Source organism: Terrapene carolina, unplaced genomic scaffold (assembly GCF_002925995.2).
Source record: "Terrapene carolina triunguis isolate 2854851 unplaced genomic scaffold, T_m_triunguis-2.0 Scaffold66, whole genome shotgun sequence".
Classification (NCBI taxonomy): domain Eukaryota; kingdom Metazoa; phylum Chordata; order Testudines; family Emydidae; genus Terrapene; species Terrapene triunguis.
Genome location: NW_020664417.1, coordinates 80,081,269 through 80,153,357, shown reverse-complemented (window position 1 = coordinate 80,153,357; position 72,089 = coordinate 80,081,269). Strand labels below are relative to the sequence as shown.

The 72,089-nt window shown below is 40.3% G+C and overlaps 1 protein-coding gene across 7 annotated transcripts; it reads right to left on the bottom strand.

The window, feature by feature from the left end:
* Positions 1–21,170: 21,170 nt before the first annotated feature.
* On the bottom strand, positions 21,171–51,397 carry LOC112109836 (SWI/SNF-related matrix-associated actin-dependent regulator of chromatin subfamily E member 1-related-like). 7 transcript variants are annotated; one of them, XM_024204517.3, is made up of 15 exons: positions 51,303–51,397; positions 50,534–50,598; positions 44,489–44,580; positions 42,355–42,488; positions 41,921–42,000; positions 41,263–41,386; positions 41,049–41,175; positions 39,644–39,702; positions 36,783–36,891; positions 34,401–34,592; positions 31,094–31,185; positions 29,887–30,016; positions 25,538–25,683; positions 22,986–23,048; positions 21,171–21,790 (listed from the first exon to the last, which is right to left on the bottom strand). In XM_024204517.3, exons 3-14 carry the CDS (start codon positions 44,511–44,513, stop codon positions 23,025–23,027), a joined length of 1,242 nt encoding a protein of 413 aa, XP_024060285.1. In that variant the 5' UTR covers positions 44,514–44,580; positions 50,534–50,598; positions 51,303–51,397; the 3' UTR covers positions 21,171–21,790; positions 22,986–23,024. The 7 variants fall into 7 exon arrangements, with proteins under 7 accessions (XP_024060285.1, XP_024060286.1, XP_024060287.1 ...); XM_024204518.3 differs by having other exon boundaries at positions 21,171–21,767; XM_024204519.2 differs by lacking the exon at positions 25,538–25,683.
* Between the last annotated feature and the right edge of the window lie 20,692 nt (positions 51,398–72,089).

The window sequence follows — 72,089 nt, the reverse complement described above, 5'->3', positions numbered from 1 at the left end:
CCCCAGCATAGGTGCTGGCTCACGGGGAAAAATTAGTGGATGCTCTGCACCCACTGGCTGCCAAGCTCCCTTCACCCTCCGCCCCCACCTCCTCCTCCTCCTCCTCCTCCCCTGAGCGTGCTGCATACCCGCTCCTCCGCCTACCTCCCAGCGCTTCCCGCCCGGCCGCCACCAAACAGCTGTTTGGCAGCATTAGTATGCTTTGGGAGGGGGGGAGGAGGCGGGGCTGGGGCGGGGATTTGGGGAAGGAGTTGGAATAGGGGCAGGGAGGGGGCGGAGTTGGGGCAGGGACTTTGGAGAAGGGGTTGGAATGGGGGCGAAGCAGGGGTGGGGCCTCATGGAAGGGGTGGAGTGGGGGTCGAGCAGCCACGGAAAGAGGGGAAGTCGGCGTATATGTGCCACAGTATGCTCCATCAAGGTGATACCTCTGTACCTTCTGTTCAGCATTAAAGAAAGGTGTCTGCATCTGCATAGTGCTGGAAACCAAGGAAGGGTGTCATCTCTTACTCCCTTCGCTAAGTCTTTAGTGTATTTTTTCTTCTCTGGTTGAAGAAGGCAGCATTCTATGAAGTGCTAATGTTCTATGCTGGCACTTCTAAGCTGAAAAAATCATTGAGTGGGAGAAAGTGTACAAAGTTAGAAAGTGAGTCAAATTCCACGTATGTATAGAAATAAGGCTCATACGATGGGATTGCAAAGTACTCAATCTGCACAGAGCAGAAGGTTTTTTTAGCCTAACTTAAAACTTTGAGACATGGCCATGCAGCAAGTGGATGCAATCCAGAGCAAACTGGTGAAGTTGTCTCACTAAGTGGCCAAAAATCAATCATAGAATCTAAGCTAGTGCAGAACATTTCATTGTTGATTTAGGCCAAAACACCCTTTTGTGCAAGACTCAAGAAGGGGAAAAAAGCCCTAGATTAGTTAAACAAGCACAGTAACATACACAGTGGAAATATTATACATGCACAGTGGAAACATATTGGTTGAAAGCTACAGTAAAGAACAGAACTATTAGACATAGATGAACAGGATATGTTGGGAAGAGTTAACACAGTTTTTGTAAATGGCAATCATGCCTTACCAATCTATTAGAATTCTTTGAGGGGGTCAACAAGCTGGTACACAAGGGTGATCCAGCTGATACAGTCTACTTGGACTTTCAGGAAGCCTTTGACACGGCCCTGTACCAAAGGCTCTTAAGCAAAGTAAGCAGTCATGGGATATGAGGGAATGTCTTTTCATGGATTATTACCTTGTTAAAAGATAGGAATAGGGCAGGAATAAATGGTCAGTTTTCCACTATGGAGAAAGGTAAACTGCAGGGTTCCTCAAGGATCTGTACTGGTCAACATAAATGATCTGGATAAATGGGAGAACAGTGAGGTGACAAAATTAGCAAATACTTAAATTACTCAGGATAGTAAAGTTGCAAAGGGATCTCACTAGACTTGGTAACAAAATGGCAGATGAAATTCAGTATTGATAAATGGAAAGTAATGAAGATTGCAAAAAAATAATCCCAACTATACATACAGTCTGAGGTGTCTAAATTAGCTGTTACCACTCAAGAAAAAGATCTTGGAGTCATTGTGGATAGTTCTCTGAAAACATCTGCTCAGTGTGCAATGGCAGTCAAAAAAGCTAACAATGTTAGGAACCATTAGGAAAGGGTTAGATAATAAGACAGATAATACCCTTATGCCACTATATAAATCCATAGTATACCCATACCTTGAGTACTGCATGTAGTTTTGGTCACCCCATCTCAGAAAAGATATAGTAGAATTGGAAAAGGTACAGAGAAGGCAATGAAAATCATTAGAGATATGGAACAGCTTCCAAATGAGGAGAGAGATTAAGACAACATGGTCTCTTCAGTTTAGAAAAGGGATGATTAAGGGGCGATATAGGAGGGCTATAAAATCAGGAATGATGTGGAGAGAATGAATAGGGAATTGTTATATATCCCTTCACATACCACAAGAACCAGGGGTCACCCAATGAAATTAATAGGTAGCAGGTTTAAACACAAACATAAGACATTCACACAATTCCTGTCAACTTGTGGAACTCATTGCCATGGGATGTTGTGAAGGCCAAAAGTATAACTGGGGTTAAAAAGAAGTACATAAGTTTATGGAGGATAGGTCCATCAATGGCTATTAGCCAAGATGGCCAGGGATACAGCCCCGTGCTCTGGGTCTCCCTAAACCTCTGACTGCCAGAAGCTGGGACTGGAACACAGTAGATGGATTACTCAGTAATTGCCCTGTTATGTTCATTTCTTCTGTAGCAGTTTTCACTGGCTACTGTAACTAGACAGGCTATTGGGGTAGATGGACCATTGGTCTGACCCAGTATGTCCATTCCTATGTTCTTATATGAATTGTTATTTTACAACATGAACAGATGCAATAAGTGTTAAATAAATGTCATCTAGTGAGAAGAAAATGTGATATATACTAAAAATGACATTCATAGTTACACATTTTGAAATATTAACATTTGTATATTTCCAAATGTATGGTTATGAATGTCATTTTCAGAAATAAAACAATTCACAGAAATGAAACTGTTCCTATCTCTATGTAAATCATATTTTCCATGATTTAATTTGATTAAATAATTTTAACTCTTAATGTAATGAACATACATAAACAATATATTTTTACAATATATTTGTCCTCTCTGAGTATATATCCCTGCTCTCTATATTTTTTCTGGACTGTGCTTCAGATCCCTACATTTCTTTGTAATTTATCTCTTTGCTTGGTTACATTTGTGATATTTTAAACACTTAATTTCTGTCGGTCTATGGGAATGATTCTGCTTGAATTGCTCCTAACCAAATATTTCTGACATTCAGCCTATCTTGGGTCCTTAGATTTTTTTTTTTTAGTGCAGTAGGAGGATTTAATCCTTGTTTTTTTGCACTGTTACTCACTCCTGACAGCAGCCATTAGTCAGAACTTGATAATAGATGGGATAAGACGGGCAGACAGAGCATAGAGAAGTTATCTCTAGAAACTAAAGCACTTTTATGAAGATCACAAACTCAATCCACTGTACCTGTGATTTTATTCTATGTATAGTGGAGGATCTGAAAAAGTATATATTACAATGATTCCCCTACAGCATCTATCAGATTCCAAGGGGAATCTTGTGAAGTCTGCATTACAGACTAATACCACTACTTTGCACTTGTATAGTAATATTTAGTCAGTGGTGAATCACAAAAAAGGTCAGTTATTTCCACATCATTGGGACTTTTAGATGGGTTTGAAATTTGATATAAATTAGAGTTCATTTCAGGAGCAACTGGCAATACAGTCTGAACAAATCTGAACTTTTTATTGAAAGCAATTGAATCCAGATAAACAGATTAACCCATTTCAGTTTTTTCCTCCTCTTCAGAGGAAACTAAACAATTTGAGACATTTTATGTGTTTTAATCTCTTGCCCTCTGGGCATACTCTACTGAAGGTCTCTTGGGTAAGATTAACAGCATGTTTGAAGAGCTCCTGTGGGAATAGGGGAAAAATATCTCCTAGCTGTGCATAGGATTTATGGTTAATAACATGGTGTCACACTATGATATAAAACTTCATGGAAACAGAAGACTATAGGGTTCAGAGTGTATTGAAAGGGGTATCTTTATAGTTGTGCCGTAGTGTTACTGCTATGTTGGTACTAAATTAAGTTTTATTGGAATAATATTTAGCATTTATACAATCACTTTTTATCTTCGAAGTGCTTTAAAAATAAATATTTACACAGCCATGTGACTATTTGCCAAGATTTTCAGAAATAGGAGCTTAAATGTAAGCTCCTAAATCCATATTTACACAGCTAAAGTAGCCGCCTGATTTTCAAAACTTCTGTGCACGCAACAGGTCAATCAGAGCTATAATAATTATGCCTTGAATTTGGGAGGCTAATTTTTGGCTCCAATTTTTGAAAATCTTGTCATTTATCTCCATTTTATACATATCCCTCGGTGTTTTGCCCAGAGATAAAGGTATGGTCCCTGTATTCCAATTTTTCCTGACCACTTGGAAGTCTTGTCAGTATTAATTCTTTCCTTACCTCAGAGGCAAATTGAAAAGTATACTGGCTGTAGCAGCCATGCAGTTAAAATTCTAATTGCTTTGAGTGAATGACATTTTAGTAAAACAAGGTTGTTTTTAAGAAAGTGAGTTTTTTGTAGTCTGAACCTAATATGGCTTTTATCAGGGACTTAAATATATGTATTGTGTTATTTGTTCAGTTGCTTCCTTAAGCTGGATGTCTGGTTTTATAGGCTACGTCTTCACTACCCGCCGATCCGGCGGGTAGCAATCGGTTTATCGGGGATCGACTTACCGCGTCTCGTGAGGACGCGGTAAAATCAATCCCTGATCGCTCTGCCGTCGACTCCGGAAATCCACCTCGACAAGAGGCGGCAGCGGAGTCGGCGGCAGCGCGGCAGCGGTCGGCTTTCCCCCGTCCTCACCACCAGGTAAGCCGACCTAAAATACGCAACTTCAGCTACGGTATTCACGTAGCTGAAGTTGCGTATCTTAGGTCGGAACCCCGCTGTAGTGTAGACCTAGCCTTAGATAGGACTCCTGCTACTGCAGTTTGCTTCCTCCACCCACCAATTTACACTTGCTTTAAGATATAATTCTATACAACTGATTTGGCATTCAGTGGGTATGCATAACAAGTGTAACCTACATGCTGAAGTGAGGGTGGTAGCAGGAAAAACAACTAGCACCAAGGTGTAAAATGAAAATGAAGCCTTCCTCTGCTTCTTATGCCCATACTATTCCGAAAGTTTTATTCACCCATGGTATAAGTCACTCCCACTGACTTCAAGGCTGAATATGGTCTCGGCAGCATGCAGTAACTCCCACTCATTGCACTAAACTATTCAGTGCAAAAGTTGGTGCAAAGTACACTCCATTGCCACTTATGACAAGCTTACATCTAATATGTAAATTTAGATGTAGTTTACATCACTGCTGAATTTGGCTCACTAACTTCTACAGAAATAACCAGCTAAAATACAATATAACATGCTGAAAATATACTTTGAAAATTAATCAAATTCACCCATGGTGTAAACTTCCATTGTCAACTCCAGTGGCTTCATTTTGGCCCAATGAGTTTCATCACGCATGATTGGTTTGCAGTTGCCATTGTCAGATTTTGCAGTAGCTTAGCTGCCAGTCACCGCATCTGAAGAGAAGACAAAAGTCAGAATATTGTAAGAATTTTGATTACAAGCCCATTTTAGACATTTACTGTGCTTATACAAAATGCCATGGCAACAAGAACAAAGGATCCCATAATTGAGCCCTCCATGTCGTTTTGTGCAGGAACAAAATAATCACTTTCACAAATACTGTATAAAGTTACAGAGTCAGTACTAGTTGCCTCTGGCCAATTCTTTTAAATACTTTACTCAATATATGATAGACAGTAATACAAGTAATTGCTTGACCATATATACCATGTACTTGGCATACAGGCAGAAATAAATTACTTTCTTAGTATACATTCAATATATCAGTGAACTCTAGGAACAGAGAAGAGAAGTTATTAGGTGAATCTGTTAGCCCCTTACATTGGGGGCCTCTGCTCAACCTCACTTTGGATGTAAAATGTGGTGCAGTCTTTGAAGTTCTGATTTTCTACTGGATTATCTATACCCCAAAGGGGACATCAAGTAACATTAGAGGTATGTTTTGCATACCATCACAAAGATAATTTGGCATGAGAAGGGATCACAGTGAACTATAATACTTCAGATTTATAAAGACATTTAATGATTAAAATAATAATAAAAAACCCCACTTCACTATTATCTACCTCCACCGCTGTTGAAATGCAGCCACCTCTGGGTCACATCATACCAGTACAGTGGAGAAAGTAACAACCCACAATTCCTATGAGAAAGAAATTCTTAGTGATAATTTCAACAGATTAGTCAAGAAAACAGTATTTACTCTGGTCTATTCCCCTTCTACTCTATGCAAATACACCATACATTTAAACAAAGATCTCTTCTATCATCCCATGTTACAATCAGAAATTGATTAGATTTTATTCATCTGGATATATACAAGCCTTGTGTACTTGACTGGTACTGTTTCTAGAAGCTGATAAGCAATTAAACATTTTCAGGCAGCATTAGTTAGAGGTCTGTTGCTGTGAAATTGGTAAGGATTCAGAAATACATGGCAATGTGGCATCTGCACATTCAGTGTACACAGTCAGATATATTACGAGAGGCGATGCACTGTAAGAAGTAAATCTTGTAATATCTGAATGATCTCAAATGATCTGTTCTCAAAGTTGTCTCAAAGATTATAATAGAGATTTTATATTTTGTCTCCCATTCAATCCAGACCTGGGCCTGACTGTCTACTCCATTAGACCAGTTTACACCAGTAAAATTCTATTGATTTCATTGGCATTACACCAGCATAAAACTGGTGTAGTGGGAAGAGGATCTAGAGTGTAGGCTCTAGCACATAACCTGAACAACTGAGGTTCTATATTATGGTAGTACCTAGGGGCCAACCAAGAATGGGACCAAAATGCGGTGCACTCACCTCTCACGAGCGCTGCCGGTCAAATATGTGTGTGCCTGCACTTTCTTTCCCTGTAGCCCTCCTTGGTCTTAGGTCCTTAATTAATCCCGCAGCCTATAAATGGCTCAATACCAGGGCTGAGACCATATTCCAAGGCTTCCTCTAGAGGAAATGTCCTTGCCCTCTCTGGGCCTTTCAGGCCCTAACTCTCCTGCTGGGCCATTAAAGAGTTCAGTTTCCCTTCTAGGGTGCATCAAAGTCTAGGCCACTTCCCCCATTGGCTCTTAGGGATTGGAGGGTGTGATGTATCCCCTCCCCGGTGCAACCTGGAACTGGGGTACCACTGAGCCCTCTAACTCACCAGTCTGGGTTCCCGCTCACACTGTGCTGCTGTGACAAACTGCAGACTGCTCCTGGTCCTACACTCAAACCAGCATTCACACGTGCAGGGACATACCCAACTGCAGTTACATTCAGGCTCTAGCCAGCCACTGCATGAACCAACAATAGAGAGGCCACAGACAAAATACCCCCAACTCTGCAGCCTAGGACCCTAGAGCTGTACTGTCCTGCCCTGGTCAAAAACCCAACCAGTATGAATTTATTACCCAGTTCGCATCTCCCACGACGTGCAGAAGAATATGCACACCAGCCCTTGTTAACTGAGCTGAGATTTTTCCAGACACTTCACTCAAAACAACTACAGAAAGATACATTTTAAGTGATAAGTGATAGCAAACAGATCAAAGTAGATTACCTAGCCAAAAACAAACAAACAAACAAACAAAAAAAGACAAAAAACTGCAAGATTCCACTATCTAGTATATTAGGGTCTGCTTGTATCATCAGTCAGGGTGAGAAATTACTACATCTTTACCCTGGGGAGGGTTAGCTCAGTGGTTTGAGCATTGGCCTGCTAAACCCAGGCTTGTGAGTTCAATCCTTAAGGGGGCCACTTAGGGATCTGAGGCAAAATCAGTACTTGGTCCTGCTAGTGAAGGCAGCGGGCTGGACTTGATGACCTTTCAAGGTCCCTTCCAGTTGTAGGAGATAGGATATCTCCATTTTTTTTTTACCCCGATATAATGTGGTCCGATATAACACGAATTCAGAGGATGGAGCTGCCTTACCTCGTTATATCTGAATTTGTGTTACTGCAAGCGGTTCCTCTGCGCCCACCCGTTACTTGCTGCGGCCCTCCCTGGGGCCCCCCCGCCCCAGCTCACCTCCGCTCCGCCTCCTCCCATGAGCACGCTGCAGCTCCACTTCTCCTCCCTCCCAGGCTTGCTGCGCCAGTCAGCTGTTCGGCACGGCAAGCCTGGGAGGGAGGAGAAGCGGAGCTGCAGCGTGCTTGTGGGAGGAGGCGGAGGCGGAGCAGAGGTGAGCTGGGGTGGGGGGGGGGCCCCAGCAAATAAGGGGGGGGTGCAGAGGAACCTCCCCCCGCCGCAGCTCACCTCCGCCTCCTCCCATGAGCACGCCGCTCAGCTCCGCTTCTCCCTCCCAGGCTTGCCGTGCCAAACAGCTGATTGGCGTGGCAAGCCTGGGAGGAAGGGGGGAGAAGCGGAGCTGCGGCGCGCTTGTGGGAGGAGGCAGAATGGAGGTGAGCTGGGGCGGGGGGTTCCTGGGGAGGGCCACAGCAAGTAACGGGGGTGCAGAGGAACCACTCCCCGCTCCAGCTCATCTCCGCCTCCTTCCCTGAGCGCGCCGCCGCCGCTCCACTTCTCCCCCCTCCCTTCCAGGCTTGCCGGGCCAAACAGCTGACTGGAAGGGAGGGAGAGAGAAGTGGAGCGGCAGTAGCGTGCTCAGGGAGGATGCGGAGGCAGAACGGAGGTGAGCTGGGGTGGGGAGCTGTTCCTCTCCCTACCCCAATATAACACAGTCTCACCTATAACACGGTGAGATTTTTTTGGCTCCTGACGACCGTGTTATATCGGGGTAGAGGTGTAATTCAAATCCTAAATTTCCATACATAGGCTAGAAATTCCTTTAGCCTGGGACTAGCACTTCCCCCAGTTCAGTCTTTGCTCCTCAGGTTTTTCCAGGAGTTCTCTTGTGTGGGGAGTGAGGCCCAGAAATTATGTCACTCCCCACCTTATATAGCTTTTCCATATGGTGGGAACCCTCTGTTCCAAACTCAGTTCCTAGTCCAGTTTGTGGAAAAATATAGGTACCAAAATAGAGTTCAGCATCATGTGGTCTGGTCAAACTTGTAATCTCATCAAAGAATGAAATCAGGTTTGTTTGACAAGACCTATTTTTAATAAAGCCCTGTTGACTGACATTACTTATATTCCAATCCTTTAATTCTTTATCAGCTGAAACCTGATTAAGCCTTTCCATAATTTTGCCCAGGGTTGATGACAGGATAACTGGCCTATAGTTTCTGGGTAAGCCTGCTGCCATTTTTAAATATGGAGGCACTCTCCTAGTCTTCTGAAATTTTCCTGGTATTTCAAGTATGGGAGGCAGGGGCTCCATAGTCAAGCCCTCTCCAGACACTGCTGCCAGTCATTTATACTGTCCTTCTCCCCACCTTGTAGCACATGAGGAGTTCTTGGAGTAAAACAAACAGACAAAAGAAAGGTCCTCTCTTTCTCTTATGAGAGAGGGGAATCTAAGTGAAAATAAAGAAAAATAAAGGTAGCCTGTCTCTCAAGCAGTCTTTCAGGATCCAGCTCTTTGAGCTTGGTCTATCAGGGTCTATTGTCCTTTAGTGGGGTCTACCTCTGGCTTCTTTTCCTGAGGTATACTGCTTTGCAACTAGTCCATGCAGCTTCAGGAGTGGTGAGGGCTTCTCACCACTACTAATGGACTGTGAAGTACTTCATTTGAGAGGATTACATTTTCCTTCTTTCCAAATACAGAACAGAAATATTTATTGAACCTTTATGCCTTTTCTGCATCATTATTAACAATTTTATCATCTCCACCTACCAATTGGTCTATATTACTGTTAGGCTTTCTTTTGTTCCTAATATGCTTAAATAAGTCCTTATTGTCCTTAGTTCTGCCAGCCATAGATTTTGCCCTGATATCTTTAGCTTCCCTTACCAATTTTCTACACTTCAGACCATCTACTTTATATTGATTGCTATCTATTTCCCTTCCCCCCATTCGTTATATATCGCTTTTTTATTTCTAATTGCTGCTTTCACTTTGCACTGAACCAAGATGGGCTTTTAGCCAAAGTTATCCTCTTTCTTGATTGTGGAATCATGGCCATCCAATAAACTCTCCTTAATGAACTCCCAATTTTCATTCACATTTTTCTGTCTATTTTTTCCCTCCCAACCAAGTTCTCCCCAGAGGTGCAACTCCCTTTCATCCCACTCCTCACCAGTGAAGAAACATATTTTATATCCAATAAATACTAAAAAAATGGATGTGTCAAATCCCTTAAAATATCTTTCTATTTTGCCCTGCCCAACGGGCTTTTATGTATCCTAGATCATGTTAATTGCCTATTTATTTCATCACTGGGAGGAACTCAGTCAGATACAATGATGATGAACCAAGTATAAGCTTCTACACTCAATATACAGTATGTCTCATTTAATTTAGATAAGTATATTGCCTCTGTGGCATCATTAAGTAATGATGTTATATTTGAACTGTTTTTGTTTTGATTAATAAGATGGAGAAATGCTGCATCTACTGCTCTAGCCAGAATTTGGTTCTGTCTAACTAGGAGCATACTGGAATTTTATAAGGGTGAAAGAGTTCCCCCCCCCCCCACATAACAACTTCACTAAGAGCCAAACACTGCTTCTACTGATATTGTTAACTTCAGTGGCATCAGCATTTGGTCCTATGAGAACTGCAGTGGCCTCTGCATCAAAATAGCTTTCACTCCACATGCTACTGTCTAAAATCCAATCTTTCCCAGCGTATCTGGATACTTGGATCAGAAACGATGGCTCAGATCATTATAAAAAAAGAGGCCACCAGTGACGTTTGGATTTGGATTTGAAATTTCCTAAAGTTAGGTAATGTTAGTAGGGATTTGGTTCTGGCTGAAACTAATTTGACACTCTTCAATATAAAATGTACATGGCTGAGCCAACTTCCCTTATTTTAGAATGAAATAATCTATGGCTTAATTGGGGCCCATAAAAAATGTCATGTCTTCAGTCAATTGGTACATTTCATGCAGCTGGGCCCCATTAACCTCTTGAATTGCAAAGTGTGCTACAAATTTTCTCATGTAAACCAATATTAAAATGAAGATGTAATCATTTGCACGTAGTGACCTCTAGTGGAAATGAATGCTATATCCATCAACAAATGATTCATCAAAGCCTAGAGTGTTCTATCCATGGAGATGGCTGCCAGCTTAAAAAGACATATATGCCACATGTTTTACACAATATATGCCTAACTGTCTTTTATGAATTACTAACTCCTACCTCTCCTTAAAAAAAGGGAAAAACCCCAAACCAGTAAGAGGAAAATAGAACTTACATATCTGGCAGGATTTCTAAAGAATTTGGTTTAGCTTTCCCTTCATGTGCCCATGAGATATTTTGGTAACTATGGGAATTTCCAACACCCTCCAAGAACCCCAGAATGTAAAATGTTTATTTTGCCTTGTGAACTGGTGTAGCTCTGCATCAGACTTATTGGCTTCTGAGCTACTGTTGTGACACTCACACAAGAGTGCTCTAAAATGCACAGACTCACCAAATACATTTTAAAATGATTAACCCCAACAGAATAAAACTTTAGCTAAGCACAACCTCTTGTCTAGTTGCTCAGTTTTAGCCCACACTGGTCTGACTTAAGCATTTCTGTCTAGCTGCAGAGTGAAAAACTTTTCTGCTGAGGCTCCCATCTGTGCTCTTCTAAACTGCACGACACAGGCACAAGCTAACTACTCTCCTCCTCCAAGAACACAAACTGTTTTGCTTGGCTCCAAACCCTCACTTGGTACACGCCAGCAAACTTATCCCCATATTTCTCTCTCTCTCTGTAAGGTCAGATATGATCCCTGCATAGGAAGCTTAATCAGCATGTCTTAATTTTGAATACCTTTACCATAAAGGATGTTGTAAGATATTTTTAGGGTACAATTAAGATTTTTTACAATGTGAAATTGCCATATTATAAAATAAGCTTCTGACCTGACTATAAAACAAGACAAAAAATATATTAGGTGACAGTCTGCTCTCACTTATTTTATCACAGGGCAATTCCTGTAACTTGACTGGGGTTTTGCTAGTATAGAGGAGAGCAGAATTTGGCCCATTATTTAAAACCTTAAAAGCATTACATTAGCAATGAAACATTCAAACTGAAACTGAGTTGGCTACCTTCAAACCTTTACTGTTTCCTGCCCGGAGAGCTGACCACTCTTATTTCTAAATGATCTTTGAATACAAATGTATAGACAGAGATGTGGAAGGAAAGGGAGAGTGGTAAATAATTAGAATATAGTTATATCACCAAGAAGTTCATGATTTGTAACAATCATAAAAGTTCCCTACATTTTTCCATTGTAGTTACACAAAATCATATTGCAATAGGGATCAGGTAAATTGAAATGGCCTCTCTGCCCATTCAATCCCTTACCTCCCAGAGAAAGAGTTTATAATTTAGCTGCTGTATGTAACACCTGTTCCCATGCAGATTTTGATTATACATTTCAGGAGTTAGAGTTCCACTCCTGCAACTGGCTACAAAATTAGTGGGACTCCATGGAGATTAGATCTCCACTAACACCATTTTATTGGATCAAATGTATTCTCACTGTCATCTGAAAAACTTGTATGGGACAAAACTATATTATGCATGAACAAGGGAATGGATTCGTTCCTCCCCCCACCCCGGATTACTATCATCTTTATTTACAATCATGATCCTGATTATTTGACTGACATTTATAAAGCTCCCACCAGATGGCGCCCGAAAACCTCATTCTTCTCTGCTAAAACATTCACTACAGTTAGAGGGAGAGGGTAAAAATGCATATTATTTGCCAAGTGATACTCATGGGAAAATTTGAGTCTTTATAGAAAAGTTAAAGTAATTAGAAAAAGCAGCTTCCCCAAACCCTCATATTACAAACATCAATTCAGCTATATTACAAAGAGGGATTTGTAAGCTCTTTGGGGGGCAGGTACTAACTTTTTGTTCTGTTTGTACAATGCTAGCACAATGGGGTCCTGGTGTCTGACTAGTGCTCCTAGATACTAACACAATATAAAGACTAACAATACATTCTCAAGGCAGAGTTTGCATTGGTTCATCTTGGTTCATCTGTCAAAGGTACTTATATGCCTCCACTGCCTAGTATCTGAGCCCCTCCCAGTCTTAAATGTATTTATCCTCACACTACCCTATTGAAGTAGAAAGGTGGTATTACACCCATTATACAGTTGAAGGAAGTAAGGCACAGAGGCCCAGATTTTTAAAAGTACTGAGGCACCTAGCTCCCATTGATTTTAACGGGAGTTAGGCTCACTGTTCAGTGCAAAATAAATTTGATATAGATATAGAAATAGCCCTAGCCCAACCTCTGGCTCCAAACACACCCACACTTTGGATGAAGTCTGGATCTGGATCTGGGTATTTGCCTGGGATTTGGGAAACCTTGGCTCAGTTTCCTTCTCTGCAACAAATTCCCTGTGTGATCTTGGGCAAGTTGATGTTACTTTTCAAATGAAATACTCCTGCTGTCTGTCAGCTCAGAGTGGTTTATGCTTGTTTATATTTAAAGAAACAATCTCTGAAGAGTAGAAGGGAGAGTACTGTTGCTGGGGTCTTCTTATATTTTCTCAGCAGCAGAGAAGCCAGCACTGGTAACATCCACACTGTGATTGGGGTCAGGACTATAGATCTGTAGTTAATAATAGATCCCACAGGCACAGCTAAGACCTGGATATCAATACTCAGTCCTGTACTTGGGTGTGTGTGTGTCTCTTGATATCAGTACCAGAGCTGAGAGGGAGCCCTTACTAGTGCTGGTCTTTGGTACTGGGGTTGACTTGGCTTCAGATGCGCTGGAGGAGTCAAAGAGCCTGTCAGACTAGCCTGATCAGGTCTTTCCATGAGATTTAGAAGAGTCAAATGGCCCATTAATCTTTTTTCCTCCTTAGGTTTCTCCTGATCTGGGGAAGAGGATGGGTGCTGTGAATCACCCTTGCTACAGTGCTCACTTGTGCCCTGCCTTAAGAAGGTAGAGGTGGTACCAAGCTTCAATGCCAAAGCCCCAGTTAGTACAGACTTCAGTTTGTGGGACTGATGGCTTGTCAAAGGAACAGAGGTTCCCTTCTCAATACTGGCCAAGGGAGCTTTTGGGGGAGAGTCTGTACTTACTGGGGCACTGAAGGAATGGGAGTTTTTGTGGGTTAATCCCTTTTTGGAGTCCACGGCACCATAGGCGCCAACTCCGTCGGTGCTCCAGGGCTGGAGCACCCATGGAAAAAAAACAGTGGGTGCTTAGCACCCACTGGCAGCCCCACAGATCAGCTCCTCCCGCTCCCCCCCAAGCCCTTCTGCCCGCCAGTGGGTCCCGCTGATCAGCTCCTTCTCCTCCCTCCCAGCACTTCCCGCCCGCTGTGATCAGCTGTTCAGTGGCGTGCAGGAGGCTCGGGATGGGAGGAGTGCAGGCAGGAAGAGGTGGGGGAAAGGGCAGAATGGGGCAGTGCAGGGGCAGGAAGAGAAGGGGGTTTGTGGGAAGGGGTGGAGTGGGGGCAGGGACTGGGGCAGAGTGGGGGTCAGGCATCCCCCGGGAACATGGCACCTCTGCGAGGTACATGTTTCTAAAGCTAATGCTCCCTCATTGATTGTTCCAACAGAAAAAAGTGCTAGCAGAGTGTCTCTGGAAAGGTGGGTTCTCTTGGAGGAGGACTGATATGCTGAGCAAAGGCCTGGAAGGGGGCCCTCACTCGAACAACAGAAATGGGTATGTCCAAAGGTTAAGGGGCTAAGACCACTGCATGATGGGGAGGGCTTGAAACCTGGTTTGGGCTCAGTCATTTGGCAGGAAGGCACTGAAGCACTAGAATGAACCACATTATTAAAATTAAACTGATTGAAATAAAAACAAGGATCTGCCAAAGTCCAGGAGAATGCTACAAAGAGAGGTTGCTATGAAGCAGTGGGCAGACTCGGCAGAGTTCTGTCTCACTGCCCCAGATGGCTAGAGGAATGGTGGTTGGGGATGCTCTGTTCTATAGACCTACAGGTGAGCAGGGCACGAGGACACGCAGAGCACAAGCATGGCCCCAATGGACACTGCCGCTCAAAGATTCAGTGCTTATGCACATGAGGAACATATGTATCTAGAATGGGCCACATACAAAGACTCAAAGAAGAATCACATTTTGCACTCCCCTCCAACCTAACCCCTTTCTGTGGTACTAATTGTATATTAGGGCTTGTCTACACTGGCAATTTACAGTGCTGCAACTTTCTCACTCAGGGATGTGAAAAAACACCTCCCTGAGCGCAGCAAGTTACAGCGCTCTAAAGCGCCAGTGTAGACAGTGCACCAGTGCTGGGAGCCGTGCTCCCAGCGCTGTTAGCTACGCCCCTTGTGGAGGTGGTTTTTGTAGAGTGCTGGAAGAGCTCTATCCCAGCACTCCGCCGCGACTACACAAGCCCTGTTAAAGCGGTGCCACGGCAGCGATTTAGTGTTGCCAGTGTAGACTAGCCCTAAGATTAGATTTAAAAATCTAACTTTATATAGATACACCATTTATGCCCTTTGTTTACTTTTTTGCTCTTCACACAGTTTTCACAGTGGAAATAGACTTGAGGTCTGATCCAGCTCCCACTGATCAGAAGAAGCCTTAGCTTACACAGAAACAGAACTAAGCCATCATACTGCAGTTTCACAGTCTGGCTGTCTCATCCATTAGTACAATGTTGCAACAATGAAGGTGAATGTTTGAAGGCAAATCTGTTTCAGCTGTATTAAAAAAAACATCAGGAGTACACTTCTATAAAATTTGTCCTTTAAAACATTTGTTTTAAAACAAAACTTGAGTAACTGAGATCCACAATTTAGGTTTCTTTTTAATTAGAATTAATAACTGTTTAATTAGAATGAATAATTGTTTGCTTGTAGAGGGAGTGCTGTCTGTATCATAGATGGAGAGATGCAAATTCTTATATTTCCCCCTCACTTGAACCAACTTGCCCTCACGTCATTGCAGCAAAACAATCATCTTTTAGGATGAGGACTTAGATGAAACTCCATTTGGAGACCATAATTGACTAAAGGGGGATCATGTTAAAAGATGGGCACTGGCTGTCCCAGGGGAGGAGTGGGCTTTCCCCAAAGAATGTCTGCTCCATTCAACACCTTGGCTTGTTCAGGACTTAATGTAAGCTTTGAAGTCCAAAGCCTAGTATGAGGAGGAGAGGGGAATATTACTTGAAGAAGAAAAATGGCTATTTGGTCAAGCCAACAAGTATTGAAAATCAATCCGTTTGCACAATGAAAGATGTGAAATGAATTACAATTGCTAGGCTAAAGTGAAGATAACTGTAAGAAGAATATAAATAGTTATCAAGAGATTTACTACTGAGTGATTTGATAAATATTACTAAAATATTCTTTCTTGGATACTTATCTGGCTCCTAATACTATAGTATCTGAACACCTCATGCTCTTTAGTGTATTTGTCCTCCTAGAACTCCTGTGAGGTAGGGAAGAGCTTATTATCTCCATTTTACAGGTGGGGAACTGTGGCACAGAGACACCTATTCATGCACTTGCATTCCATAACTATGTCATACTAAGTTTAAAATCTTATCTCACAAACAAGCAAATCTAAAGCAAAACTGCAGTCACTAGCAGTAGGACAGGGCACTTGGCAATGTGATTGTTCATTTATTTCATACCAAAGGTTAGAACTAATGAAACTGATAGTTCTTTTTAATTTTCTAATGTAAACATAACTCTTGAAGTCCTGTGGGCTCCGTGGGCATCAAAGTGCTCATGATGGAATCCTTTACTGTGGTAACAGAATCAGACATTAGACATTTCACACCTACCCTTTCTCATGGGAACAGTCTGACTCAGGACAGACCCATTGCCACACATGACAGTCAAGCTCTTGTAACTGATGGTAGGGGACTTCACAGTGCTTTCACGAAGTCCTCCAATGTCCTAAAGTGGGAGCACAATCTTCCTCGGCTGAGGTTCAGCCTTGCACACATTTAAAAATCTTTGTGCTTTTCCCTTGCTAAAATGCCATTCAGAAGAGTGGGTGGGGTGCAAGAGCTACTTTCATCCCCATCCAGTAGAGACAGGTGCTGCTGGTTAGATCCCTAACCACATTGGGTAGTGCTCACAAAAAAACAAATGTACATTTTTCATTTTGCTAGCCATTTAGCTAAAAAATAATAAAAAAGTCAATATGCTCAGATAGCCCAAAGATTAGGAAAAAGGATATTTTATATAGCCACAGTAAAAGATGCACCTAAATATTAACATGGGCTTAAGAAGTCAAACTCAAATTGTGGTCTAAGTAGCTACAATTCCATTGATCTGCACCAGGTGTATCAGAGTGTTTTCCTAGATTCCAACAGAAAGTTTCAGATCCCGAACTGAGCTAGGTATATCTTACAACAATCTAGCTTGTTACCAGAAATGCATAGTAAAGAGAGTTATGTATACAGATTATTTATACAGTTGCTTATACAGATTAAAGACAACATAGAAAAATAAGGCTAGGGATGTGGTGTTGTTTCAATTAACCTTCAAATCTCTTTATTGCCAGAATAGAAAGTTATTTGACTGAGTTTTTTTCAGTTTCTCTCTCTTCCATAAACCCCAAAGACAGCTCCCATTTTAAACACCACCCCCAGCTTATTCAGGAAGCATCTATTACAATGAAGTATAGTGGTCACTTGAAACAAAGGCTGAAAAGAAAGAAACAGAAAGTTCTGTGGGTTATTCAAATGATAGCAGCAGTGCATATTCCAGCTGGCAGCTCTGGGTCATCTTCTTTCTGTCTCTTCTTAACTGCCACGGAGTAGATGTTGCCAGCAGACCTCATTGGGACCCTATAAGAAAATTACACTAATGCAGCACAGATCAACAGATGAAAAGACTGGCCACTGTATCCACAGATAGATTACAAGTGCTGGCAGAGGTTGTTTTTCATTAATACTTTTACTAAGCATAGAGGTGCACACAAAAAGCGAGGAATTGCTATTCTCACTAGCTGAAGTATCTTCTACATTCTCCCCTTTATCTCATAGTAGGTATTTTTATTTGCTGGGATGATTTCCAAATTGTATCAGAGGAATTGTTCTGCTCCAGGCTTTATCTCCCTTTGACTCATTGTGTGACTTGGGCTAGTCCTTTAACCTCATTTTCCTCACATCTGGGTAGCTAAATGAATCTTCACTCCCCCCTCAGCTTTCAGGAAGCAGAGCAGGGAGTTACAGCACTGATCTGTGGCTCCCCCCACTCTCCATGCTCTAAAACTGCAACTGGGAGAGTGCAGGGAGCCCAGATTGAAGCTCTTATCCTGGAACCGCATCACTCAGTATCTTGCTGAGCATCAGAGGACTGTTATGTGCTGTGAGTAAGGCTACGATTTTGTCATGGAAGTCACGGAGTCCATGACTTCAGCCAGCGGTGGCTGAGAGCTGCGGGGTACTGGTGCCCCCTGAACTCCAAGCCGCTGCAGGCAGCAGGGGACCCCCGCTGCCCTCAGAGCTCCCGGCCACCACAGGTGGCTGGGGGGACTCCGCAGCTCGGCACCACAGGTGAAGGGGGACCCTGGAGCTCTGAGCCCCCATGGGTGGTGGGGAGCCCCAAAACTCCCAGCCGGGCTCCCAGCAGCTGCCCAGTGGCTCTCCATTTTGTCAAGGATATTTTTAGTAAAAATCATGGACAGGTCACAGGCTTCCATGAATTTTTCTTTATTGCCTGTGACCTGTCCGTGACTTTTACTAAAAATATCAATAACTAAATCTTAGCCTTAACTGTGAGCCAATAGGGTGCCTTGCTGCACAGGCACACATCTTCAAAAGAACCCCGCAAAATGCCTCATGTGCCCCTGAATTATCTGGTTCTACAGAATGGGAAACTGGGGCAGATCTGTCACTGAAGTGTCTGGGAGAGCATAACTCACTAAGAGGAGCGGCACAAATTGAACCCTTCCCAAATAAGTAACAGGACCAAAAAAAAAAAAATCAATCAATTTTTTATTGCATATTTACAAGTAATCTGACCCTGACAGAATAAATACCTACAGTATCTTATTTATATAAAGTATGGATAATTCACATCCCTTTTTCACCTGTATAATAAAGCTGTTTAATATTTACACACATACTATGAGTTAATGTTTACAATAGAGGGGACTTTTCCTCCATTAAATATATAAATCGCTCTCTTTAAAGTTATCAAATTAAAACAGCAGACTCCTTTATTCTAGAATAGAGGCAATACTTACATCAGAAACTTTATCTGATGATGCCACCATGCCATTTGAATGGATTATTGTTTTGGAGTGGGGTATCTTACAGAACAAACAGAAAGACATGGTCCTTGATCAAAGAAGAACAATCTAAATATCTGCAAAACATATGGAATACATCATCTGAACAATCAAAAACATGAGCAACAAATTTGTGCGATGCACTGAACTTTTACATCTTTTTTTATTTAAGAAATGAGGGGACGGCTTCAGAAGACAGGTGAGATGTGGAGGTTTGAGTGTAGGGTATTCTGTTATGGAGGAAAATTAAATAGTCCCCAAAGAAAAAACGACCAATCAGTGCACAAGTGTTTATTATGCAGAGAGAGAGAGAGAATGAGAGAGAGATACAAACTCACAAAATATTGCATCCTAAATCCCTCTACTTCCAGCATATTTAGTTCAGATTCTCAATAAAAGAGGGTTTTCCAGACACACAGGAACCCCCTCCTGGAAGATTTAACTGGGTTAACTCAACTTCTTCATTCCCTGCTCCAAAACCCCAACCTTTTTGGCCTGTCCCAAGGGAAAACCTCCTCCAGCATTAACCTTGGAGACAAAACTTTGCTTGAGAAAGCCTCTACTGGGAAGTAAAACCCATAATAGAGGAAAGACTGACAGTTCATTACACTGAACTGTCTAAACAATGAAAGCAAAGTACAAACAATTCACACATGGACTAACTCCTACTAGTACACCACCTCAATTAGGCCAAATAAAATCCCTTATGTATGAGTGAAGGTAGCTGCTCTCTTCTTTTAGGTCCTAGGCAGCTGCTCTGTCGCCCATACCATCATTCCCACCCCATGAACCCACTTTAATCTATGGTTATTTGCATGTGGAAGAGTCTACCAGAAAACACAGTGGGATTGTTTAAGAATAATTTAGCCATTCTGTAATTACATTTGAATGGATAATTATATTGTAGACACCTTGGGCAGGGAAAAGGTCCTTTTGCTTTTCTGTCAAAGACTATGTTATACCTACTGGTATAACTCCACAGGATGGAGTTATTGGGCAGGTTTCCTGTCCAAAGGGCAGGGGGGCAAAACTAAGATGAGGACTTGTCCTTTCTCATCTTAATCTTCTGCTTTTGTATCAGAGGAAGTATTGTATTTTGAACTCAAGGCAAATAATGTTGTCTAAGTATGTGATATTAAAGGTGCTTTGTTTCTAAAACAATATTTTAATAGGAAACAATCCCTGATGTCAATTTGAGATCTCAGTCCCCAATCCTGCAAGGTGCTGACTATCTCCCAATAGGTATTGACCACCTCCAGCTTGCACAGAAGTCAATGGGGTTTTAGACAGCTCAGCACCTTGCAGTAGTAATCTTACACATTAACCCTTTTTTATTGGTTGAGTATCATGCTACTTTTTAAATTCAATTAAAGTATATGGCACAGAATTAGAATTGAATGCCCAGAGCTATGCTGGAAGACTCTACACCCCCCCATTGCAATTAAATAAGGAGATAGTATCAGCCTCCAATATTATGTGTCTCACCCATCATACGTAGAAATGGTCAAACTTTTTCAAAATTCACCATTTCGATGAATTTTTTCAAAGAAATTCCAATGAAAAGCTGCAGGATGAATTTTTTGTCAATGTTATAAAAATTACATCTCACTTTTTGACCAGGTCTATCAGAAAAATAGACCTTTTATTACAGAAACATTTTAATATGCAGTATACTAGATTTCCCCCTAGTCTATAATGTTACTGCTAACACAATATCATTTTTTTGGTATAATTTAACAGTTTGCTCTCATACACAGGGCCAATACAGTAGCCCTTACTAAGCGGGAATACTCATGTGAGTAAGGGCTGAAATATCAGTCCCATAGTACATCCTCAGTGCTGCAGACCAGATCTATAAAAACGATTTTAATAAAGGGAAAGAGTATTATTACATTATAAAATTAATAAAAGTACTTCTACTCAGTGTTTATCCTGAAAACCCCTTCCTTGTATGATTAGCCATTACTCTTGTGAGTAATCACTTTGACATCAATGGTATTACTCACATGAGCAGGAATTTTGCAGCATTGGGTTCATTAATTAATCTTGGACATCCTTGAAACAGGTTAAGTATATTCATTTTACAGTTAAGAAAAAAAAATCTGACAGATGACTTGATTCATTAAAACCCATAATACAGATATCTATGGCTAGAAGTCATTTCTACAATAAGGTGCAATTGCAAAGTTCTGCCAGTAAAATGTCATCTAATGTAGATTTTAAAGAACATCCTTCATCTTTACAGCTGGGCTGAAAGCAAATCACAATTTTATGCTTCATATTTACATGTCATATCAAATGTTCTTGTGGGTTTTCAATGAGCAGAATCCATCCCAGAAGTTGTACCTTCAGTTTTCCATCATGTAGTAATTTCTACAAGTCCTATGAAAGTAGAACCTGACAGTGCACTCTCCTTCAACTCATGCTTCCCCCAAAAGGGTAGAGAGGAGCAAAGCTTCACAAATAATTTCTGCTGAATATAACATGAAAAAAGGGCCCAGAAGATGTACACTGTACATTCTGAGCCTTCCATCCATCAGGAACTCTGTGACTGTGACCAAACAAGCTTCCTGATTTATTCTTCCCTCAAATGCCTATATTCGCCATCCTGGTAAAGACTTTTGCAAGAACCTAGAAGACCATGTCATCACACTCATCTTTTCCATCCTAGCTATTTTTATTTTCAAACTTCAGAGCAGAGGAGTGTAATTTACAGCACTAGCTGAAAGGGCATATTGGTTTATGCTTCAGGGTTAAGGAGAATGTAAAGTGACTGCAATTTATGACTTTAATACAACAGCTTATGAAACACAACCACTAGTTTTAGATGACTGAGTTTACCATAAAACAGCCATAAACAAAAATAATGATATTCAGTAAATCATTTAATACCAGTCATATTTTGTGTGTTTCTGAAGAAAACCCTTTGAACACAGAAGGCTACCTAAAAATAATAAAGACTTGGGAAGATATTCATGGAAGAGGGATGATGTTTGTTAGAATTTTCCCATCTTTTCAAATCTTAAATTTCTTTGTAAAAAAAAAAAAAAATCCAAAACAAGCTTAGATTTGGAGAACTGCACATTGCAGTAAAAGCTGTATTTTTTTCTGTGTGTACACATACATACCTGTAGACATACAGATAAATGTACTCAGTACTTTTATTTGAATCTCATGTACATAGTGCATTTATATGAATTTGAGCAGTTATCAAAGCAAATGTTCAGTGTATTCTTTAGAACACTACACAAATGTTCTGAACATGCACTCATAGTTCTCCCATTGTGCTTTTCTTTAAAAACAACCAATACATTAAATTTAATCAAAACAATTCTAATAAAACATTGTAGTTAAGATCTGAATTGCTCAAAAGTAGGGAAATTCCAATCTAAGGATCCTGTTACATACTGCATACATCCATATGTCATACTGCATAGTTCCAATTCAGCAAGGTATTTAAAGCACATGCCTAGCTCCACGCATGATGAGTCCCATTGATCTTAATGGGAATACTCACATGTGTAGTTTGGCATATGCTTAAGTACAGTAATTCACTGAATTGGGGTGTGTGAATATGAATGCAGAAAACTTTACCACCATATATAATATCTTGTGTAGCTAACTGCATGTTCTCAATGGGACCCATACAAATTACAGTTGCTGTGGGAAACATAACTTGATATTTTAAATATACTGAAGAAAGAATATCCAAACTACAATGCTGAATTAACTTTGTTTTTGGAATTTAATATATGGGACATTCTCCTTCATTTTTCTGAAGCTCACATTTGGATTGCAAAGGCAAAACAACTGATGACAGGAGGTTGGGGGCGAAGGGGAGAATGTTAGTTTCTGGACCAAGGTTCCTTCAGCCCTTAAGACATCAGAGCCATTAAACAAGACGGTGTAAATGCCAGCTGCTGTTTGTTTGAAAGGATACAATGTTCTTCAATGACAAAACCACTCTTCTACAACAAGGTCAGATTGTTTTATGCATGTGTTGCTATGGTGAGAGAGAAAAGAGCTGATGAAAAACTGGATGACTACTTGTCTCATTGCAGAGAAAGCAACAGAAATTGAAGATTAACGTACTCTAGACCCATCATATCTTGTACCCTATGCACTTAATATGCAATACCCAAGCATACAAATTGATACTTTCAACATTCTGTAAGCCTTCAAGATGTAGAATTTAACCAATTACAAATTATTCTTTCATATCATTCAGCTACACACACCTGAATGAGTGCAGAAGGAGTTCTTGCCACCGCATTCCCTCGGAAATTTTGCCTAAAGTGCGAGGCAGCTTTAGCTAATAGCTGGAGCACCACTAGCCAAAGCTGCTGAGGAGGCGGTACTAAATCAGCACTTGCAGGAGATGACCCGTAATTCTCATAGTAATTTGAATTTCCGATACCTTTTAAAATATCTTGTTTTTCCTTCTGTCCATCTAGATATGAGGTTTTTTTTTATTGTGCTCTCTTAGCTGAGTCTAGTTGCTGTGGAGATTACAGACACTTACTACCTTTCTCCCACTGCCTGAAACTGTAGCCAGAACGGTTTCTTTAAAACTGTTTTTTATTTTCCAGCACTTCCCTGTGACAGTGTTGTCTCCCTTCAATACACATTTCCAAAAATGTGTTCTGCTGATCGTGAAGCAAGGACTGAGAAATTGCTTCCTGCCTCTATTATCTATTTCCACTTCCAACTGTCTCCTGACTCCATCCACATGCTCTTATGGCTCTTTCACTGCACTGCCTCTCTGCCCTCCCACATACAAGTGTCCTGGGTCATCCTTCTCACCTACCTCTCCAATGATCCTGATTCCGGACTATGCAGAGGTCCCCAAACCTCTTCCCGCAGATGCAGACTCCCTCCTGTCTTTTGAAAAGTCTCCCAGTTTCTCTCACATCTACTTTCATCACAAGATTGCCTCAAATTCCTCCCCAGCTGCCTCTGAAATTCAGGTTCCTCACTCCATCCTTATCCCAGTTGTAGATTCCCTCCCACAAAATCTCTTAAGCTCCCTCTCTAGTTGCCTCCCAGCTGCATTCCCTCCTCTCTCACACATCCTGGGGGAAGATCTGCAACTAGTATAAATTATCTTATCTCCATTTACACCAGCTGAGGATCTGCCATCTGATATTTGTATCATTTCTGGTCATCGGAGACAGGACTAGTGCAAAGGAACTTTTCACATTTTCATATCTGATACAACAAACACCTTACGCATGTTGGTGCTAAGTATTCTGAAGGAAGAAAAAATGCTAGACTTTCATCCCAGATAGGCAAGTGATGCAGATGGAATAGTTAAATCAAATAACCACAATTCCAGCTACATTTTAAAGTACAATCACACGTTTTATTTATGCCAGTGACAAGTACAATACTATTTGCAAAACAAACGATTGTAATTTAGTTTTATGCTAAACAAGCATGTTTAAAAAGCAGCTACTTTTTGTTATTAACAACCTGACAACTGGTACATTTTAGATGTTCACTTCTATGCAACTGCAGAGTATTAATATGGTGCCAGTTTAAAGTGAGGAGCTACTGCTGGATAATGAAAGGTAATGAAAATTTGGAATTATAGTACTGGTAAGCAAAGTAATTTGAATAAGTACTGGAGAAAAATTATTTTCATATGGAAATAATGCTCCCAACTGACAAAAAGGGTGAAAAATTGAGCTGTTCTTTGCAAATATAAAAAAGTGTAAAAGATTTAATAACTACAGATATTTCCATTCAAGGCTCTATTTGAATGTACTGTAACAAAAATAATAGTCTGTTATATATTACTGATCATCTCACTGCCTCAATTTTTTTGTCTTTGAAATTTTCATTTGTAATAAAGCAACTGTATTGTTTGACTCTTTCTGAAGTGTCAATGACTTCATATAGCCACTTAACATAGTACAGGGCTGCATAGTCTCACTTTATGCAAAACCCTTATTATAAGTATTTATTAAAAAAAAGAAAGGTGAGAAGATTCAGACATCAAGTTCAGTTGTGAGCAAAGGGAACCATACATCAAAATAGCTCGCAGGCCTTGGCTTTTAGCATATTGTAGTTTCTATCAGAACGTGTCCATAAGGCTAAATCCTGAAGGTAGGGCTCTTTTTTGGAGTCAAGGGTCATTTTGCCTGAGTTAAGGATTTCAGTATTTAACCCACAGAATTTAGAAATGGAGGAGGAGATCTATTAGGTTATCTTATCTAAGCCATGGAAGGCAAAACAGGATTGTTGCATAAAGAACATTAAGGGGCAGATCTTGTCCTGCTGAAGTCAATGAGAGTTTTGCCATTGATTTCAATGGGGCCTGGATCTCACCCTAAGTATTTTGTTCAGTCTAGTGCGAGGTCGACAACCTGAGCCGCTCAGCCCGCTGCTGGTCTGGGGTTCCGGTCGCCGGCCCCTTGCCGCCAGGGTCCCGGCCATCGGCCCAGCTCAGCCTGCTGCCAGCCTGGGATACCAGCTGCCGGCCCCGCTCACCTCGCTGCTGGTCTGGGGTTCCAGCCACCCGGCCCCTTGCCAGTTAGGGTCCGGGCCTCCAGCCCTGCTCAGCCCTCCTGCCAGCCTGGGGTACCGGCAGCCAGCCCAGGGCTCTGCTCCTGGCCTGGTCCCAGCGCTCTGCAGCCCTTATCAAAAATTACACTACAATTAGCTTAAAAACTTGAAAACTTTGTATATTACAGTAATCGTTAAAACATGTATAATGCTAATAAATACATAGGTTTGATTAAACAAAGTAGTTGTACTTATGTGCCTGTGCTTAATTTGTGTTTTCGATGATTTACCTTCTAAAAAAATCTCACATGTCTCGCACCCCCTGGGGGTGCATGCACCCCAGGTTAAGAACCACTGCACTAAACTGATAAGATCTGCATTTTAATTTAATTTTAAATGAAGCTTCTTAAACATTTTAAAAACCTTGTTTACTTTACATACAATAATTTAGTTATATAATATAGACTTATAGAGAGAGACTTTCTAAAAATGTTAAAATGTATTACTGGCACACCAAACCTTAAATTAGAGTGAATAAATGAAGATTCGGCACACCACTTCTGAAAGGTTGCCGACCCCTGGTCTAGTGTCAGGTGACAAGCAACAGGGGTTCTATCAATTTGTCTTTCCTTAAAAGTCCATTTCAAAGTCTAACAGATCTCATTACCAAAAGCTGTTAGTTGATATTCACCCTAATTTTTCCTTTCCTCAGTCTTATCCGATCAGCTCTAGTTATAACCATTGAGACTACCCTAAAACAATTCTTTCCTTACTTGCTTTTTATACTCTACAAACACTTGTACATAGTTATCATATACCTCTATTGTCTTAGAGTCATGCTATTCCTGTTTAGCTGTTTCATTCTTTCTTCATACAACAATCATTACAGTCTCAAGAATTTTTGTTAATCTTCTCTGGACTTCCTTCTAGTTTACCAGCATCTTGACCTACCTCCATATAACAGGAGTGGTCTCACCATTGGTGCAGAGAGAGGGACTATCATCTCCTTGATACAGGATACCACTGCGTATATGCAACCCAATACACAGACTGGCTGTTTTGCTGTTATATTGCATTGCTGTGCATTATCACCTTTAGATCTTTTTCTAGCATTACTGCTTTTCAAGGATCTGTCCCCCATTAAGCATACAATGGTTGGATAATTTTTTTCCAGGAGGATTAATTTTTCCAAGATGAACCTTGTTTCCTAACTTTCTATCCATACTTCTATGCTACTCAGTTTTGGGCACTTCTGTTCTCTCTAGGTCAATCTGCATTCTTTATTTGTCCTCAACGAAGACATCTCAAATTCTAGAATGCCAGATTTAAAGGATATTGCGCTCTATCACTGAAATAGTTAATGTACAGCTGTGGACCTCATTATTACATGAATACATTTATATAATTTTGCGTCTATATGGTGTCTATCTAGCAGTTTTCTAGGTGTTTCATAACACTCAGAAATAAACACCAAAATATTAAAATGTGCACAAAAGCCTTTGGAAAGGAAAAAAATCAAGACCCTTGTTCTTGAAAGGAGGAAAAGACTAATATTGTGATATTTGTGCAGGATATCAAGAGCCTCAGAGCAACAGAGGCAAAAATAAAGGCAGAAACTTTATATGCCAACATATCTTAAAGATGTGCACCTACTAATGTGAGCTGGTACACAGAACGTCAGTGTGATAGATGTGGATATGCAAAAATGTTATGAACACTGGTCAGTGAGGGGAAGTTACTGTACACTGAGGTTATAAAACTTTCCTATATGAATGCACTGATTTAGCTTAATAGGGGGCTGTGGGAAGAACAAGCAAGAAGGCAGTACACAATGGTCCCAGATAAGCAATCTTGCAGCAAACATCAGGGGCAATTATGAGACAAGGGCATACTTCAAGTCTCTAGGTTGAAATGACACAGCTGTTTTGCCAGGCTAGGAATCAAATGGGCTACAAACAGTTAAAAAGTTATTTGATTCCTGTGAAGGGGCCGTTGAGTTGCCAAGGCTCTCAAGAGAGTGTCAGTGAATTCTACAGGGAGACAAATTGACAGAGAGAGGCTCTGCGGAAGAGTCCCCAGTTAGAATATGGTTAAACACCTGGTAAGCTACATGTGTGTAGTGTGTCCTATTGTTTTTAAGATGGTCTTCTCTTCACTACTTTTGTTCTAAATAAATGATGCTTTGCTTTAAGGTGGCTTTTGGGTCACTGCTTACCACTGTCATTGTCTCAGAGGGAACAGAATTGCAGGGTGTTGACATAAGTCAGACATGTGGAGGGAAACCATGGTTGTGCAACCATCACATGATCCCACCCCAAGAGAGAGGTGATGGCTCGAGGCCTGGGACTTAGGGAGGGGGTATGCAAGAAGAAATCAGGAGGGGTCAGAGATGCAGTTGCCAGGTAACTGTGACAGTCAAAAGCTCAGTAAGATATGGTGGAATCCAGTCCAGAAGGGCTTTACATTTTCGTTTCCTTGTGGTAACTATTCCAGCTTTAATTCAGAACACTTGAGCATAGGAGCATGGGAAGCAAAAGGAGTATAACTAATCTGGCTAGCAACAGGGTGAAGTCAGAGAGAATGATGCTTGTCCAATAATGTAAGGAACCTGGACAACAAAATGGAGGAATTAGAACACCCAGTACAGGACGTGACACCAGATATTGAAAGAATAGAAACATGATGGAATAGCAATCGTGACTGTTATTCAGGTATTGAAGGGTATGTGCTGTTCAGGAGAGAAAGAAGTAAAAGTGAGGGTGGTGGAGTTGCATTGTGTATCAATAACATGGTAGACTGTAAAGAAATAAGAAGTGATTGCATGGGTAAAACAGAATTGTTTTGGATCAAAATAACTTTGGTGAAGGATTGTAGTAGTTCTATACCAGATTCTTAGGGCTTGATTTGCATATGGATAGAGATCTCTTTATTATTATTAGAGCTATAAATATTACTGGAAACTGTGTCATTACAGGAGACTAACTTCCCAGGTAAATGGGATGATCTGGGTAAATATAGGCCTGTCAGCCTGATATTGATCCTGGGTAAGATAAAGGAGCAGTTGATGCAGGACTCAGTTAATAAAAAATGGTAATTAATGCAAATCAACCTGGGTTTATGGAAAACAGATCTTGTCAAACTAGCTTGATAATCTTTTTGACGAGATTACACAATTGGTTGATAAAGGTAAGTGTTAACGTAATATACTTAGACTTCTATAACACGTTTGACTTGGCATTGCATAACATTTTGATTAAAATACAAGAATAATATAAAATTAACATGGCACACATTAAATGTATAAAAGCTGGAATATTATACAGGAGGAACTGAATGACCTGGAGGACTGGAGTTATAGAAGTAAGATGAAATTTTATAGTACAAAGTGCAAGGTCATGCACTTAGGAACGAATAAGAATTTCAGCTATGTGCTGGGGACTCATCAGTTGGAAATAGAGGAGGAGAAAGTCCTGGGTATATTAGTTGACCACAGGATGACTATGAGCCAGCAATATGATGCCAGCATGAAAGAGGCAAATGTGATCCTAGGATATATCAGGCGAGATATTTCCAGTAGAGATAGGAAAGTATTAATGTTATTGAGAAAGGCACTCGTAAGATCTCATTTGGAACACTATGTATAATTTTGGTCAACCATGTTCAAGAAAGTGAATTCAAACTGGAACAGGTGCAGAGAAGGGCTACTAGGATGATCAGGTGAATGAAAGCCCATCTTACGAGAGGAGACTAAAAGCGCTTGGCTTGTTCAGTCTAGCAAGATGAAGGCTGAGAGGGAATATGATTGCTCTCTATAAATAAATCAGGGGCGTAAACACCAGGGAGGGTATTTAATCTCAAGAACAATGTTGGCACAAGAACAAATAGTACTTGAGTAGTACATGTAGGCTGGAAATTAGAAGTTTTCTAACCATCAGAGCAGTGAAGTTCAGGTACAGACTTTCAACAGAAGTAATGGGGGAAAACAACCTAACTAAATATAAGATAAAACCTGACAAGCTTACGAATGGAATGTGGTTGCCTGTGACAGCAAGGGACTGGAGTCAGGGTATGTCTATACTGCAATTAAAAAACCTTCCCCCTCATGGGGTCCTAGAGCCCAAGCCCAAATATTTACACCACAATTAAACAGCCCTGTAGCCTAAGTCAGCTGATGTGGGCCAGCTGCGGGTGTTATACTGTAGTGTTGACATACTGTCGATGACCCAGAAGTCCCATGATCATATTCACAGAAACTATCTCAGAAGAAGATTTTAATGGTATCTGTTGAACAATAGTAAAAGAAAAGATCAAATACAGAAAAAAAATTGACTTACTAGTGTCCACTATTTGCAGATGAAACTGGAACAGCATTGGAACCATATTTAAATTTTCAAACTCTTTTTCTAAAGTACCGCTATATGCCTTTATGGATGCAAAATCCATTTCCAACTTCAACTGCTGATTCTAAAATTGCACAAAAGGTGTTTTAGCTTAAGAACACAACACAGTCACCTCGCAGTACATGAAAAAAAATGACAAAATAATTTCATTTTTATTCCCAGATTTGAGCATTTGGCCCACAGAACCTATTTGCCAAATGGAACTAATCAGATAAATTCAGCATGGTAATGAAAAAGTTATTTGACTTTGGGTTCTATTCACAAGTGTTATTCTGGTAATTTCATCATTTCTCATTTGTACAAAAGTGGAATCTGATAGGGGGAGGACAAATTATTTTTTCACTACAAAGGGGTTGAGATTTGCAAATGCAAGAACATGCATATGAATGAGAAAAACCAGACATCACACTGAGCCAGTTGATTAAAACTGAAGTACAAATTATTCGAAATTCAAGAAGTTGAGTAGTAATGAACATAGTGGTAAAAATGAGAGATAACTGGGTAAGAAGCGATAGAAAAAGAGCAGCAAAGAAAGACCTGAGAATTAAAGTGAAAGGAAAGGCCAAAAAGAGACCTGGTGTAAATGAGGAACTCCTTGCTTCAGTGGAGTTGACCTGCTGACAACAGGTCTGAATCTGGCTAAATTTAATGCTGGTCACAAACAATCAAATGCCATATTGGGCCTCAACACTCAAATTGACATGGATACACAAAGCCTTATTCTCAAGTGTCCCACTGAAATAAACAGGACTCCATGTAGGGGTAAAAGTCCATATGCCTGTCTGCAGGATCAGGCCCTTGGAATGCATTAACAGGAGTATTACCTGCAAGACAAATAGAGTGGTTATTCTGCTGTACTTGGGCCTCACCAGTTCAGTTCTGGACATTACATACCTCAAAGAATTCAGAGATGAATAACAAGAGTGATACAAAATAACAAGGGGACAGAGCCTCAGCTAGTTTAAACTGCTGTCGCTTCACTGAATTGAATGGAACTGTGCCAATTTACACCAGATCTCAAATGTTTTTAGAGTACAGAAAAACTCACCAGAAAATTCATATAAGTAGAGTAGGATTACAAAAGGAACAGAAACCTTAATGTCTGTGTGCACGCTTGGTGTTCAGACATCGGATTATTTACCTTTAGATCCTCCAACTGCTTTTTTAAACTTTCCTGTTCTTCATATGCCTTTGTCAAACTTCTTTTTAGTTCACAAAGTTCAAACTCTTTAACTGTTAAAAAATAATTTTCAATTCAGTTTGTAATATTTTCTACATACCTTGGAAAAGAAACAGAACTGAAATTACAGCTAACCCTACCTACAGCAAAGTTGCCCACTAAGGGTAAATTTCCAAGTTAGAGGTCGCTATATAGCAAAGATATATGACAGCAAAGGCGAACTACTATACAGTCACAGCATGCCAGATGACTATCAAGGTATTGAAATAAAGATAAAATATGGTTACTCATCTTTTTGTAACTTTTGTTCTTCGAGATGTGTTCCATTACGCTGTAGTGTGTGTGCGTTGCATGCACCGGTGCATGAGAGTTTTACCTAGCTGTATGCATAGGGGCGGCCCCACCCACTCTGTTCCTTGTGCACAAAGTGAGGGTATAAAGGGGCAAAGTTGCTCCTCCCCTACTTCAGTTCCTTTGCACCAGAACCAATGGTAGACTCTGATGCATCAGGGAAGGAGGGTGAGTTGTGTAATTGACGTATGCAACACATCTCAAAGAACAGTTACAAGGAGGCAACTGTTTGTTCTTCTTTGAGTGCCTGCATGTATCCACACTGTAGGTCACTGCCAAGCTGTTACCCTAGGGGGTGGGGCTCGGAGTCTCAGCGTAACAGGGACTGTAGGACTGCCCTCCCTATATCTGCATCCTCCTGGGATACAGCAGACATTGCATAATGCCTGGTGAATGTCTGAGTGTAACACTGTATCACTGCTCTACAGTGATCCATAATTGGGATGTTAGCCACAAATGCTGCTGAGGTCAAACATGCTCGGTCGAATGCATCGTAAGTTTGTCAGGAGGCATTACTCCTTTGACAGCATAACACTTTGTAATGCAGTTGGTGATCCATTATGAGAGACTCTCAGTTGTAACCAGATGACCTCTCAGACGTTCTGCATAAGAAATGCGGAGCAGGGCAGACGCCCAAAAGGGTTTTGTCCTATCCAGGAAAACAGCCAATGCTCTGTGGAAACTCTACTTGTCCTTATGCAGAGGATTATGGGTGGTGATAGAAAGGAACTGGAGGGTATATCTCAATTCCACCATGCTTAGCAGCCTCTTGTCTGAGGTGATGGCCTGCCAGGCATGTAGGAAAAAGGACAACCTGCCCCAGAAAGATGGGGACAGACCAATGAGATCCAGGTCAAATAGCATGCCGTCTGAGACATAAGAGTAAAAATGACTAATTTGGGGCCTGCGGCTGCCAAGCTGAAGAGTGCAAGGAAGTAGAAGGCATCATTTATCTTCTCTGTGATCTTGGTCAGCCTAACAATAAAGGACAGTATTACTGTTTGGGTTGGTATTGAAGACGATATCTTGTCTCCTCTGTCATCACCATATAGAGGCCCAAGGATTTCAACACTATTTGAGTCCACTAGTGTATGCAAAGCCTTATCTGTTTTAGATGAGAACAGAGCACATCCCTTGAAAGGAAAGTCATCAATTGTTTGTTGCATCTCCCCAGGAATCCTGGAGGACTGCAGCCAGGAGGATCTGTGCACAGTCACCACTGTTGCCATGGCCCTAGCTGTAAAATCTGATGCATTTAAAGAAGCCGTAGAACTGATCGAGAAATGAGGCGTCCCTCTGCAATGAGTGACTGGAGTCTTTCGGTAGTCTGCCAGCAACCTGAGATATTGCCTCCCATTTTGAAAAATTACACTGTGACAACACAGTGTCATGGCTGGTAATGTGAAATTATAAACTTGCTGTAGAATACATTTTTCTACCAAGCTTTTTGGCATCTTTGTCCTTGAGGGTAGCCTCATCTCTGCCCTGATGGCTCCTCTCACTCACCACAGCCACAACAAGTGAATCTGGTGTGGGATGTAAACAGAACTGTTCGAACCCCTGGAATGGAACCTGATATTTATGTTCTGTTCTTTTGACTACAACTGGAATGGAGGCAGGGATTTACCAGATGGTTTTGGACGGCTGCATAATGGCCTAACTTATGGGCAGTGCAACCTCCCTGGTGCGGTGGCATGGAGAATATCAAACAGTCTGAATGCCCAGGGAGGCTGCCATCTTCTTGAGGAGCTCCTGATGTACCTTAAAGTCATCCAGTACCTGGGAGGATCTTTCTGGTACCAGGACCTCATCAGGTGATGAGCAGGATGCCTGCATGACAGGCAAGGGTGAAAGCTTCCAAGGTTGCTCTTGTGGCCCAAAATGGGTTATACTGTTCTGGAATGGGCTGAAAGAAGTCTTGAGCTTCTTTCTTCTTTCTTTCTTTCTTGAGGTCCAAAGGCTCACTGATATGAACCGTGACTGGTCTCCCAGTACTGGCAGGAGAAGGCCCCCACCTGGAAGACCTACTTGTATTGGGAAGTGGTGAAGTAGATCTGGAACCTGGAGGCAGCCCCCTGGGCATCCAGTAGAGGCATTGAGGGCACTGTATAGGACTGGGCCCTAGGCACATCTGTCCCAAGCATCCCAATCCTGGCTAAGGTCCTCTCAGAACCCTGTCAGTAAGTGCAGGAATGGGAATGTGAGGAAGCTCTAGACTCTCAGTACCAGGATACCTGAGAGTCTACCTTGGAGTCTGATGAGGAATCAGAGTATTCCAGGAACCAGGAGGGGTCCATGGTGACCAAGGTCTGGATCCATGTCAAGGACGCAATACTGGAGGAAGAATGGATGGCTTCCTAGCCACCAGTAAAGTGTGGCATGGAGGAGCTGGTACCAGCCCAGAAGATGTAAAGAGTTGGTACCAGGCCCAAAGGTGATGGAGCCTGACTAGAGTGTTCCAGTGCCAATGGGGAACTGCATCTAGCCCAGATGAGGGTCCTCAGCCTGAAGCAAAGGTGAAGGTGGTACTGACAGCCACAGCATAGCCTCTGGCATAGTTGGAACAGATGTAGGCTGCTGACCTGCAGGAATCAGGGATAACCACTCTGTTGCAGCCAACGAGGTAGCAGTCTCAACAGTCACTGGGAGGGGACTGAATTGACAGCTCAGCTCTGTTTGTAAGAGCTAATACTAGGAAGCAGCGAGGCAAAGGTACAGGACTGACCTTCTGTAGAGGAGTTCCACACTCCAGACTTTGAAGAACTGGATACCGATTTCTTCTGAGGCTGTTCTGAGGTAATGGGCCTTGAATAATATTGTCCTAGTGATGGGGATCACCTCTGGCTCCAGTTTGATGACATTTAATATAAAAAAAAGACCTCTCTCTGCAACTTACTTTACAGAATATACAACTTACATTTCAGAAGTCTGAAGATAAACTCCTGCAAAAAACAAAAATCTGATGACGCAAAGTTCTTCTGGGAGGTCAGGTCCCCAAACTGAAACAGATCTGTAGAGTCAATTTCTTCTTCTGACTCATCTTTTTCCTCCTTTTCTTCTTGCAGTTTCTGATGTTTAGAGAACTCAGCAGTTTCTTTTTCAAACTCTCCTGGACAAAAAAATAAAATAAATAAAACAAACAAACATGTTTCAAAAATTAACTAATTCTTCTTAAATCAAAGATGTTGCAACACATTCCACATTTTTGGAATAACAAAGATTTGCCTGACTGTAGTTGAAGTTTTTATATGAAGTAAAACTTTTAGATGGTACAGTGGTGAGCACTAAACAGTCACCACATACCAACGGTTACCATGCGACAGCATTCGACATTTCCTTACACACAGAACAGGGAAAAATAGTGAACGATCCTAAATACAATGTTCTGGTAGCTGTTGATATTCTATTGGTGATGTATTCCCCTTGCTCCCTTTATTGGTGATTATACTTTTTTTTTTTTTTTTAAACACAGAAATAACCTGATATTATATAACATTTATTAGACTAGCAAAACTTTGATGTGTAAAAGGGACCTTATGAAGTCAAATTGAGCCAGTAATTTACATTTTGTTAAATCATGGAAAAAAGAGAAGATTCCAACATAAAGCTTCTGCAGAATAGCTGGCTTTTCAGCACATGTTATCATCAGACAACCCACCTAAACTATCTAATAGACTGGATTTCAGACCCCATACTCAAGAGCATGGCTGTACATGCTGCAGTCAGGTCTCTCCATGGTACCTCTGAAATCAGTGAGCTTTATAGGCACTGAAGTTCAAAACACTTTCAGAGGTCATCTTCTAGTATAAACTCGCAAGTATCAGTTAAATATATTTATCAATTGGCAGTAGAAATTTTTTTGTATAATAATTATAATTGGTCTGTTTTGGAAATACTGCTATACATGTATTTTAATAGTAAAAGAATACAATATTGTTGATTTTGTACAAATATACGTATCTGGACTTAGAACAGACTATCAGGGTTGGAAGGGACCTCAGGAGGTCATCTAGTCCAACCCCCTGCTCAAAGCAGGACCAATCTCCAGGCAGATTATTGCCCCAGATCCCTAAATGGTCCCCTCAAGGATTGAACTCACAACCCTGGGTTTAGCAGGCCAATGCTCAAACCACTGAGCTATCCCTCCCAACCACCAATATGTACATATGTCACTACTTATTTTTCCTTAGAGGGTTTTGTGATTTGTTTTTTTTTTTTTTTTTTAATTACTGTAGAACCAATAGCATTATTATCAGAGTTAAGGTTTTGTTGCGATGCCATATGCATTTCCTTTTCTCAATAAGAATAACGCATCATCATCATCATCATCAATAACGCCTTAAGATTTACAATGTGAAGCAAACAAACAAATAAAAGCAAATACATTAATAAGGAAATGCCTGGGTTTTGAAAGTGATATGATAGGCAAGTGTCCTGTTCACACTTAGCACCCTTATCCTTTTAAAATCAAAGTGGTTTTGGTTTTTTGGAACTGCCTACTCTCTTTTTTTTTTAATCTTTTATTTTATTTTCCCAATTTTTTAAAGGTGGAAAGACTAGGTCATATCAAACAGAAGGAGTGGACAGTACTTGCCAAGCTATCAATGGTAGGAAACCAAAATCCCAGTTCTCCGACTAGTACTGAAATCGTAAGAAAATTGTGTCAGAGAAAATGAAACAGATCACTTGGTACGTTTGAAAAGGTGGTGAAAATCCTGGATGAGTAAAGCACGCTCCATCACAAGCAAAAAATCAGGGTCTCCGTGCTTCTGCCACTGAAATAACTCATCTATGACAAGGGCCATCACAGAATGGAATTTTGTGCCTAGTTTTAGAAATAGCAATTTCTTGAACATTTTATTATTCCTTTCCTTGAAAGCTGCCTGATGCATAAGCTGAAGTTCCTATGAATTAGAATTTTGTGATGTCACTGGGCTGCTAGAGGGAAAACAGATGATACAAAATATTAACTCACAAAATTATTAAGAAAAATGAGTCACTAGGTTTTTAATTTCTAAATACACTTAATTATTAAAAAAAATAAAACAAATTACAGTCAATGAAAAATGTGAAAGCATGATTTTTCTTTTTCAGTTACAAAGTATATATTTGAGAAAAATCAGTCTTATAATGGGACACCGATTATATTAACTATGAAAACGCTATGTGCTCTAAGAGCCAGCTATTTAATACACTAGATTTGTGAACCATCTTATATTAGTACCATTACCAGTTGATAGTCTGTTTGAATTGCAAGCTAGCTTGATTAGCATACAATTGAAAATCATTTTAACACTACCTGTTAAATTCTGTAAGTGTTGCTTTCCCATAAGGTGTTCTTTCTTGTTATGAAAAGAACTGAAAAACTGGTTACACGTCCGACAATACAGGTCATTGCTTTCATCTCTCTGTTTTGATGAAAGAGGCAGAATAGGGAGAATTAGAAGGATCTGTCAATATCTGCTAAATAATGAGTAATTAAGAAACATTACCTACTACAAGCAAAAAAATCAAAACAAAAAAACCCCGAAACTGCCTTTGCTCCTAATACAAACCAAATCCCATCAAGGCATGGGTCACAAAGAGATTTCATAAGACAATGAGAATTATGTAGGTTTTTGTTGGTTTTTTTTTTTGGTTTTGGGGGCAAATCCTGACTCCATGGACACAGGCAAAACTCTCCATGGGGACAGTGATACTGGTTTAACTGGACTTCACCATGGGAGCTCCTTTGCCCTGTCACTCTGGGGATATTCGAGGCTGCAGTGGGTGAAAGTGGAGGATGGAGAATCCACTGCTATTCAAGTCTTTTGGTCCATCTTCTATGGACTTCCACCCCCAAAGCAGCTTTGTTGCCTGGGGTGCAGGATTCCATCCACTTTTTCTCACGGGAGATCATCAGTACTGAGATAAGTTACTTGGGCTGTGCAGAGGATTTGGGCTTCAGTGGTTTTATTTCTTCCTTTAAGGAAGTGCTGAAATGTGCAATAATGTCAAAGGAGAGCACTATTATTGTCTTCTGGTTTACTGGTCAAGGCCCTAAGCTGATAACAAATAAATGTGCTGTAATGAGGGTTAGAAGTCACTAAAACAGAAGGTGGGTCACTATAAAACACATAAACCAGGTGTAAAGTGCCACCATGGGAAAAAGATGCTTACAGTTATCCAGATATATGGTGCAGTATTAGTGCTGAGGCATGTACAGTGAATGAAATAAGAAAAATTAGGCTGCCACAATAGAGAAATGCAGCCAAGAGAGCTTGCTTTAAGTGTGACAGAATAACATGCACAGTAAAACAACTGAATAAGATAGTCCATGTAAAGAGTCACTTTGATCCTGTGGAGAGAGATTGGCACTATGAGTATGGAGAAATGGTTTCTACTCCCAGCTCTTCAGCTAGCTTGGTAGCCTGCCTCAGGTCACACACTTAAACATCCTCCGGCCCTGTTTCTTTATTGGCAAATATGTAGAGTAAAACAACTTACCCACCTCTGTAAAGTGACTTATAAGCCATTATTAGCAGTACATTTGAAAAATAATTGAGTATATTCAATAGAGCAATTACTTTCCATAAATTTTTGTCACAGCTTTATGTTCAAGTGAATGCAGATTTCAAGTTGCCACAATTCCAAGTAAAAGAATTTGCTTTTTTTAAAATCAGACAAGGGATTACATGCTACACTGATTCATGCACTGAGCATCGTCCATCCTGTGCACTGAATGAGGAAGACTCCTAATGGGAAAAGTAATATGTGATCATTTAGTTAAAGATTTATCATAGGGCTTCTGTTTTTCAGGGTTTAATAATTTTATTTTGGGGAGTTTATTTTTAGCAATTTTTGAGTTTTATGAAGATGTCCAAAAACTGCGTTTTTTTGGGGCTCTCTCTTTGTTTATACTGTATTGAATAATGTAAATTATATACGTTACATACTACACTAGAATATACTAGTATGAGTAATCCCTTTGTAAACGTTCCATAACGCCCTTTAATGTAGCACTATTTCAAACAGCACTACATTAAAGTGCACTAAGGAACATTTAGGCTATGTCTAGACTGCACATCACTTGCGGCAGCATGTTGTGAATGTGTTGCTACCTGCTGTACTGAAACGCAGGCTGCATCCACACTGTGGCATGTAGCTACAGATCAGTGAAAGGCTCTGGTGGGGGAAAGGCTCCAGCAGTGGGGGACACACTGCTAAAATAGCAGTGATGACGACGGAGGCAATGCTTGGGTAAGAGAGTGCCGTGTAGGGAACATAGCCACAGGGTTCAGGCATGCCTTCCCTTGCTTATGTAGTGCCTCACCATCTATACAGCTATTTATACCTGTGCCAGGGGAGCATGTAGTGGATGTACTCCACACACTGCCAAAAGAAGTGTGCAGTGTAGATGTACCTTCAGTGTGCACCAACAGGGTCTACACAGGACAATTAATGCACAACACATTAGTGCACTTTAGAAATTGCATCCATGTAATAAACAATTACTGGTCCACATAGACAAGTCATTACAGTAAAACCTCAGAGTTATGAACACCTTGGGAATGGAGGTTGTTCATAACTCTGAACAAAACATTATGGTCGTTCTTTCAAAAATTTACAACTGAACATTGACTTAATACAGCTTTGAAACTTTACTATGCATAAGAAAAATGCTGCTTTCCCTTTATTTTTTTAGTAGTTTATGTTTAACACAGTATTGTATTTGCTTTTTTTTTTTTGGTCTCTGCTGCCTGACTGTGTACTTCTGGTTCCCAATGAGGTGTCTGGTTGACTAGTCAGTTTGCAACTCTTGTGTTCATAACTCTGAGGTTCTACTGTAGACAAAAATAGCCATTTCTGCTGTTCATTGGATAAACACCAATTTAATTTTATTTTTTTATATTGGAAGTGTTAAAATCAAAATTCAGAAGTCCTAATCATAAGGCATGCACACAAGGAGGTAAAAATAGGGTTGCAAAGACAATCTTAATTCTGGCCTTTCCTAAATTTTGAGTACTTGACTTTGTGACGTTAACATTCTTTTAGAATAGTTTTTGTGTGAGTACAACACTGTATGTCATTATTAAAATAAGCTAGCTGACATTAACTAGTTAAAACCTATCAACTTCCTCCCTCCCACCCTCACCTCAAATACAGTTTCAATGTACTTACATCTATTGTTGACAAAGCAAGAGCTTCATTCTCAGATCTACTTCCTATAGATATTGTTCCTGAAGGAAAAACCAAGTTCTGTTATTTTAACTGTAATACAGAGAACAAGTTAAGCAACTTTGGGGAAAAAAAACACAAAAAACTTTCAACTAATAACTGGTCTAGTGGTCCCCAGGTTTTGCCACAATATATTAGTGGGAATCTTAAGGGGACCATCCGTTATATTTTATAATGTGATAAAAAATTCTGAATTTTTTTTCCAAAGGAAAAATACTTGTTTCCTTCAATGGGGTTAGATTTTTAAGCACATTAAAATGAAAAAGCACACCAAACTAGCATAAGATCTACACAAAAGTGTTTTTTTTAAAAGACACTTCTCTGAATCTTCATAAATAGCTACTTGCCCTCTCTATCATTTTCTTCCTCCAGAGGCTTTGAAAGGAAGTGTCCAAGATTCTCTCTCAACTCCCTAGCAAAATCTTAAACATAGCATGACATTCCTTTAACAAAGTTTTTTTTTTTTTTTTTTTTAATTGCTCAGGTCACATCACTGCCAAAATAGTGTACTGAACCGCTCCCAGCAGAAAGAAGCGTGCTGTGTTAACTGCAAAGATAGCTACCAAAATTACTGTACAATGCAATACAAGCAATAATGAAAATAAAGTGCCAGTCTCTTTCAAGAGCTCTTTGCACGGGCAATAGAAACTTAAAGTACGGTAATTCTATTTAGCAATGGGTATTTACTGCTATAATACCCACAATTCTAATCTGAATGACAGAATACAGTGTCAAGGAGTTGTAAACTTGAATTACAGGATCTGCTGTAAGCACTGCAATGCATAATTGAAAAAGAATAGGCACAAGCTGGGCAATTTAGGGTGTAAAAAAAGACCATCGCTGACAATTCAGCCTCTTTCCCCTCTCTTGTAAGAAGAGGCGCACTGTTTTAGCAATCCAATATTTATTTCCTTTCTTCACTTTATTCCATGGAGTGTCAGTTTCTAAAAGTACATTCAGCCTTAAAGGGCAAGCAAGGAGGCAGACAGTAAGCCTAAAGATGATGACAAATAATAATAATTGAAAGGCAAATCAGATAAAATGTAGACACTAAAGCACCTTTTTATTAATCTACAATATCACACATACTTGCGTGAACCATCACTGCCAAATATTTCTTCAACTGAGACCTTCAACACATCCACAATATAGCTCTGCTTTTCTTCAATTTTAAGGCTTAATTATGATACTATAATTAATAGTTTGACAAAATTAAACTCTAGTAACAGTGAGATGTTTTCAAAACCGGGGTCTCCCAGAATTCTTTTCCTAGCAATTTTAGTTAGGGTATGAATGGGATATTCCTTCATTTCTTTAAAATAACTGACATGGTTGTTCTCTAACTTACCACACAGGGTCTTCACTTTGTGAACTGCTCTTCTCTCTAAGAAAGCTTGATAGGCTTCAGAGTCTTGATAGGCTTTCAATTCTTTCATATATCTTTGCTTATCCTTTTCTGCTTCTTTAATATATTTCTGCAAGAGATACAATACTTGCTATAATATACCTTTTCTAGTTCGCTGCCTCTTTTAATGCTATAAGATGATAATGAAAAGGCTTACTTGCTTTCCTGCTTGAGAAAGTTGAGACCATTGAGCAGCCAGCATCTTGGTTATTTCAGTAAAAGGCAAATCTGGATGTCTGGCCTTCGTTTTAATTCTCCGCTCATTCAAGAATATTACATACCTAATACCAACAGTGGGCAAAATATCAGCAATTAACAATACATAAACTAGTAAGATTCATTTGTGCTTACATATATATTGAAATATATATGTGAAATATTGCCTGGTAGTTAATCCTTTATAAAGTTAGGGAACTGCTAGTTATACATCTCCCACATGGCTAAGTGAACCTTCCCTCAAATCATTTTAAAGAAAAATCCCCATGTGGGTACACAAATCTGCATTAACCTATAGATTGCAAGGACACGTGACTGCTCAACCTACAATACATTCCCTTTACCATTTCACTGTATCCCTGCACTTTTTTATTGGTGGGATTAATAAAAGGTGTCCATCAAAACGCAGTTTGAGGATTTCTAACATTTCCAAGCTATAAATATTTAATTGACTTCAGAGGCCATTCCCAAAGCCTTTAGCATTCTTTAAATCTCTACAATTCAGAGCCCCAAGTTGCTTTAATATACTGCATACAAGAGAGCATATTAAGAGAACAGTAAATTATCTGAATAACATAATGCTACTATAACACACTTACCCTGTTGTAGGGGCACGAGGAGCTGAAAATTCCTTTGGAGGTTTCCTTTTCTTCCCTTTAGGCCAGCCACCTTTTCTTTTCTGGGGAGGGAGGGGAGGTAAAATACTTGGGTCTACACTGCCTTTCATTTGCAAGTCTCAAAGCAAAGTCTCACTACGTGAACAGATAGGACTCCCATTTAGTGAACTATTATATATGCAGAGCAGTTACATGGGAACCTTCACTATACCGTCTTCACATTACTACTATTTAAAATTGTATGAAGTACAATTATGGTTAATTAGAATGCTACATATGCCCCCATATGAGGTCTCTTATGCTTAAAGTACAGCTTGATTCCCTTCCATTAGTAGTCACTTAAGAACATATACTAGTGGCTGTTACTAAATTATATGAAGTTTGTCCAGTCCTGTATTGTTACTCTGAACATGTACCTTTGGCTCACTGGAAGCTTGTTTCTTTATGTCCAGATGTCCTGTTAATACAATGTGTTGCAATGCGTGAGATGGGAGATTACGAGGATACACATGAAGTATCTGACTTCCTGAAGGTATTCCTCTGACTCCACCTGGAGGAAAAAAGGGCTGTGGTGTCATTAAAGTAAAAAAAAAACCAAAAATAACAGCCTTCAGATATTGATATTTGGAAAAACATTCTACTGACTCCTGTACTTTAATTAGGCTATCCACAGCTCAATCATGGGTTTGAGAAATGTGTGGGTTGTTTTTATTTTTAAGGGTGCCTCTGGCAAGCATGGACTAAAAATGCCCTAACTTTCTGACTGATCTTCTATAATGGTCTATTAAATCCTGTTCCCATAGGATGTAGGTGCAATGCTGCAATCACTGTAAAGAGGGTAGAACAATGCTGGCAGTCACATGGTATTTCACCAAGATATAACCTTTTATGTAAGATGAATTTCACTGTTAATCATGTTCTATGCTGTTATAATCTATTCTTAAATGTTTGCACTATAAATGGAAATAAAAAACATGAACATGACACTGAACAGTGCTTAATATGATGCTTTTTCCAAATATTAGGGCTGTCAAGCGATAAAAAAAATTAATCGCAATTAATTGCACGATTAAAAAAATTAATCGCAATTAATTGCATTGTTAAACAATAAAATACCATCTATTTAAATATTTTGGATGTTTTCTACATTTTCAAATATATTGATTTCAATTACAACACAGAATACAAAGTGTACAGTGCTCACTTTATATTTATTTTTGATTACAAATATCTGCACTGAAAAAAACAAAAGAAACAGTATTTTTCAATTCACCTAACACAAGTACTGTCGTGCAATCTCTTTATCACGAAAGTTGAACTTACAAATGTAGAATTATGTACAAATCCACTATCACTGACCAAGGGTACTAATAGGATACTTGTCTGACCTCTGACCAATTCCATCACTCTCCTCGCCACCTGGAGTGGAGGTGACCCAACCCAAGGGCTCCTTCTGGGGAAAGAGAAGTTCTCTTGCTGAAGAGTGGAAGCCAAAATAGCAAGTGGGTTGAATGTTGGAGAGGAGACCACAGTAGTCTATTATTCACCTCCCAGCTCCCCTTAATCCCCCAAAAGAACTGCTCCTGGTGAGGGACAGTGGGCCTGAAGCCTTCCCTCCCTCATTTCAACGTGGACTAAGTTTCCAGTGGTAGATCCAGTAGGGAATAGGGAAGGGCAACTTTTTTTGGGGGGTGCTCTCTCCTCTCCTATTTTTATGGGCAGCTTGATTCTTCCCTCCACCCCCTGCAGCTTTAAATAAGACTGATTCTACCAGACTCCCCCCACTACTCGTAAGACAAGGTGAGTCCTACAGGAGGCAACTCCCCAAACTTCCCCAAAATGACACACACCTTGATTGACTGTCAGGGCAACAGCAAGTTTTAAAAAAAATCCTTTTAATAAAATAGCTCCTTTCATTGTGCAAATTGGCTTAAATCTTCAGTCAATACACCACAAAACTGAACTATTTCTATTCTTGGGCACTATTTTACTGCTATGGCCTTTGGAGATGATCCATATTTGTATTATACACTGATTGTAAGTAAACTCAACTATCTAGCAATGTTATACTGTATTTCTAGAACATCTCCATGTTAGATGTAACTAACTAAAAATCCTGTGTTTATCACATACTTTCAAAATATGCATTCCCTTCATTTTTACTATGATCTATGCAACATGGGCATTACAGCACATAATCAAGACTCCAAAACATCTTATTTTAGACAATGACTCTAAGAAGCTCAGCTATTCAATTTATTGATGCAGACAAGGTCTCTTTTCAGTCTCCTCTGGGCATCAGATGCAGTTTCAAAAGCCATAAAGTTTATAAAATGCATCACTGAAAGGCTGTTCATCAACAGTAAACCTAAACCACACTGCAGTGTTAGTACTGCAGATAAAATATTGTAATCGTGAAAGTGAGTTGCCTTATACAAAGTCAGAAGCAATAGACAAAGATAAACTAAATTGTACTTTTATTGTCAATTGTATCACAAGCATTTAAGACAGACAAGTAGTGTAAACAATGTATCAAAAATCACACAGTACCTTCTGTTTGTTGTTCCAACTCCATAGCTAGTTTTATCTATCCTATATATGACAATGCATCTCTATTGGCATTTGCAGCAATACACAGAATTCTGTGGGGGAAAAGATATTTCTTATGCATTATAGCTTTAATACACAATTACTGTTACTGTACAAAAGCTGCCTGTTAGTGTTGAATTTTATAAAAATGCTCGCACTCCCCTTGAAGTCAGCAGAAACAAAACGAAGACAAAGCAGAGTGCTTTTAAAAATCCCACACATCAATTATTAGCCTGCTTGGACACTAAGAACTCACCTACATTATAAATCTTTTTTGTACTGGTGTATTTGGATGTAGCTGTTCAGTGGTTTGAGCATTGGCCTGCTAAACCCAGGGTTGTGAGTTCAATCCTTGAGGGGGCCACTTAGGGATCTGGGGCAAAATCAGTACTTGGTCCTGCTAGTGAAGGCAGGGGGCTGGACTTGATGACCTTTTGAGGTACCTTCCAGCTCTATGAGATAGGTATATCTCCATATATTATTTTTATTATTAGTGTAGACAAGCTCTGACCACAGAAATATATATCAATACAGCATATATTCAGAGATAGATACAGAAGACAAGGGGCACAAGCCAAATTCTCCTCTCATTTAATCCCGTGCAACTCCCACTGGCTTCAACAGAGTTTTTATGGGTGCAACAGAAGAGAATTTGACCCCAAACCCTTCATTCCAAGCCTGATCTTGCCACGTGTTAAACATGCACATCTCCCACTGATGTCAGTACTTCCTAGATCAAGACCTCAGTGATGTTTTTTGAACTGCAATCTTTAGCAGCTACTGAATGCTAGTAGCAAAAAATAAAAAGAGTGCTTGATGTGACAAGAAAGAAGACCTGATGGTAAAAATGTTGATTTCAGCCATCAGAACAAGCACATCTGACTGTTTAAACATCTTCAGCAGCAGTACCTAAGACGGTCATTAAACATTGGGATTAGTTAGATTTTTTTCAGGACATTAATTTTGTCTCTTTCTTTCTTGGCATCCAGAATTTTTATTTTATTTTTAAAAGGAGGGTGATTTTTCAAATTGCCCATATAAAGAAGAGCTCTATGCCTGAAATACCCCCGTCTTAGGACAAAGGTAGAGGTCCAGCCAACATAACAGTCCCTAAAAAGAGGGAATGGGGGAAAAACTGGTGTTTACTTTCTCCTGTTTTTGAGACCCAGTTCAGCAGCCTTTCTCTAGCAGAACTCTAAACAGCTGAGTGGTGCATTATGTATTAAAACAAGCTCGAGTGAGCCACAGATACAAGTCCTTGGGGATTTTCTTCTTAAGCAGCATAGTAGTCTCTATTTTTACCTCTGTAATCCTTGATCTCTTTTTATTACAGCTAATCATCTAAACATACAGATCTATGTTCAAGACAGCCATGTATGTGGCATTAGAAATCAATCGTCATAGAATGCTTAAAAGCTGTATCTTTGACGCAGATATTGCTCCGCCTAAGCAGTGGATTAATATAACTCTTCACTGGTTTCCCCTTCAGTTTACCGTGTATCATTTCCAAATGCTTTATTCCACTACTGGGCAGCCTGGCCACTAATTTTTTATATAGGTTAACATCACTATCAACTTTATGTGATTCAACAATGTACGAAGACGTGGTTTGTCAGACTTTGCTTAACTCAGCTGTTCTATGTATATAGCACATGAGAATTTTTAGGCACTGTATTTGCAAAGCACTCTTCTTCAATTAAAAAATGTGATTCCCCAGATATTGCTATCAGAAGTTCACATATCACGGATAACCAGGTTGCTTCAGAACAACTCCCTCCAGGCACTGACCTCAAACAAAAACAATGTGTACTCTAAATTGAGCAAAAGTCAGGGTAGAAAAGGCTGGTGACAACACAACTAAGCAGGACCTGAGGAAGGACCCAAATGTGAATGTGGAAAGCCTAGCCAAATCTTTGAACGGTGCCTGATGCAGTGCCCCCTGTCAACATCCTGTACTCCTGAAGAACTATACGAGCTCAGTGATAACACCAAGTCGTGGCCATGTTTTTGGAGCAACAAGGTGTAATGATGATGGGAAATTATATACATATATATTTATAAACACAGGGAAGGTAGAATTGTATAGCTTTGTTAATATTGACTTCAACCTACAATGATTAAAGCTACATTTGGGAAACATTTTAGTTCTTAACTGTATTTAGATTGCTTTGATCATTTAGTACTTTGTAAATGTTCTTTATTTGAAATGAATACTCAGTAACATGCTATTTTTAATACAGCACACATATACTGACCTATGGCACATTAAGTCAGTGGACTGAGTGAAAAGGAAGTGCATATTTATAGCTGTACATCCTAGATAGAGAGTATAATTTCACCCATAAAATAGTATTTTTACTATTAAAACAAAGATTTGGTTCCAACAAATTATGCATTCACTCCACCCACACAAAGCACAAGCATTTAGGTTCCAAGTGAAATGTGAGGTAGAAACACAGCCTCCAACGCAAGAGTGCAGAGCTCTCACAGTTACTACTCCATTCTACGAGCTGCTGCCCCTCTGCACCAGTTGCATGGGGTGCTTGGTGCAGCTGTGCCCTAAGGTGACCTCCCACACCTGCCTAGGCAGAATTGGTACAGAGAATCTTCTCTTGCAGCCCATATTTGCACCCCATGTGCAAATATGCAGCTGGTCATTTGCCTGGGCAATCCCTATTCTATCCCTGGGTCAGCCAGCCCCAGCGGGGCTGTCACTCTGTGTTATTACTTTGTAATTAATAATTCTCTGACTATATTTTAAAAAAGTGAATACATAAAAATATACTGCAGGTTTCAGGACCCTCTAGCAACTACTAGTTGAGCTACTGTGAACCTCCCAGGCTGAAATAAAGGTCTTGCAATCAGCCTTCACCAAAAAAAAAAAAAAAAAATAAATAAAAAAAAAGTCATTCACATATGTGAATTACTCAAATGACCAACTCTTAAAGTGGATAATTATATTCTGCCTCCCTTAAGTTTCCCCTCGGAATAGCTTGTTCTTCATTTCCTGTCCTGAAGTTATGATATTCATTGTCAAGCTGTGAGAAGTTTTAAATATGGCAATATATTATATACATAATTGTTGCAGTGTTGCTGTGCACTATTAAACAGGTGGCTGAATTTCAGTGGTGGCTGAAAACTATACAGTATAAAACTAAAGTCTGTTTTTGAACCTGTGCATCTGACTTACAATTAACAACAACAAAAAAATCAGTGAGCGCCTTCTAAATTCACACGTTGAGGATTTGGTCCATTTTTTATAAATCAGTTTGGAAACATCTTTGGGATCCTTCTTCATGAAGGACAGTATGTAAGTTTAAGTTGTAATTTTTCAGAGCTGAACTTTTAAGAACTTCTTACAACTTGACTTTCACTAGAGAGTGAGGGATGGTAGATTTTAAAAAATGTTTTCGTGATAGATCAGTTTTCAATTGTAGCAGTTCATTTAGAGTCAGGACAACTCATAATGAAGACATTGCTATGCTGCGAGTGAGCTCCAGACTTAAGTGCAGGTTCTTTAAGATCAGAGCATCAGTATTTTTAAAAAAATCACAAGAGAAGAATTAAAGAGTTTATTTCCTTACTACTGCAATACCTTTTCTTTAGGAATATGGATATAAGGAAATCAAAGTGCCTTTGTAATTCCAAACCATTTAGTTCTGAAGATAGTAAAAGACTTTTTAATTATTTTATTTCAAAAGTTGCTCTTTATAGTCCCCCCAGCCCTGCTGCCATTGAACTAAATGGCAAAATTCCCATTGGCTTCAATGGAAGCAAGGCAGGGCCTAACATTTTCTTGTATAGGTCTTATATAGCAGTGGTTCTCAAGCAGGGTACATCAACTCATTTAGATATTTGCCTAGTTTTACAACAGGCTACATAAAAAGCATTACTCAAGTCAGTACAAACTAAAATTTTGTAAAATGACTTGTTTATACTGCTCTATATACTATACACTGAAATGTAAGTACAATATTTATATTCCAATTGATTTATTTTATAATTATATGGTAAAAATGAGAAAGGAAGCAATTTTTCAGTAATAGTGTGCTGAGACACTTCTGAATTTTTAGGTCTGATCTTGTAAGCAAGTAGTTTTTAAGTGAGGTGTTAGTAGTCTCGAAAGGTTGAGAACCCCTGTTATATAGCACCCTTCATATACAAGGTGTTCTCTGTCATATGCTTCACTAAGTATTGAAAAATTAGTTAAAATCTGGTAGCACAGTGCCTGTGGAGGCAGCAACAATATATCAACCACTGATCTTGACAAAGCAGTATTAGTCCTATGCATTTTTGTGACTGAGTGCAGGAAGTGAACACCTAAGTCTGTTTTACTTTATTTTACTGAGCAACAGACTGCTGGCCAGGCTACTAGTTTTATATGAAGCAGCATGAGATGTGTAACCTTTACTAAGACAAATATCAAAGAGGAGCAAAAAGGACCTGATTTTAATATGGTAGCCATGTGCAGCATTGAAACTCGACATCTTATTTGAGTCAGAACAATAGCTGTATTGCACTATAATGCAAGTGCTGCAATGGAAGTACTAGTTATGAGCCCAAGTTCTGATACAGAACATGATTATTACCCTATAGGTTCTTCCCCCTGGATCACAGCAGCACCCTCTCTCTTTGATGACATGAGCCAACACCTGGTACAAAAATTCTCATAAAGGACATTGGAACTAGCTCACGTTGAATCCTCTGTATACTTCACATTTATTTACATTTCCTATAAAACTAATATCTGGCATTTATGTAACATCTTGAAACAATGGGAAGTATATAAGACGAGTTATGCTAATCAAGCCCTTTATTTTCATAGATTTAAGGCCAGAAGGGACCACAGTAATCATCTAGACTGACCTTCTGTATAACACAGACCACAGGACTTCCTTGAATTCCTTCCTGTTTTGGATGTTTCTAAAAGAAATGCTAAAATTCAATCCTGATTTAAAAATTGCCAAAAATTTAACGTACGTTAAAGGAGGAGGGTTCCAGACCCTGGCCTCTAGCTTGAGTCTGAAGATCTACATTGTGGTTAAAAATCCCCATAGCCTGAGGCTTCTGAATCTAAATCAGATGACATGGACCAGCTGTGGGTATTTAATTGCAGTGCAGACATACCCTCTGACTCTGGCATAGAGCACTGACTCTCAGGCTATTTTCTTGGAGTCCTTCCACAAGAGCCCAATTTGCTCCTTATTATTTCTCTCAAACTGAGTTCTCTCAGACCTGTTAAAAACATCACCCAGCTGATCAGGACTAGCTGCTGCTGATCAGGTAGCTAATCTGGACAGGTGTGGCTGAGCTCAGCTACTCTTAAAGGGCCATCCAATTTATGACAATCACATTATGACCACAGTGTACTTGCTGGGGGTTCATGTGACTTGACTCCTCAGTCCTAAATCTTTTTCAGAGTTATTTCCCATGACAGATTCTTTCATGCTCTAAACTTAGTCTCCATTCTTTGTTCCTAGATGGATGACTCTACATGTGGCTGAACTGAAAAATTGTTTGCTTTCACTCATTTTACCAACTGCTCCAGAGTGCTCTGTAGCAATGATCAGCAGAGGATGACAATTCTGGAAAGCAGATATTCAAAAAGAAAAGCTGTGCTCAAAGCCAATTTACAGCAGTAGATAAAAGTCACAGTCTGTCTAGGTCACAACAGAGCAGGCAAAAGTCTAGGCCTGGGAGCCTCCAGCAGATACTATATTTAACAGTAGCTTCTAAATATAACAAGACTTTAGAGGGGATTAGAAACTACAACTGTCTGGCCTTGCGGAAAAACGCTAGCAATTGTATTCAATTGACAATTGTGCCAAATATCTGTGGATAGTGCAAAAAATAATAAAAGGAGACCTATAAATAGCATCTTCTTAGAATCTTAATATTTAAGAATCTAGCTTTCTGAAAGCCATAAGCAGGCTTTCTTGAGCCAGCAGTATACACCTATATACGATGTAAGTGGTGCTAATTACTGCTGTGCACACCACCACCTACCTGTTTTATGGCAGTAAGCAGCTATGGTGAAAAAGAGGTGGGACACACCCTTTGCGGGAAGATGCCTATTGGACAAAGCACGCCAACAAAGGGAAATTACAGTGAAAAGTCTAATTCATTGAGCCTTATGTTTGAGTTTAGCGTTAAAGGCCCGCTTTATCTGCGATGCTGACTGTGCCGCGGGGTTTAATCAGCGAGTAGTTAATACAACGCCTGGCAGGTAGTGGGGCGCTCTAGGAATGCCAACAGCATGGCCCCCCCACAAGCGATCAGGCCGTACCGCTTCCCGGGGAGCAGGACAGGAGATGCTCGGAGTGTCCCGTGAGCGCTCTGGCAGCCCCGCTCCCAGGGCAGCCTGGTTCTGTGCAGACGAGCTGGCCCAGGCAGGCTCCGCGCAGCAGGCGCTGTGCACCGCAGTGGGTGGGGAGGTTGCGCGAACCGACTCCCAAGGGAGAACCAGGATTCCCTCCGCCGGGGCTGGGCCCCGGGGGCACCACTAAGCCCCTCGCCCGTAGTGCTCCCTACGCCGCCCTGCCGAGTCCCCGCCCTGGCGCAGCCAGGCACCTGCTCCGAGCCAGCGCTACCCAAGCCCCTTCCCAGCGCGTGCAGTCCCGCCCTGGGGCGGCCGCCACCCCCTCCTGCACCGCGGGGCTAACTCTGCACCCCACGCGTCTGGCCCCATGAGCTAGGCCAGCCCCGGCGGGCCGCCGCAGCTCGCCCGCCCACTGCAGCAGCCGCTGCTCTCCCCGCCCCGGCCTCGCCTCCTCACCCGCCCGCTGGAGCCGCCGCGGCCGTTCCCCCGGGCCCAGGCGGGCAAAGCCCAGCAGCCAGGCGGCCGGCGTTGTACAGGGAGCCGGTGGGCTGCGAAGGGACTGGAGGGGCCGCGGCAGGGGCGGGCACCGCCTCCCGGAGGCGGGTCGGCAGTGACAGCTGGAGAGCATGGGCGGGGCCCGAGCCGGCCTCTAGGTACAGACACTGGGCGGTGCGGCGCCGCCTGCTCCCCGGCTGCATCCAGACGGCGCTGTAGCCGCAGCGGCAGGTTCCTCCGGGGGTAGCGTCCCAGGGAGCGCGTAGGAATCCCGGCGGGCAGCTGGCTCCGCTGCGGCGCTGGTGAGCACCTCGGGGCGGGGTGAGTGAGCCGGGGAGGTAGGGGGGGAAGGATGCTGCTGCTGGGCACGGAGCCTTTGATGGCGTGGGGCGAGTGGGTACCAAGTACCGCCCTGGAGGGTGGGCACGACTGGGCTCTGTGCCAGGCTGCTCCTTTCTACCCCCCCCGTCTGTAGCCCATTGCGAGTGGGGCCCCCCTTCCCCGCCCACCCTTCTGCCCACTGCGAGCTGGACCCGGCGCCGGGACCCCCGGCCCTGCTGGGTGGGGTGCAGTAAGTTGCGCTGTCACCGCCAGCACCGCCGTGAACAGAGCTGGAGGGATCCACCCTGCTGCATTCATCTCCCGGGCTGCTGCTCGCTGCGGAAAACTGCCTCCTAACTCCCCCAGCCTCCCACACCCAGGAGGCTGTGTGGGGTGGCCGCCGGTGCTAGCCCTTCAGATGCTCATCCTGATGCAGGATGGTCTCACTGTACAGCGGAATGTGGTCTCCACCCCTCTGCAACTCTGGAGCAGCCATCAGAAGAGCTGGGGTGGGGCTGGGGAGCGGCTTGGTTAAAAGGGATTTCATCGCTCCTTAGGTGCCATTGTCCACCTGTTTAAAGTGGTGGTGGGGATCCCCCCCCCAACAAACTCTCTGGGTGAGATCGCGTAAAGCCCCTCTGCTCCCCTCACTGCTCTGTTCTGGAGAGGGAGCTGGCATGAATGAGCCTGAGCTATTCCTCTAGCTCTATCCATCTCATACCTCAGAGTGGGGGTGGGACAATTGTACTGTGTATGTCTGTCTAGATATCCATTCCTCTGAATTTTTAGGGTTTCTGTTTTGTTTATTTCCTTTTTTTATTTGTATTACTTGACACCAAATCTTGCTTTCCTTGATTTCAATGGGGACTGTTCATTTGAGAGAGGCCAACAGGATTTGGACCCAAAACTGCAAGCCCTACAAGCATGGAATTCCCCCTGAAGTAGATAAGAGGCCTGCACTTAGAGGATTTGCAGGATAAGGCCTTCATTTATGAAAGGTGTCCAAAGGGTGATGGGGCTCCTAATAAGCATTATTTATATAATGTACTTGCTTAAAAGCACACAATTGGTTGTCTTCAATTTCCTTTTCTGTGTCAACATTTAAAAAACAAACCGTGCTGGAAATTTGGATGAGTAGTCTGGACATCTATTTTCAATGTAATTCCTGTTTGTTGGCCTGTCTATATATCTTTAATGACTGACTGAGATTTGAGAACTGTTTTCTTTCCCCCCACACCCCTTCACGTTGGCATCACAAGCAGCCTTCAGATTTTAGGCCTCTGCAACTGCATGGAGCTCAGTGGAGAAGAAGGGGTTAATTTTTGATTAAAAAGGGAAGTGAAGGAGGGTATAGTTCTCAAGCAGCAAACATGCAATGTTTTTCTGATTATTATGCTGTTAAATATTTACAATTTGTCACAGTTATCATCCAACCATAGATCATTAGTCCCTTAAATGATTCAAATCGATTCAAATGTAACTTGTTGCCTGCAAATAAAAAAATGCCATCAATGTAAAACAAACAACCCTTCCCCCACCCAACCCCCTTCCAACCTCCTAATAAAACTGATTTTCAAAATGAGTAATTGTGTAAAATGCATCTAGTGAACTTTATGGCTGGGAAGAAAATTAATTCCACTTCCTTTCAGAATTCCTTCTCTTTTGTGACTTTCCCTCACAGAGATCATTATCACGTTCTTAGGCCTTGCTCCTGCAAATATGCATATATGGTATCTCTTTTTACAAGATATTGAGACTACTGATCTACTGATAGCAGACTACTGATCTACTGATACTATATACATGTATGTTTTCAGGAGTGGTGTTTCTGCTCTGACTTCCGTACATCTCAGGTGGCAGAGGCAGAAACTGCACTTCATGGTTTGCCCAAGTGTAGTGGTGCAGTTGAGGAGCTAAAGGGGACAAATGTATGCAGGGATGTTGGACACTGGCACTCTGCAAGGGGGCATATGGAGTATATAATACATACATTTATTGATTGCTACCCATGTGAATATATATCAGTGTTGATTATATAATTTAATGGGGCCTTGGCACAAAAAAATCTTTAACTTTGAGGTAAGGTTGCTACACTGCACAACTTTCCGATGCATACTCTAAAAACCAAGGAAATAAGCAAAGTTATTCAATGCCCAACCTATGCTTTACTCATCATTTCCCCTTCTTATCTTCTATTATCTCTATCCACCCACAACCCACCATCATTCTGAACGACTAACAGCAGCCTTAATTCCAGCCATACATAACATACGCCAGGGGTTCTCAAACTGGGGGTCAGGACCCCTCAGGGGGTCCCGAGGTTATTACATGGGGGGTTGCGAGCTGTCAGCCTCCACCCCAAACCTTGCTTTGCCTCCGGCATTTATAATGGTGTTAAATATATTAAAAAAGTGTTTTTAATGTATTAGGAGGGTGACACTCAAAGGCTTGCTATGTGAAAGGGGTCACCAATACAAAAGTTTGAGAACCACTGACATACACCAACAGACACAAATATGCAGATTTCAACTCTAATTTTTACATTAAAATTAATACCAAATATAGGACAATCATTAACATACATCACCCACTCATATAAGTTTTCCTAAACAATACAGAAAAACATATCTCACAGCCATCATTACCTAACTCACTTTCCCACCCCAGTAAAACAATCTCAGAGCTATGCATGAAGTAAGTTAGGGAAGTGATACCAACCCAATATTTTTCCAAGGTAGAGCTGATTTTTTGTAAGAGAAATTTTTTCTTTGGAAAATGACCTCTTTTCAGAAATGAAATGAAAAATTTAGCAAAAAAAAAAAAAAAAAAAGGGGTGCTCTCTTTCAATTTTTTAAAAAATTTCACAACTTTTTATTTTGAAAAACTATTCTGAAAACCTAGTTCCGGATAAATGGAGAATTTCTTTAATGGTTTAAACTAAAAATGCCATGGGGGAAAAATGAAGAATACATTCTGAATTCTGAAAAACAGAAACAATGTAATATTTTGTGTTTATGTGAATGTGTGTATTTTGGAGTTTTTAACCCACTGTATTCTAGGAACAGTTATGTCCTCAGTCACTGGAGGCTTTGTGTGAATTGTGAATTTTGGAAAAAATTTTAGCATGAATATCTTAATTCAAGACTTTTGAAGGCTTCGGTAGCTCAGTTTCTCATCTAAAGTCCTATATCATCTCCCTTTACTCCATTGGGACCTACGGTTTAAGTGAAGGGGAAGCACACCGAATTCTTTTACCCCTGTTGCTGTGTTCAGGGACAGTTCTGAAAATCCATTCTCTTAATCTTCTGGAGCATGGGGTTCACTTTTCCCTTTACGAGATGAGATGGGAAAATTTTGGCACAGAACTCTTCTTATGCCTGGGTCCCCTATCTCTCCCCCAATCTAGAGGTAATGTATTTCTCTCCACAACCTTCTCTGAGTTTGACATACTCTTTCATTAATATGGTATATGTGTAATTTTTATATATATATTTTGGGAGGCACCTGCCTGCAGGTGAATTTGGAGGGTGGAGCGGCTGGGAGAAGGCTCTTTGCGAAGTCAGGAATACAGAGTGAAAGGTTATCTTCCCTGCTGTTTGATGCTTGGTTTTGCTACTTTTGGGCATATCACTATATAGTTACAGTGCATTTTGTTAATTGTTCACAATGTCTCCATAATATGATAAAAGAGACTTTGTAGGGGGGAATTTGTTTGAAATTAAGGGAAAAAAACACAGTTGGGCCTCATGGCAACCCCTAATTTATCTACCTCCCCATCCTTTGGCTTTGTGGAGGGATTTTGTTAAATATATGTAGATTTTTTTTAAATGTTCCACTATATTTACTTGGGTTTCTCCTGATTCTGAGGTCGGGAGCCTGGAAAGATCAGCAAAGGACACGTGACCTAAAGGAATATGTAAGGGGCCTTTAGAAACTATGAATAAACAAATTACTAGTTTGGTGAGCTTCATTTCCTCCAGGTAGTATAGTTCAGTGTCTTTGTTTTTTAATTCAGTCTAATGAATGGGAATGGTTGAAAATGAAGGAAGTTCTCTGGCATTACAGGCTTACTTTTTATTTTTATTTTTTGGAGGTGCTGGGGTGACTGGTGTGAAATGCTAGCAGCAAAGATAATTTGATCTTTTTTCTTATTAAGATCTGGTACTATCGATTTAATTTTTTTTTTCTGGAGGTGAAACTGATAAATTAATCAATGTAAAGGTTAAAAAAGACGAGCTATCTGCTTGGTCATCTCTGTGTGAACCTCTTTCAGGTGTTGCTAACTGCAGCCCCAGTTAACTGCACAGATGCAGGCTCTGTTAGTGCAGCTCATTGCAGGATCAACTCAGCAACTCTCTTGTTTACTTTGTCAAGTTTTCTCCTGTCTCACTCCTTTTTACTTTCTTTCAGACTGTTTTAGCAATCTTTTGCCTAAGCTACAGTTTCCCAAGTTGAAACTCATGTATGTGTCATATTTCCTCATGTATGTGCCATATTTCAAAGTGCCATTTTAATTCAGCTATAGTCCCCCTTTACCTCTTGAGTATCTTGGAGCCACTCTAAAAAGGTATTGGCTGTCAAATATTTCCAGTCACCCTTGTTTTATTTTAACTGTCACCTCTTTGTTCTGTACGGAAGTGTCATTGGCAGTGTGACACTGCTGCATGTTGTAGTTTCACTTTTGCTTTAGTTTGAAGTTTCAGAATGTGCTGAAGAGGAAATACATTGTCTTCTGGGAATATCCTCTACAGGATGCACATATGTTACTTCTGTTAAAGCTAATGGGAATTACATGTATACATTTTGAGCTTTACCTACTCCCCTCCTTGCTTTGATTTAGCTATTCAGGTAAGAACGAGGAACAATTTTTTCCCCCTCTCTGTGAAATTTTGTTCTAGTATCTTGTCATCATCTTGTTTTAAGACAAAGCGACCTAGGTGGCAGCTTGCTGGCCCTGGAGACTGAAGTCCTTTCCTTTATCCATATAACGGGAGCAAGAACAGGCAGCTATAGTGCAATCTTCTTTACACTTTTCTGCCAGTGTTGCCTTAGCTGTGTTCTGTAGTGACCACATGTAGATTGAGGGGCGTTTCATTCTGTTGAGACTTCCCAAGATGGTGACAATTGCAATGATTTTTTTTATGTGGATTCCTATTGTGAGGTTACAGTAACACTTCATATATGCTGTCAGATGCTATTTAAATCCCTACCTATCTGGGCTGAATTTGAACTGATGAGCTAAAGGTGCAAGGTTCCCTATTCCATTACCAATCCCCTATACCATCTTGTCCCTCTCCTCACTATCTCCTTTTTTTTTTCCAACCGACAATTGCAGGGGAGTGGGAAATAATCTCCCTTGCACCTTGAATCTAAGCAGATACATATAGGTGGGTGGGGGGGGGTCTATTATTTTTCTGATACTGTGATTTTATATTTGGCTTTGGTCATTAGTTCTGAATAGCCTTGAAATTCAGAATACTTTCTTCATTTAATCCTTTCTGCCCTCCCTGTGTCTGAAACTGTACTTCAAAGTCCATTCCATAGAGTGGAGAGAACTATCTGTGATGGTGATATTGCTGCAGGTCAGCTTCCTTAAACTGATTGATGAAGTGTTGGAAGATGATGCTGTGAGTATGAGGCAAACCCTCCTCTAGAGGTGAAAAGCGTCACTCTTGCAGTGCTTCCAGCCTGCACAAATGCAACCTAACAGATGCACATTGGAAAACATAATCCCAACTATACATATAAAATGTTGGGGTCTAAATTAGCTGTTACCACTCAAGAAACAGATCTTGGAGTCACTGTGGATAGTTCTCGGTAAACATCCACTCAATGTGCAGCGGCAGTCAAAAAGGCAAACAGAATGTTGTGAATCATTAAGAAAGGGACAGATAATAAGGCAGATAATATAATTTTGCCTCTATATAAATCCATGGTATGCCCACATCTTGAATACTGCGTGCAGATGTGATTTCCCCATCTCAAAAAAGATATATTGGAATTGAAAAGGTTCAGAAAAGGGCAACAAAAATGGTTAGGGGTATGGAACGGCTTCTGTATGAGGAGAGATTAATAAGACTGGGACTTTTCAGCTTGGAAAAGAGACGACTAAGGGTGGATATGATTGAGGTCTATAAAATCATGTCTGGTGTGGAGAAAGTAAATAAGGAAATGTTATTTACTCCTTCTGATAACACAAAAACTAGGGGTCAGCAAATGAAATTAATAGGCAGCAGGTTTAAAACAAAGAAAAGGAAGTATTTTTTTACACAACGCATAGTCAACCTGTGGAACTCTTTAACAGAGGATGTTGTGAAGGCCAAGTCTGATGTTTCAAAAAAGAACTAGATAAATTCATGGAGGATAGGTCCATCAATGGCAATTAGCCACGATGAGCAGGGATGGTGTCCCTAGCTTCTGTTTGCCAGAAGCTGGGAATGAGCAACAGGGTATGGGTCACTTGATGATTACCTATTCATTCCCTTTGGGGCACCTGGCATTAGCCACTGTCGGAAGACAGGATATTGGGCTAGATGGACCTTTGGTCTGACCCAGTATGGCTGTTCTTATGTTCTTAACTGCATCTTGACATTTCCATTGGAACAGATCCTGTCTTCATCTTTCATTAACAGCTGGGTGGCACTGGCTTGATGTAGGCTTTGATGTAACTGTTTTCTTCTTGACTGGATTCCATCCAAATACATTGCAGATCTTTCTTTCTTAAAGAAGAATCCATTCACATGCAATCTCTCTCCCATTCCTTGACTTTTTATTTAAATCAGAAGTGCATTCTGTCCTACTTGTACATATTAGCTCTCATGAGAATTGTTTTAAGAAAGATGAGTGCAAACTGAATTTCACTATGGGAAACTAAGAGCATTCAGTGGACCAACATGAATGATAGACTTAGAGAAGCTCATTTGCTGCATCTATTCAACATAATCCCTTAACTTTTGCTTGATACTTTGGCTACTACTGTATCAGAGTTTATAATGTCTGGGGTTCTTTCAGGGTAAAGAGTAAACTTTATTTTTTATTTTTTTTCTTACATTAAATAGTGTAAACGTTGTCCAGTGTTTTAGTCCTCCAGATCTTGACCTACATATTTATTATTTATTATTAATAATAATTCATTCATATGAATGTGTTTTGTCTTTCTCCACTTAACACACATTTTATTTGTCTCTTTTTGCAAGTGAGGAAATATTTTTGTAGGTTTTATTTTTATATTCTTTTTGTCTGTTAAGAATATGACTTTCAGGGCTGTCATGAAGAATCTTAACAGCTTTGGGAACTTCAGTTTTACACTGGAATGTCAGAATTGGAGGGGGGGGGGAGGGTGAAGGGGGATTGTTCCAACTGGACTTCTGTAGTCCTGACTCTCTTGGTGCAGGTAGTATGTGACTGGCTGAGAGGTGAATGTGCCAAACTGAGTGGAATTTTGAAGAATCTGGCTCTTAGACAGCAATGACTTACAATGTTTTTTTCCCTGTAGTAAGTTATCTTATAGTTGTAGAGCAGTGGTTCTCAAAATTTTGTACTGGTGACCCCTTTCACATAGCAAGCCTCTGAGTGTCACCCCCCCCTTATAAATTAAAAACACTTTTAAATATATTTAACACTATTATAAATGCTGGAGGCAAAGCGGGATTTGGGGTGGAGGCTGACAGTTCACAACCTCCCATGTAATAACCTTGCGACCCCCTATGGGGTCCCGATCCCCAGTTTGAGAACCCCCTAGGGTATTATGCATGTTACTTTGTCTTTTTCCTTTACTTCTTATGCAGTCCCATTTTTTATTTTTGTGGAATTTCTGCATGGCAGCATTTCTCAATTGTTATTTGTTATGGCATCGTACTAAATAGGAAGCTTTGACAGTCTCTGGTTTTTGTAGTAAGCTTGTAGGATTTCTCACTCACTCAGTAGCATGCTATCTGAGGACTGTGTTGCCAATAGTCTTGCCTTTACATTAATAACAACAAAGAAAAAATACACTGGGAAAATTTCCTGGCATAACTATAGCAAGAAAATAATTTTCTTCTCTAGCTATTCCAAAATAACTCCCTCTTTGGACACTCTGCTCCTAAATAAAAACATCTTTAAGACAGAATTTCAGAATAGTATCAGTATGCCCACATGAGGGAGTTATTCCAGAATAGCTATAGTGGAACAGCTATCCCACTATAGCTATGCCAGTTAATGTCCTTGAGTTGACAAGCCTGAAGAGGTTCTGTCGGAAATGGATATGTTGATGAGTGTGAGAGAAACACAGACTGGATGAGTGGTAAAAGAATGTGAGTGAAAAAGTAGGAAGGAGTGGGTGTCTGAGTGTAGGTAACTTTGTTGATGAGATGGGAAAATTTTGGCACATAACTCTTCCTATCCCCGGGTCCCCTTCCCTGCATAGACACGCCCTAGGATAAGAATCTAGCTCCAATTTCTATTACTTATCCATGCTGAAGGTAATTTTCAATTGGTGAAATTCATCCTGGGCAGAGGACCTTATGTCCCACTTCAGCCTTTAAAGGGCAGATACTATTAGGGCCCTGATCCAAAGCCCACTAAAATTAATTGGAGCCTAAGGGTCCCAAGGTTTTCATCCAACTTGAGCCTAAGGGGTGAGTAAAGTGGTGCACAGAGCCTTCTTCCCAGAGTACATTTTATCCAATATGTTAAAACGTTAGATTGTGGAATACTTCTAACAGGGCTGCTAGCTATATCAATGTATATATCAGTCAGAACAACTGCTGTATGCCCAACTCACCAAAGGAAAAAGGAAACGGGGAGGCCAAAAGAAAAGCTTTAAAGACACCCTCAAGATAAACATCAAAAGATGTGGCATCGACACCACACACTGGGAGACAGCAGCTCAGGACAGGGATAACTGGTGAAGACTTGTCAAAAGTGGACGTTCCCTCTCTGAGGAAAATTGCCTTGCCCTGGTCACAGAAAAACGCCAGAAAAGAAAGAAAAGACAACTGTCATGCAGCAATCGCGGCCCAACCCTGTCTTCCACCTGCAATGTCTGCCAACGAGCCTGTGGCTCAAGGATCGGACTCCTCGGCCACCAAAGGACCCATAAAATAAAGATGATCTCTTCTGTGAAAGAGATCATCCTCGACCTCGAGGGATTGTCAATGATATATCCGTCATCAATGCTGGTATTAGAGGGGCCCTGTCAAGTTAAAATTTGCATGTTCTTTAAACAAACAAACAAACAAACACAACCAGCACTTTGTATTTCTAACAACTGCTTAGATTGTTAAAAGTGAATGAATTTAAAGAATTCAAGTCTTCACTTATGCATTTCATTCTCTGATTCTCCAGTGCTAGAACAGTGTCACAGGCAATGTTTAGATCCAAACAAACAGTTTGCTTTGAATTAAAAAATGAAAATCGTGATAACGTTTCTAACAATATTGGGCTGTTCAAGGCCCTTATTCTGCAGTTTGTTGTGGCTGGATTTTTTTCATTTGTGTGGAGCCCCATTGATTTTAGTCCTGTCATATACAATGAATTGCAGGATCAGGACCTGAATCATTACTTTTAATAAATGGAGAAACACAATCCTGTAATTTGAGTTTAAACACTCTGTTCCTCTCTTGAATCAGGCTGATGGGAATAGTAAGCTGTGTGCAGATACATTATTTCATTCTCTGATGTCAGAAGAGTTTGATCTGCTTGGAATAATCACTATAGAAGTATGTCAAGGAGACAAACCTGTCAGCCTGTTCCCCATAATACAGAAAGCACAGTTCTGAAAACTGGTGCTCATTTCACGTATTGGCATGGCAGGAAGAAAAACAAATTGTTTTGTCAGCTTTCATATGAGACGTTGGTCTAGCAGGAGAATGCCTTGTGCCTCATGTAGATACTATAGGTATGTACAGTAGGAGCTCTTTCTTGTCTTTGCATTTTATAACCATCACTTATAAAGCTCTCCTTTTGAGAAAAAAAACTTGTTCAGATGCTTTCCCCCTCGCCCCCAGGGTAATCTGCTTTTATTTTCACAGTAGCTTTAGTAAAAAAAATTTCCTCCTACGTAACCTGCTTTTTCATTCACTGCAGTTCTCCTCCTCTTCACTCATGATAAATATCAGCCTTCTGTGTCAAATGCAGTTAAGCCTTTTCCAGTATGTAGTGCATTTGGAGTTTTCTCTGTTATATAATGTACACTTTCTCCACTTCTCCTCCAATGAGATTGTCCTTATAAGACTGAGTTAGTGACATAGATGTTTGGGGATAGGGTGGGGAATTATAATGATTATAAGAATTTATGTGATGTGATTATTATAATCTTATACGGATTTATATATGTATGTATTCAGATTATACTACATGTCCATAACTTCATATTTATTTAAATGTTTAGCTTTTATTACTGTTAACAAACATGCTTTTTTTGTCTTTCTGAATTCAATATAATCTTTGTATATGAGGATATCAGGTTGTATATTATATAATTAACAGATACCATGCAATGTCTTTGTTTAATGGAATTTCTCTAAGTGTGGTTACAACTAGAAAAGTGACCCTAGAAACTGTATCACTTTTCTCAGGGTATCTGCTCTGTGTGTGTCCAAGTAATAACAGTTTTCTTTAATAACAAACCTCTAATGTGCACACTAGCAAGGCTTTCAGCTGTGCTCTTAGCATCAGGCCTCCATCACCCTTCTACCTTTCATTCCATGGAAAAACGCTCCATGGATAGACCCCTTCTGGGTTCTAAATGTATTGTGGTTCTTCTGTCCAGGGACCTGGGGTGCAAAAGCCACGTAGGGGGATTAGAACATTTGTGCACACTGTGGATCTATGTAGCAGCACCCAGGAAGTGGGACTCATACATCCCTGGCAGTGTGGCTCCATTGTCTTGGATTGGGTGAGAAGAGAGATGGCACATGCCAGTGCAGGCTAAAGTCTGCAGTAATGGCCATGTTGGTACCTATAAAGGTGGGGAGGAGTCTGTCCTCCACACCTATGGAGATGCTGCATACAAAACGCCAAGTGAAGGGCTCTTGCCAGGCGATTGAGAATTTGGTCCTTGTTGAATTATTTTCACTGGCTGGGTATAGGAGACAGAATTTATTTGTGTGTGACCACTCTCCTCTACTCCCGCATGAATTTGCATTGTTGGTACTTAAAAAATCATCTCCTCACTTCCCAACTGACCAACTCTGATATAGAAGTTGGAAACAAAATAGACATGGAACTTGATGTCTTTTGTTTTTAGTTATTTTTGTGACTAACCAAACTGTTAGCTAATCTGGCTGATATTTCAGAAAAATGAAAATAATATAGTGTTGCCACATTTAATGGAGAAAAGAGTGTAGTAGTTAAAGTAAGAGATAAGCCAAGTTGATGAGTTTAGGGTAATTAAAATACTAATCCTTCAAGCTCTGTGCTGCTTGGTCATTTGTAACCACTGGAAAGATATTCATGGGTTCTTTAACAAAAAAGATGTTGGATTTAGTTTTCCCCTTGCTTTGTGTGTTGCTGTTACACATTCCCTTGTACACTCTCTGTCACTTTCCAGGTGCTTATGATATGCCTGAAATATAATTCAGGAAATCTTGGTATGGTAATCTTAACAAAAACAGTCTTTGTGCTGAGACACATCCCAGACTATTGTCCTGATAGAAGTGTTTGGACTGCATATTCATGATTAAAAAGCAGTACCTTAATTGATTGATTGACCACGTGGTAGAAGAGATAATGGGATTCACAGGCTGTCTGATTCCCATCACAGAACAAATCTCTGATTTGTTTGTATGTAATAGTTAAACAAGCTTAGGGCTCAGGCTGCCAGTCACCAAATATATTCTTTTCCTCCCCTCCTCCATACCCCTTTTGCCCTAATTATTTTTTCAAAATGAAGCCATTTATTTCTTCAGTCACTACTCTTTCTGATTAAAAAATCTTAGTAAAATAAATGTAAAATATCTATCCTCTGAAGCAGTTTTGTATTTGGTTTGTAGAGGGATACATTGGTGGAAGAATTTTTCACTGAATGATAGCCTTAGCTTTGCTGAGAAATAATTACCATCTGAAGCCAAGATTCCATGTTTATGGTCTGCTGGCCTTGTTTGGCTTTTAGAATTCCATGTCTCCGTTTCATCCCTGTCATAGCTGATGTTCTCCTTTTCTTGAAATCTGCTGACCTGATGCAGCAGCAGAGACTTGAATCAGAAGACCCAAGAGAAGATGTGGAAATTTAAAATCCTGGGTCTCTGAACATACCGCTTTTCTGACTGCTTTTTGTGAAGCACATCTCCAGTATAAAATAGCACCCATTGTGCTGATGCAAAGTAGCAATTTATCACTAGAAACAGTGTTGAGAAAAATAGCCACTGTTACTGAGAAACTTCTAAGGTAAACGAAGATGGTCCATATAACACATACCCTTCAAGTCTGTTGAATCATGTCCTATTTAGAGTGCAGCATATAAAGTACTTAAAAAAATTGATATAATATCTTAAGAACATAAGAATGGCCATACTGGGTCAGACCAATGGTCCAGCTAGTCCAGTCTTCTGACAGTGGCCAATGCCAGGTGCTTCAGAGTGAATGAACAGAACAGGCAATCATTGAGTGATCCATCCCCTGTCGTCCACTCCCAGCTTCGGGCAATCTTGGCTGTAACCAAACACAGAAACATTAGATATGGATCTTCATGTACGAAACTGATAAACCAATCATCATGTCACATTCTTAATTTTTTTTTGTTAGAGGTGTTCTTCCTTTTCCCATCCCAAGCTGTGATATCACTATCTCCTGCATTCTGCCTTGTCTTTCCAATCCCACAAACTGTGTGTCTTCAAGGGGTCTGGAAGGGGTTCTGTGGCAAGTGGCCTGGGTCTGAAATGCATGTTTATGAGCGTTTTACTCTCATTTTCCTCCCACTACCCTTTTATTACCTTTTCTATTTTACATATGCCTCTTGTCACTACAGCTGTCCTTCTGCACAAAGGAGTGAACTGAGCTCCCTTTAGTGTTTCATTAATGTCAGTCCTGATCATCTGGCAGATGTTGTTGAATGACACAAGGCTGACCTCCTCCCTCAGGTGATCTGTAATGCCCTGTGCATCTGCCATGTTGGTGGGTGAATGACAGAGCCTGAAACTGGAAAGAATGTTTCCCACTGGGTGCTTCCTTTAGGAAACTAAGCTGTTCATATGAAAGAATGTTCGTGTTCTAAGGTTTTAAGGCCAGAAGGGACCATTACAATAATTATTCTGATTTTCTACAAAACACAGGCTGTAGAACTTCACACAGTAATTCCTCCATCAAGTCCAATAACTTGTAATTGAACATGTAGAAAGGCACCCACTCTCAATTTAAACACCCCCAAGTGGTGGAGAATCTACTACTTCCCTTGGTAAACTAATTCAGATGGTTAGTTATTCTCATTGTTAAACAGTTCAGAAAGTCTCTTCTTTTAGTTGTGATAGGCAATATGGCCTCCTGGATAGAGCACTAGACTAGTACTCTTGGCACCTTGTTTCTGTTCCTGGTCCTGCAATCAGTTTGTTGGGTGACCTTGGGCAATTCATGTCACCTCCCTGTGCCTTGATTTCCCCATCTGTATAATAGGGAAAATGATACTGACCTCCTTTGTAAAGTGCTTTGGGCTTCACTGATGAAAAGTGCTATGGATAAGCTATGTGGTATTATTAGTAGCAGTAGTCTGGCTAATTTACTGCAAAGAAAAATAAACCTCCCATGTTGCAAATGTGAGTTAATGGAGAAAGAAATTATCATGCATGTATTGAATATATTGATGATCAAAATCTTTAACTGGAGAGCGCTTTACATTGTGCAGCAATTTTTGACAAATAAATTGTTCTCACTGTTGTTTAGAAAGAAGAAAAACCAGTGGTCTTGCTGCCTGGCATATCTGGTTTAGGCTGCGGTAACTCATTAGAATATTCTAAAGTATGCAGGATTACATAGATGGGACCCTATCTTGTCAAGTTAAATATGGTGCACTGTGGTTCTACTGTTAAACTAATATGTGGACAATCCAAAGACACCCTACTCTAGCTGGACAAACAAATTATCTGACTTGTTTACCTTTATGGCAATTTAAAAACATAGCAATTTTTAAAAAAATGAAGTGCAGAGAAAATTGCTCCTGGCTTCTTTATTCATTATATGTTTTTTCCAATTTCTGTGGATTCAAAATTAAACATTATTTATTTATTTTGTAATTTAAATATTCATTAGCTATTCAGATACAGTGCAACTATTTGACCAGAGATATATGGTCACTCCAGACTTGTCACTGGACACTTTCTCTTCATTTCAATATACCTAATAATAAAAATACAATTGGCACGATCAAGAAGTGGATCTGACAATTCATTTCTCATGATCTTTCATTGATATAGTCAGCATCCCTTGCTATGTCGTAGGGTCTGATTCTGAGAGTTGCTGCTAACAAGTGCATAGATAAGACTAATTATGAAAATTCATCAGTACAAATACGTTATTTTGTTCCATTTTATTTCCATTATGTAGCACCCCATGAGACAAAAGAAAAGAAGTTTCTGACTCACGGAATTTATATGGGCATGATCCTGAGAGTTGCTGAGCTCCCATTGAAATCATGTGTCCGATCCTTCACTCTTTGTAATTGACAAAAGCAGGATTGGACCCATAGATGGTAAGTTGACAGATATCTGACCTGCATATTTCATACAGTATCACGCACACCTAAATGCTATATAAATAATGTGGAACAAAATAGCTTGTTAATTATTTATATTGCCAGATATTTATAAGCAGTGTTATCTATGCACTTATCAGTTTTATGTTTCAAGTTAGAATATCTTTTTACAGTGTAGGAGACTGATGATACTAATTACAGTCAGAGCACAATCCAGGCAGGTATTAAACAAGTTCTTCATCTCCGAAAGCTGTTCAGTCTTGACCTACAGCCAAAAAAAAAAGGTAATGGCTTTTCGTTTAACTGCAGTATGCATCATTGTCAAATGAGAAGTTAATACATTTGGTGTATATAAGAACAACCCATGGGTCAGAACAATGGTTCATCCAGCCTAGTATCCCATCTTCCTATGGTGGCCAGTGCCAGATATTTCAGAGGGAATGAACAGAACAGGGAAGTTTGTTGAGCGATCCAACTCTTGTTGTCCAGTCCCAGCTTCTGGCAGTCAGAGGCTTAGGGAAACCCAGAGTATGGGGTTGCATCCCTGGCCATCTTGGCTAATAGCCATTAATGGATTTATCCCCATGAACTTATCTAAATCTTTTTTGAACCTAGTTATTCTTTTGGCCTTTGCAACATCCCCTGGCAACAAGTTCCACAGGTTGACTATGCATTGTGTGAAGAAGTAATTCTTTGTTTGTTTTAAACCTGCTGCTTATTAATTTCATTGGGAGACCCTTGGGTCATGTGTTTATGTGAAGGGGTAAATAACACTTTCTTAATAACTTTCTCCATACCATCCATGATTTTATAGACCTCTGTCATACCCCCGCCTCCCTTAGTTAACTTTTTTCTAAACTGAACAGTCCCAGTCTTTTTAATCTCTCCTAATTTGGAAGTTGTTTCATGCCCCTAATCAATTTTCATCACCTTCTCTGCATCTTTTACAATTCTAATACGTCTTTTCTGAGATGGAGCAACTAGAACTGCATGCAGTATTCAAGATGTGGGTGTACCATGGATTTATATAGTGGCATTATGTTTTATTATCAATCCCTTTCCTTAAGGTTTCTGACATTCTGTTAGCTTTTTTGACAGCCACTGTATGTTGAGCAGATGTTTTCAGAGAACTACCCACAATGACTTCAAGATCTCTTTCTTGAGTAGTAACAGCTAATTTAGACCCCATCATTTTGTATATATAGTTGGGTTTATGTTTTCCAATGTGCATTACTTTCATTTATCAACATTGAATTTCATCTGTCATTTTATTGTCCAGTCACCCAGTTTTGTGAGATCCCTTTGTAATTCTTGACAGTCAGCTTTGGATTTATCGATCTTGTGTAATTTTGTAGTGTCTGCAAATTTGCCGCCTCACTGTTTACCCCTTTTTCCAGATAATTTATGAATATGTTGATCAGCACAGGTCCCCATACAGATCCTTGAGGGACCCCCGCTATTTACCTCTCTCCATTCTGAAAACTGACCATTTATTCCTACCCCTTGTTTCCTGTCTTTTAATCAGTTACTGATCCACAAGAGGACCTATTCTCTTATCCCATGACTGCCTACTTTGTTGAAGAGCCTTTGGTGGGGCATCTTGACACAGGTTTGCTGAAAGTCCAAGTACACTATATCCACTGGATCTATAGTCTATATGTTTTTGACCCTCTCAAAGAATTCTTATAGATTGTTGAGGCATGATTTCCCTTTACAAAAGCTGTATTGACTTGATCCCAACATATCGTGTGCATCCATGTGTCTGATAATTCTATTCTATACTGTAGTTTCAATCAGTATGCCTGGTACTGAAGTTAAGCTTACCAGCCTGTAATTGCTGGGAGTCTTTTTCTAAAAATCAGCATTACTTTAGCTGTCCGCCAGTCATCTGGTATAGAGGCTGGATTTAAGTGATAAGGTACATATCATACCACAGTTAGTAATTCTACAATTTCATATTTGAGTTCTTTCAGGACTCTTGGTTGAATACCATCTGGTCCTGGTAACTTATTACTGTTTAATTTATCAATTTGTTCCAAAACCTCCTTTATTGACACCTGTAATTGGGCCTTGTAGGTTATGATTATGCACATTAGTCAGATAAACTTAGTGCACTCTTGTCAATGTCTTTGTTTTTAGAAGGTTTCAGTTTGGCATGAGGTTGCGGGGAATCTTCTTCTACATAACTAGCTGAAGAAGAAAAACATGTGGCTGCAGACAGTAGAAGAGTCTTGGTGGATCCTGGGGCCTGACTGAGAGCCCATTGAGGTCAAATCAAAGACTCCCTTTAACTTCATTAGGTTTTGGACTGGGGTAGTCTAATAGATATAATCCTTTCTTTGGTTAAACAGCATCTCTTTTAATAGAGTTTAAAGGGTTCAACTTAGTTCTGTTACGTCAGGAATCAGATTTCCCTGATATGGTGTCAGTTTCCAGCAGAGAATGCATGAAGACCACAAGCATCAAAGATTTGAAATTCCTCTCTCTTTCACCTTTGGTGATAGTGATGTCATCCTAGTTACTAGTGGATATTTGTCCACATCTAAAAATCAACACACAATTAATCATGACTGAAAGCCTCAGCTGAAGACTAGAATAGCAGAGATGATGTATAGTGAGGTCAGAATTCATAATACAAAGCGAAGCTTGTGTGGAGAAGCTTGCACACTCCCTAGCTCCATCCAGAGCAATCAGACCATAAAGTCAATCAAGCACTAGATTAATCCAAAATCTTAAATTAACTGATAAAAAAGAAATTATTTACTAATTTTTAAAAAAAGTTAGGTTTTAAATTTATGGAATACAATAACCTAGAATTGTGGAAACCCTATTTACTATGTGTATAACAAAATATTTGCTCATTGGGATACTTTCATTAGAAACACATCACATTTTTGTGACAGTCCTTGGGAGACTATAGTAAAATTATTCCTAGAGCACTCATTAGGACAATACAAACTATGTAATGCAAAATCATGTAGCAGTTCTCAGTTCCTTAAAGGTTAAGTAAAGGGATTAAAATCTATCAATGTGACTCTTTCTTTCAAGGGAACAGGCATCTGATTCTATTTCACATATTATGAAATGTTTTCAATTCTCAAAATTGTGTGTAAAGGTGCTATTATTGTAATACCCGTTGAATGGCAAGACACTCAGTCTTTTCTAAGCATTCTAATAGTTTGAGGACTTGTCCTAGTTTTCTTCCATTCACCATCTGTCAGCTTTCCTTAAGCCATGCTGTCTAATAATTAAGGGTATGGTTGGCACTGGATAGAATTTATTAACCTTGGCTTTATCTGTAGCTTGGCTAAAGTTAGATTTTTTTTTTATGTCCTTGATTAGCTTGCTATGTAGAGCTTGTGTTTACAAAAAAACAGGATATAAAATTGCATTGCACTAATACTATGCTGGGTGTTAAGATGAGAGTCTAAATTCAGTTATCATGCTTCACAACTACCTGCAGATGTTTCAGAAACATATCTAAGTTGTTCCCTTAAAAATAAATATGTAGGTTTTTTTTAATGTACTTGCAGGTTTCATTTTTACATGGTTAAATTCCTGCTGGACACGATATAATCAGGAAACACACAAAAAAGTTAGGTTGATCAAAGGCTTTGAGGCTACATAGATCCAGACCCTCTTTGGAATTAGGTATATGTTTCCACATCATATATTTTCTTCCAAATATTTAAAGCTAATAAACAGTGTATAATCTAAACCTTTGTTGTTAGCAGTTAGTCTCACTTCTGTATAAAGAAATTGCATCTCTCCTAGTTCCTAAATTCTTCTTTCATACAATATTTTAATGCCACCTTGAAATTAACTAGTATCATTTTTCCTAGTCCATTTATAAGATTGTATATAATGATTAGGGCACTACAGTTGTTTAACACTGTAGTATTTCATGATTAGTGCTACACACTCTGTTGAAGTTCTGAGGAGCATTGGTCTTAGGGTTAAGGTACTGGATAGGGGCACGAGAGACCTGGGTTCTGTTCCTTGCTCTGCCACGTTCTTCCTGTGTAATCCTGGGCAAGTCACTTAGGGCAAGAGTTTCCAAAGTGATTTTAGGGTGTTTCAGTTTTTGGTTTCCCAACTTGTGATACTGTAACGAAAGCCTTATTTTTCAGAGGGATGAGTGTTTAGCACTTACTTTAAAGGAGCATGCTTTTCAGACTCTTCTGCAGAGCACCCAAAAATAAAGGTACCTAAGGTACACAGATTGCCCGTCTTAAAATAAAAGTGTCCAGAATAACTAGTCGCTTTTGAAAATCTTGACTTTGTAATCTTTCTGTACCTCAATTTCCCATCTGTTAAAAGTGGGTAATACTTCCTTTCATAGAATGATAGGACTGGAAGGGACCTTGAGAGGTCATCTAGTCCAGTCATCTTTGTCTTGCCTATTTAAATAGTCCCTGCCTTGAAGAAATAATCTCATACAGTAGAAGGGAAAACCTCTCTTAGAGATGCTTAAAATGTTGATCTGACTTTTTGCTGCATGTTGGGTTGTGTCTCAGTGATTATGGGAAATGTATATTGATGTATATTGAGTTGGGACGTGTCTGAGTTCTTTCATCCTTGATTATTGCTAGATGCAGCTCTACATATAGGCATCAGTGTTGGAAGATACAAGTGGGACTGATGCTGTACATCATTGGTTATAAACTAGGGGTCTGGGGTCCCCTGGGGGGCTGTGAATAGGTTTCAGGGGAGCTGCCAAGCAGGGGCAGCCTTAGACTCACTGTGGCCCAGGGTAGAAAGCTGAAGCCATACCACATGGAGCTGAAGCCAGGGCCCTGAGCCCCACCACCTGGGGCTGAAGCCGAAGCCTGAGCACTGTAGCTTCGCGGGAGCCCCTGTGGCATGAGGCCCCACGCAATTGCCCTGCTTGCTACCCCCTAACACTGGTCCTGGCTTTTATATGCAGAAAATCAGTTATTGTGGCACAGACAGGCCGTGGAGTTTTTATAGCATGTTGGGGGGGCCTCAGAAAGAAAAAGGTTGAGAACCCCTGCTGTACGTCATATTTTGAGATGGAGAATGCTTAGACATAACAGTATTGTTCAGATTAATGTAATACTCTTTTATTACCTTTTGAAATATCCTGACTTATTGCTCAGCATCACTATTTATATTAGGCCTATGAGTCCTTTTAAGCATTTAAATAGGAAATATGCTAACACTGTTACAATGAAAATGTTTAGCCACCATTTCCGACAAAGTGGGCATTCACCCATGAAAGCTTATGCTCCAATACATCTGTTAGCCTTAAAGGTGCCACAGGACTCTCTGTTGCTATTTAAAAACTGATTTACTAGTAGTTACCATACTTAATCTTGAGTGAATCTTAGATGTCACTTTGTGGCAACTTGAGGCAAGTTTTGAGTTTTTAATGATTACCAATCCATGTCTATCTTGTATTGAGTAAGATTGCCCCAGTCAAAAGAGCCCAATCATAATGTTACTATATAAATCCATGGTGCACCCACAGCTTGAATACTGTGTCCACTTCTGGTCGCCCGATTTCCAAAAGGATATAGTGGAACTTGTTGTTGTTATGACCAAAAGTGTAATAGGGTTTAAAAAACCCCTTGATGAGTTAATGGAGGATATGTCCCTCAGTGGTTGTTAGCTAATAAGATAGTCAGGGATGCAATCCCATGCTTGGGGTGACCCATAACCTCTTTCAGAAACTGTGGGGGGCGGGGAAGATAGGTGTGGATCACAACAACTGTATTGTTCAGTACACTCACACTGAAGTT

What these genes read in the sequence shown, in the direction of transcription:
- LOC112109836 (XM_024204515.2), bottom strand. Translation starts at nt 44,513, where the DNA reads ATGGAGTTGGAACAACAAACAGAAG. An exon ending in GTTGGAACAACAAACAGAAG is followed by an intron (nt 42,489 to 44,488) that starts GTACTGTGTGAT and finishes TTTTTCCTCCAG; the next exon opens with GTGGAGTCAGAGGAATACCT. An exon ending in TTTCTCAAGCAGGAAAGCAA is followed by an intron (nt 41,176 to 41,262) that starts GTAAGCCTTTTC and finishes TATCTCTTGCAG; the next exon opens with AAATATATTAAAGAAGCAGA.